Source organism: Anser brachyrhynchus (assembly GCF_964034855.1).
Source record: "Anser brachyrhynchus genome assembly, chromosome: 17".
Classification (NCBI taxonomy): domain Eukaryota; kingdom Metazoa; phylum Chordata; class Aves; order Anseriformes; family Anatidae; genus Anser; species Anser brachyrhynchus.
In genome coordinates this window covers 14031899-14095915 of record NC_137710.1, presented here as the reverse complement: position 1 = coordinate 14095915, position 64017 = coordinate 14031899, and the positions used below count along the sequence as shown (strand labels likewise).

The window sequence follows — 64017 nt, the reverse complement described above, 5'->3', positions numbered from 1 at the left end:
ACTGCAGTGAGGTCTCCCCTCAGCCTCTTCCAGGCTGAACAATCCGAGTGACTTCAGCCACTCCTCATACGTCTTCTCCTCTAGCCCCTTTAGCATCTTTGTTGCACTCCTTTGGATGCTCTCTAACACCTTTATATCATTCTTATTGCCCTACAAGGAGGAGAAGGTCCCTGAGAGCCAGCCAGGGACTCCTTTTGACCTCACTTGGAAGACCTGGACATCCCAGAGGGCTGGCCAGCAGTGCCGGAGATGGGGAGAGCCTGTACGACTTTGTCCTGCAGCCTCAGAGGGAAGCAGGAGGGTTTTTGGAAGAAACCCTCTTGCTGTGCATGCCTGTGGCTCCGTGCCATAGGCAGAAAGGTCCGAAGGGGCCCTGGGAAGACACAGCCAAGGCCTCAGGGCCTCAGGGGTTGATATGAAACACCAACGCCAAGCCCACAAGACGTGGTGCATGGAGCAGGCAGTGGCACTGCGGAAACCCCAGAAACATGTGCTGGGGCTGGAGAACTGCTGGAGAGAACGTGCTGCAGGTGAGGATGGCCCATTGTGATGTCGCAGTGATGGGCTGTGACATCCCAGGGGCGATGTCCCCTACTGGTGGGCAGCGATGTGCCCGGCAACTGTCTGTGACATCCCGCTGATGCTCTGGGATGTCTCCAGGTGACGATTTGTGACTGCGTGGCCCTCACTGCTTAAATCTGGGCACGGCAGCTCAGCCCAGCGACTTGTGCCTCCCCTCCAGCCGAGCGGTTGTGCGAGGACTGGAGTGCGGAATTAGGCGTGTCTCGGTGCTGGGTCGTGCTCTCGGAGCTGCTTCGTGTAGCTCTCAGAGGCTCACGTCCCCAGAGCCACCTCTGCTTTTCTCCCAGCCCTGCTCCGACCAGGCAGCTGGGACATCCAGGAGGAGCACCTGCAGCAGCAGAGGTAGGCAGCGCAGGGACACCTCTATCTGCCAGCGGAGAGTTCCTCCTTGAGGGACCCTCCCCAGGCCAGAGAATGACAGTGGCCCCTCTCTTCTTCTTCCAGAGCGACACCCGCTGCTGCAGCGTCTGTACCAGGGAGCGCATCGTCACCTGCTGCTCCCCCCAGCCCACTGCAGCTGGTGGCAAGCATGGACGCGGAATTGGACACCCGCTGCCCCATATGCCTGGACACCTGGGGCAGCCCCGCTTTCACCATGCCATGCCACCACCAATTTTGCTTCCCGTGCATCCAGCAGTGGGCTGACAGCAAGCCCGAGTGCCCACTCTGCAGGCGGAGGCTGACATCAATCAAGCACTCGGTGCAGTCTGATGACAAGTTTGAGGAGCTGGTCATCAGCCCGTCGGCAGCAGCATCCATCGATGCCGACAGCCGCCCTGACGCCCAGGCAGCTTGGCCATGGGCTGCATGGCTGGCACCCAGCCCTCTGGTGGGCGGCCTCCCCGCGGACACCTGGGGACAACTCTTCCGGGAGCACCCTGCTCTGCTCCAGCCCCTGCTCTCCTGGGTGCGCCAGGAGCTGGGGCGCATTTTCCAAACACGGCGTTCGCAGGCGCTCATCTTGGAGAACGCCATCAGGGAGACCCTGCGCCTCTTCGGACTGGGGGAAGAGATGCTGGTCCAGCTGCTGGAGGAAGACCTCAGCGAGAACGCGGCGACATTTGTGCGTCACCTCCTGGACGTCGCCGTGCGACAGTGCGGCAGGGAGGCCCACCGCCTGCTGGGCCTCAACGTTCCCCCTGCAGCCGAGCATCGGGAGGCCAGCCCTGTGCCAGAACCCGGCCCAGCTGGCCCTGAAGGAGTGGCTCCTGCACCTGGCCCAGTCCCCTCTCTCCAGCCTGCCAGCTCCGGCAGGGATGAGGTGCCCGGCACATCAAGAGATGCCCTTCGAGGGAATGGCAGCCGCCCTCACTCCCCCCCTGCTGCAGTCCCCATGGAGCAGGCAGCGCCTCAAGAGGAGCCACAGGAGGCTGCAGCAGGTCCCTCCACCGCCAGGCGGGGCAGGGGCTGCCCACCTTGGGGGCCCCGGCGAGCCCCCAAGAGGAAGACCAACTCCTCCCAGGCCTCTGCACCACCCAAGAAGAGGCCACCCCGCCGGCGACAATAGAAGACTCTCCAAGACCAGGGCCGGACAGCAGCTGGGGGACACACCGGCCCCAAAGGACCCAAAGGTCATCAGGGTCCTATTCCAGCACACAGAGAACAAATAAAATCTTGGAAAACGTGTCAGTGTTGCAAACAGCACAGTGCTCATTGCCATCCCCACCCCTGCTGCTTTCTCCTCCCTTTCCCGATGCCGTGCCCACTCTTTGCCCTGTTGCGTTGCTGCCCTGACAGCACCCACTGCCCCGCTCCAGCCTGCGTCTCGGCAGCCGCTCCCAGGAAGGTGTTTCCAGCCTGGGGTCTCCAGCCCAGCCCATGCTCCGGTCTCATCACCCCAGCCTGGCCTCCTCCTCACCACAGCCTCTGACCCCGCAGCTGGGGCTCTGCTCTCCTGCCAGCCTGCACTGCTGCTGTGGCCCGGCCACGGCGGCACCCAGATGCCTCCTGCGCAGTCACGGCCTGGTGCTGCTGCTCTCGTGGGCATCTGGGGTTGTGCTCTGCCCAGGCATGAACCCCAGGTGGCTCAGCGAGGAGAAGTGCAAATTGCTGCACCTGGGGAGGAACAAGCCCAGCACCAGGACAGGCTGGGAGCACGTGCCTGGAAAGGACCCTGTCCTGCCCCCATCCCAGTCCCTGTCCCACTGTGGGTACCAGTGCCTTTCCCTGTCCTGGTGCCACCTCCATCCCATCCCCATGGGCAGGCAGGGAGCGGGCTGAGAACCGGGCTGATCGGCCGGGCTCGGGGGCTGCAGGTCAGCGACATGGAGTCCAGTAGGAGGCCATCAACGAGCAGAATGCTCCAGGGTCAGTGCTGGCTCCAGTTCCGTTTAACAGCTTCGTTAACGGTCTGGACGATGGGGAGAGTGCACCCTCAATAAATCTGGGGATGACACAAAACCAGGGGAGTGGCTGAGTCACCAGAGGGACACCACCCAGAGGGACCCGGCCAGGCTGGAGAAATGGGCTGGTAGGAACCTCGTGGGGTTCACCGAGGAGCAGAGCAGAGTGCTGCAGCTGAGGAGGAACAAGCCCAGCACCGGGACAGGCTGCGGGCACGCGCCTGGAAAGGACCCAGGAGTCCTGCCGCACACCAACTTGACCGTGAGCCTGCAACGAGGCCTGGCCGCACAGCAGGCAAACGCTGTCCTGGGCTGCATTGGGCACGGTGTTGCCGGCAGCTCCAGAGAGGTGATCCTCTGCTCTGCTCAGATCTGCTCAGCTGGGGTCCCAGAGACATCACTGGGGTTAACGACAGAGGTGAAAAATGCATTGAACGTCTCTGCTTTTCCTATGTCCCTTTTCATGAGGTGACCATCCTCATCAAGTATCGGACCTATGTGTGCTCTGGTCCTCCTTTTGCCATTAACATACTGGGATCCTGGGGGGTCCCTGCTCAGCCAAGCTGCCATTCTGCCCCTGCTGCTTGACTTCTGACACTTCAGAATTGACAAGATGTTCTCAAAAAACGGCCAAGCATTTTAAACCCCGTCTCGGTGGCCATGCTGGGGCTGGTCCATGCTGTAGGGAAATGGCTAGCTGGTGGGAGCTCCCAACTGCCCTTCCAGCAGCCCTGGGATCTCCTCCGCCTCCTTGGGAGTGCAAACACTGAGGCTGGTTTGGGGGAAGAGGAGGTTACATTGGGGCTAATCGCTGAACCAAAGCAATGTATGGAAAACCTAGAGGGGCCATGGCCACTGCCATGCACATCTTGGGGGAGGCTGACAGCATCGACAGGGTCTGTGTTTATCCCACTCCATCTGCACATCTCCACCTCTCTTCTAAACCCACATCCCAACATTTTTTTCCACACAACACAAACACCCCCCGCCTTTCCTCCCTGAGGCCTGTGCGCAGCCCCGAAGCCTAACATGGCTGCCGCACGAGGGGGCCGCTCTGCCTGAGACCACCCCTTGGTGCCAACTCTGGTGCGTGCAGCCAGTTTCATGGGGAACAGCCCCCGGCCTGGTGTCACACCTTGGGGTAGGAGGTGGTTAGGATACGGCCACTGCTGTGGTGCAGTCATCAACAGCCTGGTGAGAGGGGGAGGAGGAGCTTGTTTTCCTGTAAGGTTTGTGGGGTTTTTTTAAAACTCTTTTTTTTGGTTTAGTTTGGTGGTTTGAATGTGCAGCTGTGAGGGTTTAGGAGATTTTAGGGGAATGTGACTCAGTGGGCATGAAAGTTGTGTCATCTCCTGGGACTTTTGTGGGAACACAAACACCTGGCCTTGCTGTGGATTCCTTGCTCCGGGGCAGCAGTGGGGTTTCAGGTGTGGCAAATAAGAAAACCATGGCATGCTGGGACGTGGCAGAGACCTGCTCCTGTTCTGCCATTTGCATCACCATATCAAGTCTCCATTTCCCCCTCCATAACTCCCCATAATGCTAGAATTTCCCCATGGCTCTCACAAATGGGGCAATAAGGGCACGTTCCACCAAGCTTGAGTAACTGGTGTCCAAAGGAGCTGAGGCCTGACGCTCCCCATGACAGGACGGGTGTTCCCTGCTCATGCAACGTGACCCCTGGTAGGTGACATCGGCACAGTGTCAGCATTCAGCTGGAAACCTCTCTTGCTCCCCACTCGGGTGGGTGCTTCCCCAGGAGTTTCTCCTGGGTGGGTGATAGGGACAAGAGCACCCCATGCTGGGGGTAAGGCCCTCCTGGAGCTACAGTCCTTGGCAAGGCAAGTCAGCACCCATGGGTTCCCCTTCCCACTCAAGTGTCACTAGCAGGAGGTTTTTTGTTTGGGATAGACTTGGTGAAATTCTTAAAAGAGAAATCTCACCCACTCAAATCATGGAGGTGTTTCTCAAGAGGCTTCTGCCATGGTCTTGTGCTTTAAGTTTGGCTCTTGGTATTTGGGGTTAACCACCCCTGGGTTGCCTGGGATGTAAGAACTGGCTGTCGCATACAGGATTCATTTCAGTCACATCCCAAGGCCACGAGCTTCCCTTTGCTGGTGGGACTGGGCACCACTGCTGGGGCCAGGCTGCCATGTCCTGGCTGCAGCTGCTGAGTGCTGTGGTCCTCTTCTGACTGGAACCACTGCAAAGCACTATCCTGCCCTCCAAAAAATGAGAAGCTGGCAGGGCAAAAGGTGCTGGTCTGGAGATCAGAGAGCTTCAGAGAAGGGGTGGGAGCTTGCAAGGAACAGGGCTCCTTGCCCTGGCTGAGTCCCAGTCCAGACAGTGGTGCTGGCACAGTGGAGTTGGGGCCTGTCCATGTTGGGGGACATCAGGGACGAGGATGGAAAGACAATTCAGCCAGAGCCAGGTGTGTGACTTAATCCAGTGTCGTGCTTGCTTCATGCAGACTATTCACTTCACTAGACTGTGACAGATGTGCCTCAGGGACAGGTGAAGAGATGGGCGATAAATCACTGGCACAAATCCAGCCAGGGCTGGGCACAGCGGAGAATGCGTCAGCTGAGAGCTCGGTGGTGCCACCGACCTGGCACGGTCCCTGCAGTCCCTGCAGGAGGTTCTGCTGCATGGGGTGGCCAGAGGGAAGTCAGAGGAACTGCTCTGGGCTGCTCTCTCCCTGTAACCAGCTTGTGGCAGGGGAGGCCTGGTCCTGTCCCCACCTGGGCAGGGAGTGCAGCATCCTCTGCCTCCCCAGGGCACATTCTTTTGCCCTGGAGAAGGCTCTGCCATCTCAATAGGTTTTTTACAGGGACACCCTGTCCCCAGCTGTGGTGAAGGCTGTGCCATCTCAAGCCATCTGTGGATGTGCCTGTTTCTTTCCTCTGTCCATGGAGAGCCTGGGATGGCTGATATAGGCTCAGGCTTTCATTTTGAGCATACTGAGGTTGCCTACACAGGTTTTCTCATCCTGTGACATTGGGGACACCATGAGCTGTCCCGCTGGGGTCAGCTGTGTCCCAAGAGAGCAAGGATCTGCCAGCCTCACAGCCAGTGCCTCTGTCGCACCTGCGAGCAAGAGGACAGTTCTTGGTCCCTCTTCCTGCTACGATGGAGACCATTCTAGTTTTTCCTTTTCCAGGGTACAATGAGGTGGCTGCAATGGGGCAACAGCTTCGCTTCGTCCTGCTGTCTGTCCTCCCTTGCTGGGAGACCCAAACACATCCAGCATGGACGGGTGCTGGGCCTGGCAGCAGGCATGTCTGGGGGTGCCCCACGGTTATAGAAGAACTGCTGCTAGGGTGGTGGGAAGGAGCCAGGGCTGCATCCGGCACACAATGGCCCCTTCTGTGGCCAGTGGTGGGGTGATGTGGGAAGGAAACGGTGCTCACTGCCTTCCTTGCGGCTCGGCTGCCGCTGCTGTGGAACAAAGGAGCTGTGGGGTGCGCAGTCCCATGGGTGCTGGTGGCAAAGCAAAGCTGGTTCCCACCAAACAAAACCCTCATGCCCCAGCGAGTGTGAGAGACCCCGGTTCCCCTTGTAGTCCCTGGGGTGCCCTCCTGGGTGCCCACGCCAGCACCCACCTCCTCTTTCTCATGGGTGAGTGGCAGCGGTGCTCACCCAGCAGTGCCGAAGGGTGGGGAGCACAGGCACTGCTGTCGTACGGCCATAAACGCTATTGAGAAACACCGGGCAGCAAGGGGAAGGGGAGGATGGAGCGTGGGGCTCCTCATGCAGGCAGCTCCAGCAGAAAGAAAAAAAAAACAGCCTGAAGCTGTTCCCCATAGGGAAAAGCTCATCCCATGAGGCCATGGCAGGGAGGGGACATCCCTGAGAAGGGATGGCCACTGTCCTTGCATCCTGGGGTCCATAAAACAGCGGGAGGCGCTGAGCAAGCACCACTGGCACTCCCTGGCTACGTTCAACTTCCCCTCAGCGCTTACAGGGCAAGGAGCTCCAGCTCCTCCAGGACCCCAAGCATCCCCAGAGCCCCCCGGCCCCGCTCAGCCGGCAGCACCCACCAGCCCGGCCCCGCAGCCGGGGGTGCCGGGTGGCAGCGCCAGGCCGGGCCGGTGCAGAGCCGGCTCTGGCTGCAGCAAGCCGGGGCGCTGGGCCACAATGTCCCTGTTGATGGCAGTGGCGCAGATGGAGACAAACAGCCCCGTTGTTGTGCGCGCGGGGCGGCAGCGGAGTGAATGAACCCTCTGTGCTCCGTCGGTGGGTGGAGAGACGGAGCCTTGCAGCCGCTCGGGTGGCAGCGGGAGCCCCGGCAGCGCCTCGCTCCACGCCTCGAGCCGGCAGCTCTGGGAAAGGAGATTATTCTGATTTTGCTTCACCCTCCCCACCAAGGCGGGTGCGCTGGGGCCGCAGTTTGGGAGATGGCTTAGGGAGGGGGAAGCGGCGGGGGGCTGCTTTGGGAGAGCCTGTTCCATGTCGGAGCAGCATCGCCCCCCACGTCCCACGCACCAGCAAGCCGAGAAGAGGAGAGGGACGGTCCGCAGGGAGCAGCTGGAGCAAAGAAAGAGGTGATGGGGGCTGGTGGGGGCTGGGAGGGCTGTGGGGGCCAACACAGGGTGGATTTCAGGATGCGAGGGGCATGTGGGCACCGGCACCCACGGGACAAGATGCCGGGGAGAGGGGGATGGGGTGAGCACGCACAGAGCAGCATGCCCACAGCGGGCATTGGCACGGGATGAAGAGAGCCTGAGCCAGAGCTGCCAGGGGCTGGAGGGGCCGGCAGTTGTGCCCTGTGTGTGGATCCTTAAATTTGGGCTGTAAAGGGGTTGGTCCCTATAAGGGAAAACGCAGGAGAGGGCTGCCACGGGGGAGTGATGGACATGGGGGGATGCAGGGACGGGGCTGTGGCGTGGACGTGGGGATGTGGCCAGGGGCCGTGGCTGTGGCTGGGGGGATGTGGCCGGTGTGGCCGTGTCCTCACGCTGTGGCTGTGACTACTGGCTCCGGCTGGGGCTTTCAGGTGGCTGGGCGAGGGCCGGCGCCAGCGGCTGCCCTGCTCCGATGGGAGCCCCAGGACAAAGCCTCCACCTTGGCATTTCCCCTGCTGAACTATTAATAATTAAGCCACTCACTTAAGGCAAAGTCAATAGAGTAACTGGGCTGGGAACTGTTTGCAAGAAACACCCCGCTGGAGCCAGCCCAGGTGGAGCTCGGCATCCCCTCGGCATCCCCGCCGGTGGGGCTGGGCACTGGCAGCCACAGAGATGCTGGGGGCAGCTCAGCCATGCTCTCGCCGTCATTTCTGCTGCTTGGAAAGCCCGCAGAGCGGAGGCTGAGCTCGGCTGGGGTCGGTGAGGGCGAGCCGTGCCCAGCGTCCGGTTACACTTTCCATCCATTATTCATCGAGATGGAAATCTCAGCTGCAGCGTGGCTCGCTGCCCTCCGCCGGGCTGGGGCAGGAGAGATGCAGGTGGAGGACGGAGGCCAGCGCCGCGGGGAGGCTTCGTGCACAGCGGGGCGAGACGCCGGCGGGGGCCCGGTAGTGTTTCCGTGTGGTTTTCCTCTGCGAAATCCCAGGAAGGTCCGTGCTACTGGCTGCACACGCCAGGCTGCAGGAGCCGCAAAAGGGCCGCGGGGTGTTCATGCTGTGCACGTCACCGCAGGGCAGCTGAAGGGTGCAAAGGATGGCCGGCAGCCAAAAGGGTGCCAGGAGGCAGGGCAGGGTGTGCGGGCAGCTCGTCCGCCGGTCCCCGCTGGGGCACGTCCGTGTGTCCTGCCGGGAGGACAGCCCTGCTGCAATGCGGCGCCGGGGCAGCTCCCGGCTCGGCGGGCGGACGCGGTGCGTGGTGCGGCGGCGGTGCAGGTGCTGCGGGGACTCGGGGGGGTGCATGTGTGTGAGTGTGTGCACGTGTGTGTGTGTGTGTTCTCATCTGTGTGTCTGCAGGCATAAGCGTGCACAGGGGTGTGCAGATGCCCGTGTCCTTGTCTGCATGAATGTGTAGAGTTCTGTGTGCACGGATAGCTGTGTCCTTGTGTGTGCGTGTGCGTGAGTGCGCATAGATGTTTGTCCGTGTCCTTGCGTGTGTGCATGCATGCATAATGTGCAGAGATGTGTGCCCCTGTGTGCATGCAGACGCATGAAATGCGCAGGTGTCTGTGTCCCTGTGTGTGCATGCACAAGTGCGCACCGATGTGTGAGCCCCTATATGTATGTGCATGTCTGTACACATGTGCACAGATGTGTGCGTGTCCTTGTCTTCACGTCGGCGTGCATGGGCGTTCATGGGGGTTGTGTGGCTGCCTGTGTCCTTCTGCATGAAGATGCACAGGTGTGTGCACACAAATGTCTGTGCCCCGTGCACGTATGTGCACGAGTATGTATAGCTAGATACATGTGTGTGCATGAGCATGCATGGATGTGTGGCTGTGTCCTTGTGTGCACGTGGGAATGCGTGAGTGCAGAGGTGTGTGTGCACGCATAACGCGCAGAGATGCGTGCCCTGTGTGCGTGCACACACACAAATGTGCACAGGAGTGCCTGTGTCCCTGTGCACGCAGGTGGCGGGTGGGGGTGCCCCTGTGTTTATGTGTACACCTGTGTGTGTGTACGCATGTGCAGGGGTGTGTGTGTGCACGTGCCCTCCTTCATGCACATGCGTGTGCGTGCGCACACGCCCGTGTTTGTGCACGTGTGTGTGGTCACGCAGAGCTGCCCGCTGGTGGTGGGGCTGTGCGGGGCGGATGGCATGGGACGGATCCGTGCCCGGTGGGACCTCCGGCGGTGCCACTGCTCCTCGGTGCTGCGGTGCCCCATCGCTGGGTGTGGGTGGAGGATACGCCCCTTCTGCCACCCCAGCTCTTCAAGTTTTGCTTTTTGCAAGGAAATTGTTTTCGGTTTTTGCAGCATGGGCAAGAGTGGCGCAGTGTGGGCAGAGCTGCCGCACCCTGGCCATGACTCCCTCACGGCCCAGGACATGCCTGGCACCGATTCTCCTCTCCCCCATCACCTAAAATCCCCCTGCAGTGCTTGAAATATATATATATATATATATATATTTGCTTGAAATTTATCTCCCATGATCTTTGCTCCGCACTCTCCCTGTCCTTCACCACCCGCATTGCTGACAGCTGTCCCCTCTGCCCCTCGCAGGTGACCACAATGCTGCACCACCATGGGAAGCCCTGGAAGTCCATGTGCAAGGGACTCATCCTGGGGACCCTCCTGACCAGCTTCATGCTGCTGCTCTACTCCTACGCTGTGCCTCCGCTGCAAGTCAGCATGACAGAGTGAGTATTACAGGGATCCCTGTGTCACCTGGGCAGACCTGTTCCTGGGGCTTTACAGGCTCTGGTGGCCTTGCTCTGAGATGTCACCGTCCTCAAGTGACACACCTGGCCCCATCCCTGTGACAGGGAAGCTGCTGGCTAGGCTGGGGATGCTCACCTTGGGGCAAGGGGATATGGACCCGCTGCAAAGCTGCTGCGGTGGGAGCATGTCCCCAGTGACAAGAAGGGCATGGGGACCTCCTGCCCCTTCCCACCTGTCTGTGTCCTCCCCATGGGGACCTTCCCCAGGCAGCTGTGCGTGGATGTGCTCAAGGAGCTGGCTGCCCGGGCACCCTTTATGTGGGGTTTGTCCTTCAAGAGAGAGATGAGAGCGCTGCTGCGCCCACGCCGTCTCCCAAAAATCTGGGAACGGGTGGGTTCAGTGCTCTTTGGTACCTGTCCTCACCAAACCCAGCCCTGAGATGGGCTCAACTCAATGCTGTTTTCCCAGGTGTGGGAGCGGCGTGACCATGGGGAACATTAATCTCTGCATTTATAAAATAGCTCCACGTGCGGGTATCTTGTAAGTTGCTTTCTGTCTCCTGTTGTTCCACATTGCCATACCGTGGCGTTAACAGGGATCAGAGCTGCATCTTCCCTGGGGTTGTCCAATGTCACTCAGCACTGGAGCATCTGTTACCGGCTTTGGGCATCTCAGATAGCACAGGAATTGTTTGTTACGCTTGCTCCTCTGACAGCCCTCAGCCTGTATAGTGATACCATGCGCTTCTTTCCCTCTCTGCTCACCTCACCACGGTGTCCTCTCTCTCCTCCCCACCAGGATCCCCATCCCCTACTCCTGCTCCTCCTCCTCGGCCCAAGCCAAGGGGCGGGCGGTGGCCAACGGCACACGCAGCCCTTCGGGAGGAGGCTGCCGGCCCAAGCTGGACATCATGTTCATGAAGACACACAAGACGGCCAGCAGCACCATCCTCAACATCCTCTTCCGCTTCGGAGAGAAGCACCGCCTCAAATTCGCCTTCCCCAACGGCCGCAACGACTTCTACTACCCCTCCTACTTCGAGCGGAGCCAGGTGCAGCACTACCAGCCAGGCATGTGCTTCAACATCATCTGCAACCACATGCGCTTCCACTACGAGGAGGTGCGCAAGCTCCTGCCGGCGGACACCACCTTCGTGACGGTGCTACGGGACCCTGCCTACCTCTTCGAGTCCTCTTTCCACTACTTCGGGCGCGTCATCCCCCTCACCTGGAAGCTGCAGGGGGAGGACAAGCTGGCTGAGTTCCTGCAGGACCCCTGGCATTACTACGACCCAAACGGGTTCAACGCGCACTACCTCCAAAACCTCCTCTTCTTTGACTTGGGCTATGACAACAACATGAACGCCGACAGCCCGCTGGTGGAGCAGCACATCCAGGAGATAGATCAGCGCTTCCACCTGGTCATGCTGCTGGAGTATTTTGATGAGTCCCTGGTGCTGCTGAAGGACCTGCTGTGCTGGCAGCTGGAGGACATCCTCTACTTCAAGCTCAATGCTCGCAAGGGCTCCACCATCTCCCGGCTGACACCTGAGCTCTACGAGAAGGCGACTTCTTGGAACCTCATCGACGCCAAACTCTACCGTTATTTTAATGCCACCTTCTGGCGGAAGGTGGAGGCCTACGGGAGGGAGCGGATGGCCAAGGATGTGGCCGAGCTGCAGCAGGAGAATGAGAAGATGAAGAGCATCTGTATCGATGGGGGACACGCCGTGGATGCCAGCGCCATCCAAGAGTCCTCCATGCAGCCGTGGCAGCCGCTTGGGGAGAAGTCCATCCTGGGCTACAACTTGAAGAAGAAGATCAACAAGAAGCACCAGAAGCTGTGCCGCAAGATGCTGACGCCCGAGATCCAGTACCTGACGGACCTCGGGGTCAACCTGTGGATCACCAAGCTGTGGAGCTGGGTGCGGGACTTCCTCAAGTGGTAGGAGAAGGTGGGCGCCCCGTGGGAGAGCCAGGTGCTCGCGTTTTCCTTCCGTCACCTGTCTTTGGGTTGGGCATGAGCAGAACCAAATGGTAGCTCCCTTAGGTGCTCCCAACCCTGGTCACCCAAGAGTGACGGAGGGGACACGGGGACACAGCTCAGAGGCCACTGCTGCCAGCAGCAAGGGCTTCAAGGATTGGAGGCTTGGAGTCTCTCCCAACAGGATCCACTTCTTCCTTCCACGTGGAAATGCTGGAGGCAGTATGGGAAGGACAGGTCCCCGTCGTGCCCTTGTCACAGCAATAGACATCCACCACTACATCACCAGAGGTGCACCGTGGGTCGGGCAGCGGTGGGACCCATGGGGCCAGGTGTGCGCAGGTGTTCTGGAGTTCGCACTGCGTCACTCCCAGTGGGGGCTGCTTTCACCATCCCCTTTCCCTCCAGCCCAGTTTCTGGAGCTCCATGTCCGAGCCCACCACGCTGCTGGGGCTCCCCCAGCCCATGGGTGCGTTGAGTGCCACACGTCCTCAGCACAACCGTGGCTATTGGTGCCTGTCACACCATCAGCCCAGACCCAGAAAGCCCCGGCAGGTTTCTAAGCATCATCCACACATGAATTTGCAGAGCAAAAAAAAACACCCCAAAGCTCCAGCCTGTGCCAGCAGTGGTCCCCAGCACGTCCATGCAGGACCCCATGGCAGCAGGTCCCCCCCAGCCCCCTGTTGTCCCAGTTAGAGGGCTCTGTGGTGCCAGTACCCACTGGGGACATCCAGGGAGGACCACGGGGTCTGGTGAGAACTGGTGTGGGGAGCAGGCGTGGAGCAGGGTCCCAGCGGTGCCAGCCCTGGGTGCAAGTGGGGCATGGGGACAATGCAACAGGAGATGGGGCATGGCGTGGGGATGGGCTGGGGCAGAGCTGGTGGCACCCAGGTGACAGGGACACCCCCCTGATGGGGGCAGCCACATCATGGGGAGCCCTCGGGTGTCCTGGCCGGGCTGGATGACAATGGCACGGGTAAAGCTGAGAGTGGCCCAGGCCGGGCACCGAGGTGGCACCCTGCGGCTGCAGGGGTGACAGGAGGTTGTCACCTCCCCGGGGCAGCAGCAGGGAGCCCAGCCCTGCCACTCCCCCATGTGGTTCGTGTTCTGCTCTGTTTGTAAATGCAAGCAATAAAAAAAAAAAAAAAAAAAAAAAGCAATTCTACTTTTGTAAGATAATCGTATTGTATATTTGGCAGTTTTTAATACACCAATGGTCCAGCTGGTCTCCGTCGGTCTCGTTCTTCTTCGTGGGAAGGGGATGGGGACAAGGGGACAGGAGCCCCCCCGGGCTGACCCCACTCTGTGCGTGCAGCGGGATGCTCTGCCGGTCCCTGCTCCCCTGGGGACAGATCCTGCCCCGCGGCGATGCCCCAGCTCTGCCCCCGCCACCAGTGCCATCAGTTAAAGCTCCGCGGGTCCGGTGCTCAGAGGCCCTGGGTGCGTGTGTGGGGCGATGGCAGGTCCCGAGCAGGCCGTTCGCTGGGGATGGTGACACCGGGATGTCACCGAAGGGGGAAGTCCCAAAGATGCCCTTTGGGGCGGGCAGGGAGCAGACATTTAGAGGCTGCAAGGAGGCTCCCCGTGGACCTTCATAGCCTCCTCCAGGTGCCCGGGCTCGCAGACTCTCCGAGGTGGCCGACAGGGTTGGAACCTCCTCGCCTGTAGGTCAGGGGTGGCATCCAGCAAGAGACACAGGGACAGGGACGATGGCCACCAGCCTGCCCAGTGCTGTGGGTCACCAAAGCCCAGCATCAGCCGTGCTCATCCCAGCCACTGGTGCCCTCCAGTGACGAAGGGCTGGAGCAAACATCTGGAGAAGCAGGAAGGACTTCCTGCTCTTCCAGGCGGCCGAGGCGCAGTATGTGTTCTCCCAAGACCTGCGCTGCTGGAGTGCAAGGGCACCAACAGACAGAGCTGGGTGAGTGCCCACAGGGGGCACAGGGATGGTGCACTGGGGACCAGGGCTTGCGGGGTGGGACTGGGATCATGCATGGGACCAGGGCTGTGTGGTGGGACCAGGACCATTCATGGGATCATGACTGAGTGGTGGGATCGGAACTGTGTGGTGGAAAGAGGATCGTGTGTGGGACCGAAACAGGGGCTATGATGGGACCAGGACCATATGGTAGGACCTTCATTGTCCAGTGGGACCACGAGCATCCACCGGACTAAGTCGGAGTGTGGGACCAGACCGTGCGGTGCCGCTAGGACCAGGACAAAGTGATGGCACCAAGCCATGCGCAGGACCACAAGTACATGCGGGATAAGGACCGTGGTGGGACTGGGACTGTGCAATGGGACCAGGACTGAGTGATGGGACCAGGACCATGTGTGGGTGCAGGACCTTGCGATGGGACCAGGACAGTGTACAGGAACAGGCCTACATGTGGGAATGCTGGCTGCTCCTGGGACATTCCTGGGTCGGGACAACCACAGGGAAAAGCCACCACGGTTCCCTATGACCACAAAAGTTTATGTTTGTGGAGGAACATCTCTTCCCAGGGCCCAAAATTCCCTCTGAAGCCCCAGTGGATGTGCATCCAACAGAAGAGGCTTGGCTCTCCCTGATCTCCTGTGGCTTACAGCGAGGTTTTACTGCAGAGATCAAAAAAACAGAGAACCAAAAAGGAAAAAAAAAAAAAAAAAAAAAAGGAAAAAAACAGCACCAGGTGGTGCGCATTTGCACTCACTGTGCTATTAAATGGCCCCCCAGGGCTGGGGCTGAGTTGTTGCTCTCTGAGGATGGGGCTGTGCTGGTGGGTGCTGGTGTGCGGGGCTGTGCTGGGGGTGGCAGGTGAGTGGGGCTGGGGACCCCTGGCTGCTCGTGCTGGGGGAGGTGGGTGGTGGCACCCACGTTGTGGGGGGTGGGTGCCCTGTGGTATTGCCTGGTGCTGGTTCCTGATGCCCTCCTGGACTTGCTGGTACTGGGCCTGCTGGTGGAGGTGGCCCTGTGGTCTGGGAGCTCCCTATCCCCGCAGGTCTGTTAGGACCTGGTCTGGATGGGGCACCAGGGCTACCCGTGGGGTCCCTGGCTGCTGGTGGTGCTCTCCCATGCTGTGAACAGCTCCTGGTCTGTCCTCAGTGCTCCATGGGGTGCTTGCAGCGGGGGATGCTCAATCCTGTGTTTTGGGAGGCTCGTGGAGACCCCTGTGCAGCACCACCTCCTCTGGCACCCACCAACCACAGCGGTCCCATGGCAGGGCCTGGCCACCAAGGCCAGGGGAGGCCCTTGCTGGGGCAGCACCCCGATGGGTGCAAATGTGCTCCTGGGTGTTCTTCACTTTGTGCTATGGCCATCTCCCCTCCCTGAGCTCTGGGGACATCTGAGGACCTGGGTGTCCTTGCTGTGCCTCAGGCATACTGCTCCCATCGCTCTGTGCTCAGCCCCCCCAGCTAACTCCCTTCCTTCCCGCAGGGACCCCCACGGCCCCAGCTGCTCCAGCATTTTCTGGCCATGTGGCGGCGGCCCCAGTGGCGTCCTCGGGTGTGGGGACACAGGCTGTGGACCCAGCACCTGCTGCTGCCACTGTGCCTGGTGGGACTCATGCTCACCCCCGCTCAGAGGAGCCCAGCATGAACTTCACCTTGAGGCTCCTGCATGGTGAGTGCTCTGGGTCTTGTGTTAGGCCCCAGTTCGGAGGGGCAAGACCCCAGGAGGGACCCCCATTACCAAGGCCCACCAGGAGAGGGTGGCCGTCCCTCAGGACTACAGCTCCCAGGCTTGCAGAGGGTTATAAGGCTTTGAATGGTGGCACTTTGAGGAGTTCCCTAGCCCACGCTTGGCTCCATGATCAGGTTTTGGGGTTCTTATCAGTCTGATGGGTGATGTGGTCCTTTTCTGCTCCTGGGGGGGGAACCAGGAAGGTGCTGCAGGTCTGGAGAGCAGCAGGGGAGCCAGGTGAGGGTGACAGCCAGCAGCAGGGACTGGGCTCTCCCATGTGGTGGGCTCCAAAATCAGGGGGCTGCAGGCAGTTTCCTGCCTTGCAGCAGTAGGGGCGGAGACCCCTTATGGGCCTGGGACGTGGCCTATGTCCCCATCTGTGGTGGGACAGGCTCAGAGATGCTGCACTGAGCCCACCCTCCCTTCTCCTTCAGGGGACTCTGGTGCCATGAAGAAGCCGCTGGTGGTCAGCTCTGGTTCTGTCATCCACCTGGAGGCCAGGGTGGACTTTGGGCCTGGTGTCTCCCCCAGGATCTACGTGGACCAGTGCTACGGGACAAGTTCAGGGTGGCCGGGCCATTCCAGGAGGGCCTACGTGGTGGTGAACAGCCAGGGGTTGGTGCTGCGGTCGGCCTGGTCCTGCCAGACCTCCTGGTGGGGTGAGAGGTCCTGGGGTCAGCCTGGAAGTGTCCCTGACTTGTTCCTGGGTCTCCCCAGGTGTCTGCATGGCCCGAGTCTGGGGAGTGTGTCTGTCCAGCACCAGAGAGGGGCGTCTGTCCTCCAGTTCTCCATCCTGGCCCCTGTGCTGGAGGTTGAGCCTGAGGAGGAGGTGAGGTTGGGGTGGAGCAGGCTTCCTGGTGGTGGGTCACCTCCTTGGGGTGACCTGGGTGTCCCCAAGGCATTGTCCCTCTGTGGGCATTCCTGCTGCCCTCCCCTGCTCCCAGGTGGGGAGGCCTGAAGCCATGGGGAGGATGCAGAGGTGGGAGGGAAGGGAAGGCCCCCAGGAAGGGTGGGCTCCCTGGAGGTGGCAGTGAGGACGGCCGGTGTCCCAGCAGGTCTACGTGCACTGCCAGCTGACGGCATGGGGTGCCCAGAGGCACAGCCTGAGGTCCTGCTTCTACAGTGAAGCTGCAGCCAGGTGAGCTCTGCATCGGTGTGGGTTCCCCGCTGGCACCAAGGAGCTGGGCAGGGACCAGAGCACCCATGGGTGCTTTGGGAACAGAAGCCACTGGTGCCCTTCTGGGGCCAGGGGACACATCCATGGCACCAAGCCACCCCATGGTGGTCTGGATGCCACCCCCCCCACCCCTTGGGTCCCTCTGAATCCCTGCTCATGCACAAAGACCCCTCTGGGGTGGCCAAGACCCAAAGGGACAGAGGACATGACACCACATGGGTCTTGGGTGGGTGCTGGGGACGCAGGGACCCCCAGCTCTGTCCTTCCCTCCCAGGTGGCACAATGCAGAGGACCCTTCCCAGAGTGCCCTGTGTGACTGCTGTGACACCAGGTGTCCCCCTGGTGACACCCCACCTGGACAGCAGCCAGGTAGGCACCTGCCCTGGGGGCCCATGGCTGCTCGGTGGCTTTGGGTGTCCTGGGACCAGAGGGGAGCTGCATGGGCTGTGTCCACCCGCAGAGTTCCCAGGAGAGGGGATGCTCCACCAGGTGACGGCTGGCCCACTTCTGGTGCAGGACCCGGAGCCGTGGTATGAAGGTGAGCAGCCAACCCCGAACTTTTCTCCATGGCCCCAAACCAACCCAACCATCTGGTGCCCGAAGCCCCCCACCTGGTGGGAGCAGGGACACCCAGGACCGGGAAGCCCTGGAGGCTCATCTCTGTCCTCGGTGCCCAAGCCACCCCTGACCCTGTTGTCCCCCCAGCGCCGTGCCGCACGGTGAAGAAGCTGCTGCTGGCTGGGCTGGCCCTGCTGGGCAGTGCTGTGGTGGCGGCGGCCCTCGTGGGGAGCGTGCTGGCCCTGGGCTTGGCCGTGTGGCGCCTGCGCAGGGGACAGCGGAGACGCCGGCGGCCGAGGCGGCAGTGCCCCTTCCAGGCTGAGCTGCAGGCTGTCGTGGGGGCCCTCGTCCCCAGGGAGCTGGAGAAACGGGGGGAGCCCGGTTCGGAGTACCGCAGCCTGGAGCACAGCTTGGTGTGAGTTGGTTCCTCGGCAATAAAAGTCATTTCTCCATAGCTGCTCCTCCTGGTGGTGCTGCAGGGAGAGGTGGCCTCCAGGCAGGACAGCACAGTGGCGTGTCCCTGGTCTGTGCTGCCTGCTCCTGGTGCTGGGATCAACCTGCCCAGGGGAACTTGGGTGCTGGGAGGCAGCATGGGAGGTGCTGGCCATGGTGGCAGCTGCCGCTGGCAGTGCCCAGATGCTTCTGCAGGGCTGGGGACAAGGGAGGGCTGGGTCCTATGGGGCTTGGGGCTGTCTTTGGTGTGGAACTCTATCAGCTGGGGGTGAGTGCTGGCTGTAGCTCCCCCACAATGTGGGGGCCACTCTTCCCATTGCCTGTCCCCAGTGCCAGGAGCCTCCTGTCCCCGCGAAGTGGGGCCTGACAGTTCTGCAAGGGGCCATATCCTGTGTGGGGGCATGGGGACCCCAATGACCGGGGAGGGCTTCCCCAAGGGTGCTGAGCAGTGGGGCAGAACCCAGGTGCCTAACCTCATGTCCCCAGCGTGAACCCACGGTGTGTCCAAACACCACTTGCAGCAGGTGACATCTGAAATGATTTATTAGGACCAGGCACAGGGTGGATGCTTCCACCCCATGGCCACAACCTGAGTGTGGGTTCACAGTGAAGGAGGTGCAGCACTCCAGAACCAGCAGCGTGCCTCAGTTTCCCTGCCTGGCTCCGCTGGCTAAGTCCCCGCGTGGGAATGGGGCTCAGGGTGAGGATGGGGGCTCTCCCTCGCTGCCGTAGAGCTTGCGGAGGCTGGAGTCCATCAGGAAATCCACGGTCCTGCGGTGGGATAGCAGGGTCCCCCAGTGTCACCACAAGGCCCCCTGTGGCATTACTAATCTGGCCACAGGGGAGGTTCAGCTGTCCCTGGTGCCACCAGGGTGCTGTCCCTGCCATCAGCGGGGCCTCACCCCACTAATCCCCAGCAGCCCCCCAGCGAGCTCAGGGGACTGGCGCTGAGCCCCCCCAGGGACCTGGGGACCACACAAGGCTGTCCCAGTTTGTCCCCGAGGCACACCGTCCCCATGCCTCACCTGTCGATGGGCGTGATGATGACGGGGATGGCAGCCAGCCCCAGGGCGGTGGTGGCCCACTTTCGGACGGGCAGAGGCCAGCGGGTGAGGGAGCCCAGCAGGGCCAGGGAGGCGGCGCACAGGCGATTGATGGTGAAGCCGGGGATGGCCACGGAGGCCAGGCTCTGCCACACGAAGGTGTCCGCCACCGCCACCCCCACCCGCGTCGCCTTGCTGGGGTCGTGCGCGTGGGCCTGGGGGGGGAGAGCGGGGCGTCGGACGGGGGGGGGCACAAGGGGACGAGGCGGGGGCAGCCGGGGGGGCACTCACCGCCGCCGCTTTCCTGCCCTTGTCGATGGCATCGGCGGTCACGTAGGCTGTGGCCACCCCGTAGCTGGCCCACACGGCCGCCACCGGGACGAGGGGGCGGAAGGACTCACCCACCTCGTTGGCGTAACCTGGGGGGACACCCGGGGGGTGAATGGGACAGCGGCTCCGATGCGTCGTCCCCCCCCCCGTTCCCTCTCCCCACAGGGACCGGACCCTGCCCGGGTCACCTTGCTCCCACCACCGGGGCACCCAGCCCGGGGACACCGAGGGACGAGGGGGGGCAGCGGGCGGGATCCGGCCCCGCCGCTGCCGCCGGGGGGGGCCCGTGCGCTGCGGCACGGAGCGGGTGCGGGCGGACCGGGGGGGGCCGGAGTCGCAAAGCCCGGAAGGGCGATGGGAGCCGGTGCCCGGTACCGGGTGTCAGTGCCGGTTCCCGGTGTCAGTGCCCGGTGTCGGTGCCCAGTGCCGGTGTCCGGTATCGGGACCCGGTGTCAGTGCCGGTACCGAGTGCCCGTGCCCGGTGCCGGTGCCGCTGCTCACCCAGGTAGCGGACCCACGTGTCCCGGTAGAGGTCGGGCTCCGCCGCCCCCATGGCGCGCTCCCGCCGCCGCGCGCTCCAGGCCCCGCCCCCAGCCCCGCCCCCTCCAGACGCGTCACTGAGCCCCGCCCCCTGCTTTCAGGCCCCGCCCACTCGGCCCGGCTGCAAGATGGCGGCGGGGAAGGCAGGGCCGGGCAGCACGTGACCATCGGCGGTCACGTGGGGATGCGGGGCGGGGCAGGGGGGGCGATAGGGGATGGGGGCAATAGGGGAGGGGGGAACTGGGGCAAGAGGGGAGGGGGGCAATAGGGAAACTGGGGCAATAGGGGATGGGGGGAACTGGGGCCAGTGGTGGGGCTGAGAGGGGGAAATAGGGTCCAGGGACACGGCCCAGACCGGTGATGGGGCTGAGGAGGGGAACAGGGGCTGGTGGCAGGGCAGGGGGCACAGCCAGGAGCGGTTATGGGGCTGAGCAGGGCCTCCCCATAGGGCCAGCAGGGCCTGGTCATGGGGCCGAGGGACAAAAACCAGCCGAGACCCCTCCGTGTCCATCCCTTTACTGCCCCCACCCCACCAGCCCCCGCTACCCCGGGGGCCACGTAAGGCACAGAGGGGCCGGCGGCCCCGCGCGCAGCCCCCGCATCCCTGAGCCGCGGGGCCCCGGCCCCCTTCCTCCGTCCTCCCCGGGGCGGGGGCCGCACCGCCGGCGTCAAGGGCTGTGGTTGAGGGTCCCCTCGCCCGGCTTGTCGCCGCCGAGCTGCTGGATCTGCTGGGCCGAGGCGGCGTCGGGCAGCAGCACCTCCACGCTGTAGCTCACCTTCTTGGCGTGGATGTAGCTGTAGGTGTTGTCAAAGCGCAGGACGTCTGCGGGACGGGGCGAGGAGGGGGTCAGGGCGCTGGGGACGGGGTCCCCGGGCAGGGGACGGGGGACACTCACAGATGCCGGGCGTGGAGCAGGTGAGGGAGCCGTCCTCGGGCACCATGTGCGCGTTGTAGCGCTGGGTGGGGAGCACCTCGGTCATGTCGCCCGCCCGCTGCCGCTCCCCAACCTTCGTCTTCAGGTACACCCCGAAGCCCACGTCAGCCCCCTCCGACTTGAACTGCCACCTGCCAGAGAGACGCCATGGGGGGGGGGGGGTCACCGCCACCCGCCTCGGCTCCGTCTGTCCTCGTCCCCCCCGCGGCGGGGACCTCCCTCACCTGAGGACACAGCCAGGGACGAGGATCTCGTACTCGACCTGGTGGGACGAGCCCCGGTTGACCACCACCGTGTGCTCGTAGGGCTGCGTCAGCTGGTCCCGCACGTAGTACTGCGGGGGCACGTCCCCCCCGTAGTTGATCTGGAAGGGGACGGTTATGGGCACGGGATGCCACCATCCTGAGTCGTCACGGTGAGGGCGGCTCCTCCTACCTTGCTGGGGCACTTGGGGTCCCCATCGGGGTCTGTCAGCGTGCCCCCGTACTCCACTGGGATCTGTGCAGGGTCGATGTACTTCTGCAGGACCTCCTTCCAGTCAGCTGGGGGACAGCGGGGTGCTCAGCGGGGGCTGAGACCCACACGGGGACCCTCAGCCCGGCCAAGGTGCCTCTGCCAGAGCCGAGGACCCCCTGAGGCTGCAGGGACAGGGTGAGGGCTACCCCAGCCCCACTCACATCCCAGCACCACGACCTTCTTGCGGGTGTCCTCGCTCAGGAAGTGCTTGACCAGGTTGTAGGCCACCGGGAAGATCTTGGGAGCTGGGGAGCAGAGCCGGGCGTCACGGCGGCCGCACGGCATCGTGCCCGGCCGCACACCCGGCGCTGGACTCACCCTTCACGATGAACAGGCGCTTCAGGGACTCGGGGTAATTCTCCTCAAACATGGACAGGAGCTGCGGGATGGGGAGAGCTGCACGCCCGTGTCCTCCTGCCCCAAACACCCCATGGGGCAACCCCACCTGCTTGGGCTTTGCAGTGGGGGCACAGGAGGGGACCCCCTGCTCTTCCATCCACCCTCAGGACCTCGAGTCACGCCTGGCTCCTCGGACACCCCCACAGCCCAGGGACACCAGGGACAAGGTTCTGGCCTCAGCGGCCAGCGCACCCTGCGGCCCCTGACACCCCCAGGATGGGAGCAGCCCCTCACCTCGCCGTATGCTTCCACCGCTGGCTTCCAGAGGTGCTTCAAGCCCAAGCCCTCGCAGTCGTAGACCATCAGCACCATCTCAATCTTCTTGCCCAGCTGGGACGGGGGACAGAGAGGCCAGGCGGGAGGATGAGCTCAGGGACGGGGAAGCAGCGGCCGCTGCCAAGTCCCTGCTCCCACCTGTCCCTCATCACTGCCACCCGCCGTCCTGGGGACAAGCTGGTGGCAGAGACAGGGCAGCCCTGAGCTGGTCCCTGCATCCCCACCAGGCTGGCCCCGTCCGTCCAGAGCCTCCTCTGAAGCATTGGTGCGGGTGCTGGGACAGGGACACAGGCTGGGGGGGACACACGGACAGAACATGGATTTAAGGGGCTGACAGGGACACGGGTTGGTGGGGATGGACGGGACGTGGACCTATGAGGCTGGCGGGTACCTGGGCTTGTGACAGCAGAGGTAGGCAAGGTATGGTCTTGTGGGGTTGGTGGGGATGTGGGTGGGAGGGACAGCGGGGATGGCGAGGACATGGGCTGGTGGGGCCAGCAGGGATGGGCGGGACAGAGGCTGGTGGGGACAGGAGCACGGCCAGGCGGGCGCCCACCTTCTGGCTCTGCCTCTCACACTCGTGCCGCAGCAGCTCGCAGTCGCGGAACTTGTTCTTGAGCAGGTCCTGCTTGGAGGCGGAGAAGAGCAGCCCCTTGGCGTCCAGCGGCCCAATGATCTCGTACCAGATGGGGCTGCCCTCCCGGTCGTAGCCACACATGCCCCCCGACATGTACTTCCTGATCACCTGCGGGAGCACCTCACGTTGAGGACAGCCCCCTCGGGCTGGGGACACCCCCCCCCCCGGCTGGGGACACCCACCTCGGGCGCTTCCCAAGCAACGATGTTGTCAGCATCCATGCGCTTGCGGACCTCCACGTGCTGCGAAGGCGATGCAGGGGTGAGGGCACGTGGGGTCCCCCCACCACCTCCACGGGGACACCCCAACCCCTCGGCGGGGCTCTCCCCAGCGCCGGGGCCCCCTCACCTTGCGGAGCATCGCCTCCGACTTGGGCAGGTCGAAGCAGCGTGCTGCAAGAGAGCGGAGAGGCTCAGCCCCGCCATGGGGCGCAGTGGGGACGTCCCCACCGAACCCGTTGCCCTCACTGCTCTCTGCCCCGGTGCTGGCTTGATAAAGTCCAGGAGCAGCCTGCACGTGTCGGCATCCCCGGCTCGGTGCCACCCCGTGGGATGTCCCAGCCCCTCCGTGCCCTCCCCGGGCTTACCTCGGAGCCATTTCAGGAGGAAATAGTCGTCCTGAGAGGGCAGGGAGGGGAGCACGTCCTTGAGGTTCTCCCGAAACTGTGGGGAAAAGAAGGGGCACAGTCAGCAGGGCTGGGGACGTGGCCCCATCCCTCCCTCACCCCCCAGGTTCGAAGTTTTTCCCAAGGGCAGCCGGCAGGACCGGCCATTCTCTGCTCCCCTCCCTGGCAGGGGACCGTCCCCAGGCCAGGTGCCAAGCACAGGGTGTCTCCAAACCGGTCCCATTGCGCAAGGGCACCAGCGACCTGCCCCCCGCCGCCAGCACTAAGCATCCCCCCTCTGCCATCAGCGAGGAGATTTTGGGATGGAGCCGGACACCGGGCGCTCATTGCACACCACCGGTGGCACCACCGAGGTTGGCGGGGACCTGGGGGCACCGCAGAGGCCTGGGGAACACGGTGCCGGTCGCCTGGCCGGGGCACGACACAAATCCCCTGGCCTGCGCCGTACCAGCCCGTAACAAGGCTGACCGGATTATCCCCGCCTGAATTTAGGTGTAATTAAACCTCGGATTAACTCCTTCACACGGAGAAAAACAACGCGGCCGCAGGCGGGAGGGGACAGGTTTCGCAGCTCGTTGCATCAGGGCCGCGCTGCGCGGGCGTCGCGCCCCGAAATCCCGGCCGGGCATCGACGTGGCCGTACCCCACCGGGGTCATTGCCCGCGGGCCAGGACGGAGTTCGGTTGGGTTTGACGGCACGCGATAAGATAAAGCCTCCAACGTTGCCCTCTCAACAGATCGAACCCCACAGAGGCCGATAAAGGTGGGACGAGGCAAAGCCGCTCTTGGCAGCGACCTTGCTGTCCCCGGCGGGGGGTGACGGCCACCGTCTCGGCCAGCCGTCCTCCACCCGTGGCGTGGGCCCGGTGGGCGAGACGTGCCCGGGGTGGGGGGGGGGGGGGGGGGACGGACCAGGGGCTCCCCTCTCGGCACACTGCCCCACCGGGACGGGGAGCGCTGGCGGGGCTCCATCCTCCGGGCCGGGAGCGGGCAGCGAGCGGAGCCCCGGGGATGCTCCGTGTGCCGGGAGAGGCGAGGGCCCGGCTTTGGGCCTCGCGGGGTGCCGGGGGCGGTGGGTGGCGGGCACCGGTGGGTGGCGGGCACCCGGTGCCGGTGGTGGCGGGCACCCGGTGCCGGTGGTGGCGGGCACCCGGTGCCGGCGAGCCCCGGGGCGCGGCCCGAGCAGGGCCCGGTCCCGCAGCATCCCCCCCGCCGCCCCGGGGCCGGGCTCACCTGGGCCAGCGCCTCCGCCTGCCGCGGGCTCAGGTCCCCGACGCGGCCGCTCATGGTGCGGGCCCGGCGCGGCGGGGACGGCGCCGCCTCTTAAGGGCGGCCGGCAGCGCCCGCAGGTTGCGGCGGCTCCGCCCCGCGCCGCCCCCGGCCCGGCCCGGCCCGGCTCGGCTCGGCTCGGCCCGGCCCCGCAGCCCTTGGACTCTGCCCGCCCCCGGCGGCCGCACGGTCAGAGCCCGGCGCGGGGCCGGGGCCGGGGCCGGGGCCGGGCGGGGAGGCGGGGACAGGGGGTGAGGGACGGGGATGGAGGGGGGATGGCCGGAAGGGATTGGGGTCAGGGCACCGCGGAGAGGGGACGGGGACGGAGGTGGGGACAGGGAGAGGAGTTAGGGCAGGGGACGGAGATGGGGACGGGGACAGCCCGGGACAAGGGGCAGAGATGGGGTACAGGTGGGAGATGGGGCAAGGGACGGATGGGGACAGGGGACAGAGGTGGGGACAGTTAGGGGCAGGGACAGCATGGGAGATAGGACAGGGGACAGAGATGGAGTACAGATGGGAGATGGGGCAAGGGAAGGAAACGGGACAGAGGTAGGACAGGGGACAGAAACGGGGCAGGGGCAGGAGCTGGGCTCAGGGCCAAGGCTCAGGCACAGGGGCAGGAGGACACGGATAAGGGATCGGGGTCGGGGCACCGGGGAGAGGGGACAGGGACAAGGGACAGGGCAGAGGCACTGGGAGCACAGGGGCTGGGCAAGCGGCTGGGGGCAAGAGGGGTGCTCGTGTGTCCTACGGGGCTGCGCACCCAGGGGTGTCCCACAGAGCCACCCTTGTCCCATGGGCTAAGGGTTGCTGCAATCCCCACAGATCTGCCCCAATCCGCACCTGCCACCTCCAGCATGGCCCCGCAGACTTGCCCCAGCTTGTCCCCTGCACCAGCACTGTCCCCAGCATCACGGCCCCGCTGTGATGCAAACCCCGCTCTGATCCTTGCCGCAAATCCCCCAGGCACACGTGGCAGGCACACGTGGCCATGGCGGGGCTGGGGACGGCGGCATCAGCAGGGCCACCCATGGGTGCGCGGGGTGCTACGCCTGTGGAGCACACACATGTGCCCAGATGTGTGTACATGACGACAAAGGGGGGAAGAGGGGGGGTGCATGGATAGGGGACCTCATGTGTGTCCATGGGACACAGGGGGTGGCCCTGTTTCCCCATGAGTCCCCTTGCCTTTGTCCCTGTCCCCGTCCCCATGCTTGGTGCTGTCCTGGTGCCAGCGATGGGGCGCTTGGTCATGGTGCCAGGTCCCTGCCCCGGTGCCGGTCAGTGTGCAGGTGCCCAGACACATCCCTGTCCCGGTACCTGTCCTGCCCCCATCCCAGTCCCTGTCCCACTGTGGGTACCAGTGCCTTTCCCTGTCCTGGTGCCACCTCCATCCCATCCCCATGGGCAGGCAGGGAGCGGGCTGAGAACCGGGCTGATCGGCCGGGCTCGGGGGCTGCAGGTCAGCGACATGGAGTCCAGTAGGAGGCCATCAACGAGCAGAATGCTCCAGGGTCAGTGCTGGCTCCAGTTCCGTTTAACAGCTTCGTTAACGGTCTGGACGATGGGGAGAGTGCACCCTCAATAAATCTGGGGATGACACAAAACCAGGGGAGTGGCTGAGTCACCAGAGGGATACCACCCAGAGGGACCCGGCCAGGCTGGAGAAATGGGCTGGTAGGAACCTCGTGGGGTTCACCGAGGAGCAGAGCAGAGTGCTGCACCTGAGGAGGAACAAGCCCAGCACTGGGACAGGCTGCGGGCACGCGCCTGGAAAGGACCCAGGAGTCCTGCCGCACACCAACTTGACCGTGAGCCTGCAACGAGGCCTGGCCGCACAGCAGGCAAACGCTGTCCTGGGCTGCATTGGGCACGGTGTTGCCGGCAGCTCCAGAGAGGTGATCCTCTGCTCTGCTCAGCTCTGGGGAGGCCACAGCTGGAGTGCTGGCACCGATTCTGGGCTCCCCGGTCCGAGACAGACCTGGGCACACTGGAGTGAGTCCGGTGGAAGGCCACCAAGATGCGGGAGGGACTGGAGCAGCTCTGCTGTGAGGAGAGGCTGAGGGAGCTGGAGAAGAGGAGGCTCAGGAGGAGGCCGTCAATGTCTGTAAGCACCTGCAGGGAGGCTGCAGAGGGGACAGAGCCAGGCTCTCTGCAGTGGTGCCAGAGCCCTGCACAGCTTGCCGCCTCCTGGGAGAACTTCGAAAGCCGCCTGGACGTGGGGGCCCTGCTGCAGCAGGGCGGGACCGGCTGGGCCCGGAGGTGCCTCCAGCCTCAGCCACGCCGTGATCCGGTGCCAGCCCCGGTGCCAGCCCCCCCCGCGCTCCTCCGCGCCGCCAGGGGCGCTGTGCGGGCCCCGGGGCAGCCATGGCGGCGCTGAGGGCCGCGCTGCTGGCGCCGCTGCTGGCGCTGAGCCGGGCCGGGCCGGGGCCGGCGCCCGCCGCCCGCGTCGAGGTGGCGCTGGCGGGGGCCGGGAACGGGGCCGGGAACGGGGCCGGGGAGGCTGCGGGGCCCGGCGGCTCCTACACGCTGCGCGGGGCCCTGCTGGGCGGCCGGGGCGAGCCGCGGGAGGAGGCGATCGGCGGGCGGCTGGTGCTGGTGAGCGGGGCCGGGGGGAGCTCGGGGGGGGGGGGGGGGGGGGGTACGGGGGGCACCGAGTGGGAGGCACCGGGAGGTGTGGGGGGACCGGGGGGTGCAGGGTGCTGGGGGGGGGCTGCAGGCTGGGGCAGGCAGCGAGGGGGCGGCTGTGGGGCGGGGGGGTGCAGGCAGGGATGTGGAGGCAGCAGGGATTGGGGCCCCTCTGCCCGCTGCCCCCTGCGCCTCCCCGGGGCTGTCCCGGTGCCCCGGGTGCTTCAGGGGTGCCGCGAGCCCCGGGCGCCTGCCCCTGAAGCCGCCGCGTCCCCAGGTGGGAGATGAGGAGCCTGAACTCGGCGCTGAAGACAGCTGGATCGGCGTGGTGCCCCTGGGCGAGGAGCCGGCCGAAGGTCCCCGCGGCGCCAAGGAGGAGTCCTTCACTGCCGCCGTGGTCAGCAAGGTGAGCGCGCCCGGCTGCAGCAGCCCACGGGGCACCTGCTGGGGTCCCCGGCAGGGGCTCGGGCAGTGCCAGCCCCCTGTGCCCTCTGTCTCCACAGATGAAGCGAGCCCTGGTGCTTGGGGCATCAGCCCTGCTCATCCTGGCGCTGAACCAGAACGCCATCCGAGAGGTAGGGGAGCCCCGGCAGCCCTGCCGGTGCCCCGGATGCTCTCCTGCGCCGCTCACGGCTGTTGCTTTTCTGTCCGGTGCAGCTGGATGTCTCCCAGCTCCTCGCCAAGCCCATCATCGTGATCCAGTCCTCGGACAACGTCACCAAGCTGCTGGGAGCACTGCTGCGGTGAGAGCTCTCCTGAAGCTGTCGGATTTGTGCAACGGCTGCTGAAGGGCAGCAGGACACGGCCAGCATTTGTGTGCAGCACCAGGAGGGATGGGACAGAAGGGGCCCGGGGTAGGGGGGTGTCTGGCATGCTCAGCCTGGCACAGGAGCCGGAGCTTCTGCTGTGCTTTTGCAGAGGGGGAAACTGAGGCACGGGGCTGAGGCACATGGGTGGTTGTGCAGAGGGCTGGGCAGAGAACCTTGCCGTCACCTCCCCTGCACATCCCTCCATCCCCACACATGTGGCTTGGAGGAGGCTTCTCTCCTCCCCAAGTGTGGCCCCATGCCCTGCAGGAAGGGGGCTCCCAGGTACTGGGGTTGGATCCTGCTGCACCCACAGGGCTGATGCTCTTCTTGCCTCCTGCTCATAGGGGTCTCAGAGCTACAGCCAAGATCACGTACCAGGCAGTGCTGCTGGAGAACCTGGTACGTAGGTACCTCTTCCTCCTCTGTTTAGGTACAAGGGCAGGAGCACAGCTGTGCCCAGCCAACGTTTGTTGGCCAATGGAGCGATTTAGTGGCCAGCTCCACTAGGGGTGGTGAAACTGCTGGTGCCTCGGTGTCCCCAGGACTGGCTCTGTGGGAGCAGGGAACCTGGCAGCCACCTGTGGTTCCTCCTTCCCTCTCTGCATGCAACACCACAGGTGGAAATCACTCAGCATTGCAGTCCTGCCTCCTGCGCCGTGCTGCGCGCTGGCACGGGCTGGTGGCAACGCGGTGTTCTTCTTCGCAGGGGGTGACGCTCACCCTGTGGTCCACCTGCGGCCTCTCCCGAGGGGGCCTCTACGGGGAGTGGCAGGGTGTCATCTGCACCGGGGAGAACAGCTCGCAGGTCCAGGTGCGTGAGCAGCACCCACGGGTGTCCCCACGCTCGCTCCCCACGGCCGGGGAAGGACGGCCGTGCCTGGCGTCACCGCAGCCAGGCTGGGAGGGAAGCGGGGGCCTCCCGCTCGCCCCCCTGAGTGCCTTGCGGTGCTGTTCCTGCAGAAGTACCTCCAGCAGCTCTGGAACACCATCCTGCTCATTGCTCTGCTCCTCTGCACGGGGGTGATCGTGCAGGCGCAGCGGCAGTCGCGGCAAGACCTGTCGGAGCGGGATGCCGAGGTGGGACCTCCCCGCTCCCTGCTCTTTGCACCCGCGCGGTGTGGCCGGGGCCTCACGTTGTGCTCTGCCTCCCCAGCTGGACCTGAAGCAGCACATTCGGCGGCGGCTGTCGGCCCTGAAGACGCGGCGGTACCACCCCGGCAAGGCGCTGCAGAGCCGGGCCTGCGAGATAGATAGCTGCGCCGTGTGCCTGGACCAGTTCTGCAAGAGCCAGGTCGGGACCGGTGGGGCCGGTCACACGGACGGTTTGGTGCTAATGCCGCCCCTTTGCTCTGTTCCTTGGGGCTGAGCCTCCCCTCGCTCGCCAGGGCTGGGATGTCCCCACCAGGGGGAACGTGTGGCGGAGGATTGTCCCCCTCTCTGGGGCAGCCTGTGACAGGGGGAGGTTGCTGTGCCCCTCGGGGCTCACGTCTCCCGCCTGCTTCCCTCCCCGCAGTGGCTGCGGGTGCTGCCGTGTGCCCACGAGTTTCACCGGGACTGCGTGGACCCCTGGCTCCTCCTGCAGCAGACTTGCCCCCTCTGCAAGCACAACATCCTGGGTGAGTGCAGCTCCGGGGCCGGGGGGCCCTGGGGCGCCCAGCACGTCCTGCTCCCCAGTTCACCCTCCAGGGAGCACGTTCGTACCGGGGCGAGGGCTGGCCTCTGCCCCTGGTTCGCCCCGTGACGCCTCTCCATCCTTCTCCCTGCCAGGGAACTGCTGTGGAGAGAGCTAGCCAGCCCGGCGGACGTGCCCCGGGGACGGACTCGTGGCTGCTCCGGGAAGAACGGGGGAGAGGGGCCGGGGCGGGCGCTGGGCGAGCTGCGCTCGGTGCTGGCACGGGCTCAGCGCGGCCGTGCCCTTCGCAGCACCCTGGCAGCACGGGGCAGCGCCTGGCCCTTAGGAGAGTGAAGGATTTGGGGGCTCTCCCTGCTTGGCGTGAGTAGGGGGGTGGGGGGCACGGCTGGGCATAGCCCAGAGGGCCACTATGGGGGGCTGGGGGAACGGGCACCGGGGAAGGTACCCGGGGGTGTAAATGGGGAGGGGACATCGAGGGAGGTCTGCAGGCCCTGATGGGGAGGGCGCAGGCCCAGCTGCTCCCTCTCCCTGCTCATAGTCATTTTTCTAAGTCTCTTTTTTTATTTCCCCCTGGCCATGGCAGGGCACGGCTGGGAGCAGGCCTGCACCTGGGACGCGTTGGGTGACAGCTCTGCCACAGCCGAGGGACAGGGACGGAGGTGGCAGGGCTGCGCGGGGACCTGCCGCTCGTGGCAGGGGGGCGGGAGGGGGGGAACGCCTTATTTATACTAACTTATTAGAAAGGACGGCACGAGTTAGCTGCAGAGACTGAACACGGGGTGTGCTGCGGGGTCCGGGGACTCGCCGTGAGCCCCACGTGGCTCCAGCTCCTCCTGGCAGCCGCAGCACTGCCCACGTCCGTCGCTATTAAACACAGCTAGGAGAGGCTGCGGGGCTGCTGTGTCTTGTGTTGCGCGGTCCCTGGCCCCCCCGACCACTCGTCGCCGCCGCGAGAGCGCTGTCCCGGGCTGCGGCTGTGCTGGCGAGCTAAGCACGGCTCCGACTCCCCCTGTCCCGAGGCCAGCTCTGCCTGTAAGTCCTCTTCAGAGCCGCCTGGCTGCCTCCCAGCCGCCTCTTGGGAGCGGTTCCTGGCCCGAGCTGAGCTGGGCCGTGCCCAGGCGTGGCGCAGGTGACTGAGTTAGCCGGGATCAGAGCTGTGCCAGGGATTGCGGCAGCGGCTTGGCCGTGGGCGACCGAGTTCCAGCACCCAGGAATGTCGCCGGCCCTGCTCGGCTGATTGTTCGGAGCCAGCTCTGCACGCCAGGGATCATTTCCCCTGCCAGGCCTCCTTGCCTGGGTGCTGGTCGGTCCCCTGGCTGCCAGCGGTGCTTGTACCAGACCCACCCCGGTCCCCAAAGCCACCGCTACGGAGGGGCTCTTCCCAGGGCCCCTGCGCTGCAGGAGATGGATGCGGGATGCGCCAGCCCAGCCCACAGGGCCCCGCTGCCTCCTGCTTTATCAAAAGCCGCAGCGTTGCCCAACGGAGAGGGACGACGGGAAACCACACAAACAGGTTCGTTGCGGCAGCCATCCTGCCGAAAACAAGGTGAAGCAACAGCCGGCAGCCAGCTGTTAGCCTCGGTGCCGCCTCCCAGCTGCCACGGGATTGCTCCCCGGGCTCCCTGCACTGCCGCGTGACGCTGCCCCTCGGGCTCGGAGCGATGGGGAGGCAGACCAGGCTTCCCAAGGGAACGTGCCTTCGTGTTTGTAACAGGTAACGAGGTCCTACAGGGAAGGGCGAGCAGCTGCGTGCTGCTCGTTAACGCTTCAGTTCTGCCTGATTCCCCCGAGCATCTATTTGCGGTGGGTGCCGGTGCGGTGCGAGGAGAAGGGGCGCGCTCCTCTGGCAGCGCTGCCGCTCCCTCGGGGCTCGGGAGCCAGCAGCAGGCCCCGGACTGGCAGCGAGAGGCAGGGTCCGGCCTCGCCTGTGGGTTCTGCCGAGAGCGGCTTTGGCCACCGGCTGCCAGGAGGTCGCTGCCGGGCCCTGCTCGTGGCTCCGCCGCGTGCCCCCGCGCCGTCCCCGCTGCCTTGGCTGCTTGGAGGCCTGCAGAGGGGAGAAGCGGAAGAGGTTGGAGGGGAGGAAGAAGTGGGAAGCTCCCCAGCACCTTCCTCCGGGCTCCTACTCACCCTGCGGCCTCCCCGCCACGCTGGCCGCTGAGCTGAGTCCACAGCTGGGGCTGTGGGACAAGCTGGAGGAGAGAAGGGGGGTGAAACTTCCTGTGTTCGGCTCCGTGGTCGGGTATCTTGGCCTCTGCCCTGCGTGGGTGCCACGGCCAGCTCGGTGGTGGTGACGCGGTGGCACAACAGCCACGGCGGAGCTGATGTAAGGGAGCTGGAAACCAAAGCAGGGGGCCTCGGCAACGCAGCTTTCCCCCCCTGGCACCAGTTAACCACCGGGCTGACCTCCGGGGGCACGCAGAGCCCAGGCTCTGGCCCTTCCAGGGTGGGCACACCCCAAAAAGCAGGAGCTGGGGGGGCTTTCTCCAGCTCAGCCCTGTGCAGGCTGGGGAAGCAGCTGCAGAGCTGCAGGGAGCACCGCGGCCTTCCGCTACGGGGAGCCTTTTCTGCTTTATCCCCTGCAAAGGTGCAGCGAGGGAACCGGTCCCCGTAGGGCACAGGGCAGGGTCTGCAGGGTGGTCCTGGGGCACGCAGTGCCCCACCAGCACGTGTGCCCCTCTCCTACCGGCTCCCAGCCCCGACTTGGACGCAGCCTCACCTGCAGCACGCCCTGCCGAGCAGCCGCCTTCACCTTGGCCAGCGCGGCCCTGAGCCGCGCGTTCTCCTGCTCCAACACGCCAATCCTGATGTCGTTGGCCTGCAGCTGCTTCTCCATGTCCTCGGTGATGTTCCCGGTGCCTGCAAACAAAACACGGCCCCTTGCAGCGAGGGCCCGAGCTCGGCACGCCGCCTGCAGCCTGCTCGGAGCTGCTGGCAGCGGAGCCCGTCCCAACAGCTCAGGACCACTCGCTCTCTTCTCCCACTCGAGCGGGGTGGTGTCCGCTGGAAATGAGCCTTCCTGAACCAGGGAGCACCAGCACAGCTCCAGAGGTGGTGGCTGGGTCCCAGACCTGCCGGCTGAATCGGCAAGGACAAACACAGCCATGTCCAAGCCCATGCCCTGACCCTGCTTCTGTCCCTGAGGTGGGACAAACAGCACCCACCTAGGGAATGGGGTTAAGATGGCAGCAGCTTAGCGCAGCCCAGGGACTGAGCCCTTCCTGGCTGCAGCTGGCTCGTGTCAGGAGGACAAACTGTTACACGAATGATGCCGATGCACCCAGGGCCGATAGGATCCCTGCGAGCTCCAGGAGACCCTGGAGGTGCAAGCCCGCTGCAGCAGAAGCAGGCGCTGCTGCCTGCCGCCCTCTCCCTTACTCTCAAACTGCGTCTCAACGGGGACGTGGAGCTCGGGGAAGAACACCAGGAGCTTTTCCCGCTCCTTCAGCTCCTGTGCCTGCTCCTCCAGCCTGGAAACGTTCTCACGCAGCTCGGAGATGGACTGCTCCAGGCTCAGCTTCTCCTGCTGCAGCGTGTCCAGCAGCTCCTGGGGGGCAGAGCAAGGGCAGGGGATGAGTTTTGTGAGCACCCTCTCAGGAGGGTCGCCAGCTGCTCCCCCTGCCGCCTGCTGGGTACCTGCTGCTCCCGGAGCTGGTGCCCGCTCTGCTCCCGCTGCTCCCGGCTCTCCTCCAGCTGCTCCGCCAGCCGGGCCCTGTCCCCCTCGGCCTCCCCCAGGCTGGCTTGCAGCTCCTCGCGCTCCTGGTCCAGGCTGTCCAGCTGCTGCAGCAGGGCACTCTGCTTGGCCTGCAGGGACTGCACGGGGAGGCGAGCCTGCAGGGGCTGCAGCGGCTCTCTGCTGCCCTGGCGCCAGCACTGGAGCCACGGGGAAGCGCCACCGCGGCGATGAGGGGCTGTGGCTGCAGCTGAGCAGCAGCGGGGCCGCAGAGCAGCTGCGGAGAGCAGCAGCCGTACCTCTTTGTGCCTCAGCATGCTCTCCACCTTGGCCTTCTCCTTCTCCAGCTGGGTGGTGACCGCGCTCAGCTCCTGGCCCAAGCTCTCCCTCTGGCCGGTGAGCAGCCGCACCTCTTCCTCCAGCTCCAGCACCCGGCTCCTGGCCACCGTCGTGGTCCTCAGGTCCTCCAGCAAGCTCTTCTTGGTCGCCTCTGGGGAGGCAACAGCGCCATGGACCCCAGCTGGGCAGGAGGGGGAGCTGCTCCCAGCCCGGGCGGTGCCTTTAGGGGCCCTACAGCTTCTGCAGGTGCCGGCGAGGCCTGGTGACAGAGCTGTGCTCTTAGTGTCCCAGGGAAGCCCCGAATCTCAGCCAGCACCTGGGTGCTGGATGCTGTTTGGGCACTGCAGCGCAGGAGGCTACGTCCTCCCGTTCCCACCAGGCCTACACCCAGCTGGTTCTGGGGGAGCTGGGAGTTACACGGGTATAAAACACGCGGCGAGATCAGAGCCAGACTCGGGGAGAGAGGTGGCAGCTGGGTGAGCCCCAGGGGTCCTTACCCAGCTCCTGCAGAGCAGCCTGCTTGGCGGCCAGCGCTTCCTTTAAGACGCAGATTTGTTCTTCCCGCAGAGCAGCTCCTAAATCAGTGCAGACCACTAAACGTTAAACAGCACCTCAGAAACTAAAACGAGGTGGCAGCAAACCACAGTGCTGAGGCATTTTTCACCCAGTAGTTGCATCGGGCTGCACTTCAGCAGCGAGGAGGCAGCGAGAGGCCGGGGACAACCAGCTCCCACCGCCGGGGTTTGTCTCACGGTGGGGAGCAGTCACCAGCACGTGAGATGCTGCAGAGATGGGGCACAGAGAGTGGAAAGGGAGATGATGGGAAGGGGAAAGCAGCAGAAGAAGCCGGGAGAGGATGAGGGCATCAGGACAGGCAGCAATGCCAGTGCACCAGCCCTCACCTGCTCCGGGGGAGCCCCAGGAGCTGCTGGCACAGATAAAAGTGGGATTTCCATGGCCAGGTTAAGCCTGCGGGGCTCCTACCCTTGTGTCAGCCATGGAAGGGACCTGAAAGCTCAGCAGTGACCCTAAGGGGAACAGTCGTTCACTGGTGACGTTTGAGCCACCCAAAACTAGTGGCAAAAGCCCCATTCATGGTGCGGGGACTGAGATTTGACCGTGGACCGCCTGCTTCTGCAAATACCCACGGGCCTGCGGGGGACAGCACTGTACCTCTCCGTAGGTCGTCCTTGTCCCGCTCCAGCCTGGCTACAGCCTCCAAATACTCCTTGTTCTTTACTTCCAGGCTCTGCTCAGCCTCCTTCCTCTGCTGCGCTTGGGTCTCCTTCTCCACCTGAAGCAGCCGGGCGAGGTCCTCAACCTGTTCCTGCAGCTCGTCCCTCTGCTTCTTCGACTCCGCCAGCTCAGATTTCAGAGGGTTGACCAGCTCCAGCATCGCGTGGAGGTGTTTGCTGATGCGCGAGAGGTCCTTGCTTTGCTCCGAGGCCCAGCATTTCACGTCGGTTGCAGAGAGCGTCCTTCTCCCCGTGGTCTCCTCCACCACCTCCTGGAACCTGCTGAGAGCCGAGGGGATGTTGTGGCTCTGGCAGATGCTGGTGATGGCTTCGCCCACCTGGCGCAGGCTGGCCTGGGCACCGGCACAGGCGTCGCAGGGTGCTGGGGACGGCGCCGCCGCCCGCGTGGGGGTGCCGCGGCCGCTGTCGGCGACGCTGCCCGAGGCGTTGCTGGCAGCCTGCCGCGGGCACAGGGAGCTGCACTGGGCAGCACCTGGGGATGTGCTCGGCTCCGAAACGGCTGGCGAGCAGGGCTGTGAGCGCTCCTCCGTTTTCCCAGCCTCGGGGGTGGATTGCAGCGTGGGGATATCCCTCCTGCAAGCCTTTTTCTGGCGGAGAGAGCACAGAACAAAACGTGGAGCCCAGATCAAACCACGCTGGCTGCAAACAATCCATGAGAGACAAACCCAGAGGGACGAAGGACGGGGACAGTGCAGGCAAGAAGCCGTGAGGGCAGCGAGCCCTTCTCTTGGGAGAAGAGGCGCTCCCAGAGCTTGCTGGAGGACAGAGCCACCAAGTGCTTGGGGTTCCCGGCTGTGCTCTGTTACAACCAAAGCAAATGGCTAAAAGCCAAACGATCCTCACACAGCACGGGCTGCCCCCGGCACTCCCCTGACACCGAGGGACTGAATTTCTCAAGCTCCCAGGTAGCTTTTTGGCCACTGCTCGTGTAGTGGAGCTGTGGTTTCACAACAGAAAGCCTCTGCCGCAAAATGTGCTCCCTGGCTTCCATTTTTGTTATTTCCCCTTCTTCCACACCTCGCTGCCCTGTCCCCTGATTACGCCAGGTGAACGCCTTGCCTTTGCTCTGAGACTATGCCACGAGAGGAATCATTTGGAAAACAAAATGCAGGACAAAGTATTTTTGCCGAAAATCATTTCACCGATTGGAGCCAGCTCAGCCGCACACAGCGTGGGTCAGCAGAGCCACAAGGGGCAGCACGCCGGCAGCAGGAGAATATTTGTCCAAAAAATAAGGGCAGTCGGGCTCCCCCGTGCCAAAATCCTGGTGGAAGCCTGGAGGAGGATGGGAGCAGCAGCACGGCCGGGAGCAGTGGTTAGAGGAGAGGAGGTGGGCAGGGAGGGGACAGCGTGGGACAGACGTGTCCCATTCGACACCTGGGTCAGCACCGGGGGGGCCACGAGCAGGGAGCACACCTGGCACGGCCACCACACATATCACAGTGTCCCAGAGAAGGACCACGACCCCAGCCCCGTGCCACGTGCGTGCCTGGGGGAATCTTCCAAATTGTTGGGGGCGCTGAGGCCATTGCTGTGAGCCCTGCGCTCGGCTCAAGGTGCCCGCACGTCCCCGTATGTCCCACCTCGGTCAGGAGCTGCTGGTAGAAGGCCCCCAGTCGCAGCATGCTGTGCCAGTACCTCCTCACCGTCAGCCCCGCGGACATGCAGGGTCCCACTGCCTGCGCCGGGGGCACGGCTCGCTCACTGAGCAGGTTTTCTGCGTAGCCCGTGAAGCTCTGGAGCAGCAGCAGCAGCCTTCATGGAAATGAAACGTCTCTCAGAACAACGGAATATTTGTAACAGGGAACGTGCCCGTGGCACTTAGCAGAGCGGCGAGCCCGAAGCGCTGGTGCAGCGACAAAAGAGTTGTCTTCCCTCCCCGTCCCCCGGACCAAGTCTGGCAAAGGAGGCTGGATATCAGCGCTCGTGTGACCCCCTCCTCGGCGCTGCAGACTCCCCGGAGCAAGGTTTGGTGGGGTTAAATCTTCCTGCTCTGCCAGGGTGCTTGCAGTTCCAAGGGGCCACATGTAGGCTCTCTCTAAAGTTTTGGGGGCACTCGCTGTCAGTATCAAACCCAAATTGTTAGGGCCAATTGCCCAGAGACAGCTCTGTGGGCACGGGCTGTTTTTAAAACTGAGTCGTATCTATTTCACCCCGATTGCAAAAGGCACTTTTGCCTCCCAGACTCCTAGCGTGGCTGTGTCTGAGGCTTTCTAAGGTTTGGGGGGCAATTTATACAAGCCCGCCCCGGTGCCCTCGGCTCCCGGCTCCCCCTCCCCTGTGGGGCGGCAGCAGCACAGAGGGCGTTTGTGCTGGTGCCTCTGAGCTCCGCACAAGTTTTAAAACTTGGCGTGGATGGGCTGAGCTCGAGCACGAATCCCGCAGCAGAGACGTGCGAAGAGAAGGGGTCCAAAGGAGCCGCTTTGGGAGGGATGCTGCGTGCGGGCCGTGCCCTCTCACCTGTCTATCACCAGCTCCAGCAGCACCACATGGGCGTGCTGGCTGAATTCGGGGTCACCCTCGGCGTAGCCGTACTGCTCCAGCAGCGCCGCCAGGTCCAGCTCGCAGGACACTTTATCGGGGAACTTCCAGGAGGGGAAGCGCGCGGGGCCGGCCCGGGAGGCGACGTCGGCGATGGCTCCCTGCAGGTCCCGCAGGTCGGCCCGCAGGCTCGCCATGCAGCCGGGGTGGCCCAGGAGGTGCGCCATGCCGCACGGACGGACGGACAGACGGACGGACTGAGGCTGATGGGGGTGGCACCGGGGACGGGCGATGGGTGGGGGGTGGGTGCCGGGGGGGTGGAGGTGTCAGGGGATGGGGGTGCTAGGGGGTGGTTGTCAGGGGTTGGGGGGCCCAGGGGGTGGGTGTCAGGGGATGGAGGTGTCGGGGGGGGGGGTTGGGGGTGTCAGGGGGGGTTCAGGGGGTAGGGGTGTCAGGGGGTAGCGGGGTGTCAGGGGGGTGGGTGCCAGGGGAGTGGGGTGTCAGGGGATGGGGGTCCCAGGGGATGGGGGTCCCAGGGGGTGGGTGTCAGGGGGTGGGGGCGTCAGGGGTGGGGGCGTCAGAGGAGATCCCGGGGGGGGTCCCAGCCCCACGTCGCCAAAACTGGAGGCTTCAGGGGGGGAAGGCGTGCGGGGGCGCCTCGCTTGGCCCCGGGGGGGGTCGGGGGCCCGGCGGCTCCCCGCGGGGCGCTGCGGGCGCTGAGGGCCGGGGGGCGCCCGGCGAGCGGGGCCCTGCGGAGGCCGGGCCTGGGCCGCGGCTTCGCGCCGCGCCCGCTGCCATGGCAACGCCCCCCCCGCCTCCCGCAATGGTCCGCCCCGCGCGCCGAGAGCCTCTCAGAGAAACGCGCTCCCCCCCCCCCACGCACAAAGGAATGGAACAGGCCGAGGCGCATGCGCGCTGCTCCTCCGTCCTCACAGCGCCGCCTGGGCGCGTTGCTTGAGGCGCGGCCGCCATTTTGTCCGCGGCCATCCCGGGGCGGCACCGGGAAGCAGCAGGCAGCGCCATGCCCGCCGGGCCCGTGCAGGCCGGGCCTCCGGCACAGCCGGCGCCCCCCGCCGAGAGCAAACCGGTAGGGGCCGGGCCGGGCCGGGCCGGGGGAGGGGGGCCGGGAGGCGCCGGGGAAGGCCCGGGCCCAGGTGCAGCAGCGCACGGCCCGGCTCGCGGCACGGGGCCCGCTGCCGCCCCGCGCCGGGGCTGGGTAACGGCGGCCCCGCGGGCGGTGTGCGCTGCTCCCCCGGTGCTGCGCTGAGGGGGCGGTGCCCCTGGGTGTGCTGGGTTCGGCCCGTCCCCTGGGGCCTTCGCAGAGCTAACAGAGCCGGCAGCGGCCCCGGAATTCCGAAATATCCCCAGCCACTAAGATCCTAAAGCTGTCCCGTGCGCCTGTCCTGGGCCGGCTTCTGTTGCGAAAGTTGCTCGGTGGGGAAGGAAGGAAGGAAGGAAGGAAGGAAGGCAGGCACCTCCGGTGTCCCCCAAAGAGCTGCTGCAGGGCCTAGCGAAAGAGAAAGCTGCCCTCAGGGAGAGGGCTGGGGCTGCAGCTCGGCTCCTCCTGCAGCACCGCTGAGGGAAACACCTCGCTGAGCTGTGCTTGTCACTGAGAAAGCTTTTGGTGCAACCTCAGTAGGGTTAGAAGCTGTTATTTCATGTTGATTTAGTCAGTGGGATTCTGGTTCCTGGCAGTCCCACGAGCCTGTAGGAATGATCCCCGGGTTGATCAGCAATGCCGACTTACTCCTGGATGTGGTGTTGCAGGCGTTCCCCTTCGCTGCCCCTCGGCCCAGCATCTAAACAAACCCACTTGGGGTCAAGGCTGAAATCGCAAAGCGCTGTGGAGACTTGTTTTGGTTCCCATGGCGTGGCCTTCCTCCTCGCCTTGCTGTGCCAGCCTCTGCAGCAGGTGCCCTTGAGGAGCAGACAAACATCGTCCCCCAGCCCTGGGAAGCTGGGGAGTGTTGTTACCTCGTGGGGCTGTTGATCCAGATTGTTAAACTGGATCTTTGCCAGAAAAACTTAATGATTTGGGGGCTGGGGAGGAGAACACACTCTTGTCCATCGTGGGGGTTGCTGTTTGGAATACATTGTTCCTACAGAACATTCCTTAAGCGTGGGATTTCAGGCCAGCTTGTTAAGGTGTGTTAGGGCTGCTGTTCTAGATGTAGATGAAGAAATGGAGGGAGAGAAATGGATTTTCCAACTCAACCCATCCAAAATAAACCTGGTCTCAGTTCACAGTCTGCCAGGCTGTGCTGTCACACCCAGATGCTGGTATACAGCGAGTTATTCAATGTTGTTTGAAATTCCTTCTCTTGGTAGCAGTTTGGATTTAGGCTGTTTGCATTTACTGCCTTGACTAGTTGCAAACACTGCAGTGAAAGGTATCTCGCTGTACCACCAGCGTCATCATCTTTGGAATAATTTTTGTGGTTATGAGGTAGCAGGACAGAGAACTGTAAGAAAAATGTTTTTCATTGCAGCCAGAAGAGGAGCCAAAAGAGGAAGCAGCACCGGCCAAGCCTGTGGTGGGAATTATTTATCCTCCTCCGGAGGTCAGGAACATTGTTGACAAGACTGCCAGCTTCGTGGCCAGGTAAACAGCGCGGGAGTTGAGTCGTGTTTCGTGGGATTTTTGTGCATCTCTTCTTCCAGTGCTGAGGTCTGCGTAGCTCCAGAAGCTGAAGCAGGTCACAGTCCCCTGGCTTTACACAAAGGTTTCTTAAGGACTGAGTTCATACCAATGAGGTTGTAGAAAAGAAACTGGAACTTAAGGTGTGTTTTGCTGGAAAAGCACTGACAGCAAATAAAATCAAGTCCTTTGCGAACGCTGGAAGGTGTGCTGCAATGGCTAGGTGACAGTTCTTCTAAATCCGACCCGAAGGGCAGACAAAATTCCAGGTAGAAAGGGAGCCCTGTTCCAAGCACTTCACTGAGCCATTAAGCCAGCAGGAGCCGTGATTATTTTATGATGCGTAGGCAAATGGCAGGCGAAGAACTCTCCTGTTGGGAGGCGCGTGCTCCTTGCTGAGCCCTGCAGCCAAGTCTCGTCCCTTTGTACCTGCGGCTTCATGAACGGTGCCAGCAGCTGGGCCTGACGCTCCCCAGCTCGGCTGCCTGTCTCCCTTCGTAGCCAGGGGAAGAAGTGCACGCCTCCAGGGAGCGATCTTGCCCCGTCCGAGGGCAGATGGACTGCCCGCGGTGTGTCTGGGATGTTTTCCCCTGCTGACTGGAACTTGCTGCTTGAGCTGCAGCATGAGTGTAGATCTCACAGTTAGGGGAGGAGCCTAAAAGTTAGATAAATTGTGCTCCTTTCAGTTCCTTCCATTTGCCACGTGTCCATTCAGCAAACACAAGGTGTTGGTGCTAGCCGTGCCATCTTCCTCTGCTTTTATTTTTAATGCTGAAGTATTTCTGGCTGTCTCTGTGCTACATGGGGTCTCAAGGACTGGATGTCGATCTTTCTGGCAGTGTACAAGTAGCACAGGAGGTAGATACCTCAGCCGACTGGGCAAATTCTTAACCTTCACGGTATCCAGAGAGGCTGAACACTGTGTGCTTCCACATCACTCACATGGAACCGTTGTTGGTGCTGGTTTAAGGCGATTACTAAATGATGGCCTAGTCAAAGACACTTACTGTGTAACTGGTTTCTGGAAGGCTGCTGAGGAGCATTGTCTTGCTCTGAGGATAAGGAAGGGACTGTGTTTATCCTTTGGTACTGCACAGACATCCTCTTTTGGGAGAGGCTCAGTGCCTGAACAAGACCTAGAGGTATCTGGAGAACACGAAGAGCAGCATGCTGCAGCAAGCTTTTAATTTTCTTAAAGTGCCCTTAGAAAACAACTGGCGGTTCGCTTGGATGGGAGAAAAGGAAATAACCCTGGTGGCTCTCCTGAGCGCAGCGTGGTTCGTTTCTGCATGGGCTGCTGATTACCTGCCTGCTCCTCACGTGACCTTTCTTGAAACAAAACCAGCCTCCAAAACTTGTTAGCCTAGCAGGTGGCTCGTAAACATCATCCAGTGAATCGTGTAATCCGTTCAGAGATGTTCGATGTGAATGTAGCCAAACAAGACTGTGGAATACCTGTGTGTGTTTTGAACTGCCTTGAGAAATGCTCACTGTGGAATGTTAAAGGCTAAGTTAGGACATAGACATAGCTAGTACGTGTATAACTGCCTCCTGTGTTGGGTGGGAGTTACTTGGAGGTAGAGAGAGGTAAACTCCTGTCACACAGGAGAGAAAAGTGTTCGGGCATCAGCCCCTCAGAAGACAGGTCTTCCTATGACAGAAACAGGCGTTTGTACGTGGGTTGATGCCCATTCGTCTAATCTTTTTTCCACCCTACAGAAATGGTCCAGAATTTGAAGCTCGAATTCGTCAGAATGAAATAAATAACCCGAAGTTCAATTTCTTGAATCCCAACGACCCTTACCATGCATACTACCGGCACAAAGTCAGTGAGTTCAAAGAGGGCAAGGCGCAGGAGCCCTCAGCTGCGATTCCCAAGGTCATGCAACAGCAGCAAACTGCTCAGCAGCAGCTTCCACAGAAGGTAAGTGTTTCTTTTCACTTCGGTCAAGAACTTTGCTCTGACTGCTTGTTTCTCACACCCCGATGTTAAGCAGAAGAATTCTAAGCACAAAGATGGTGCAAATGATACATTTGTCAAAGAAGATGGCACGCAGGCCTGGAATTTAGCATCTGGGACTTTCTTCTGATGCAGGCGTGCATCCCCCAGATGCTGGTAACTCACGGGTTTTGTGAAAGATCCAGTATATTGTATTGCTTAGTCTACTTTAATTACATTTACTCGTGTATTGACTTACACGGTACTTAGCGCTGGTGATCACTTGGAAAGTATGACTTTAGGACTCATGCCATACACAAATCCTTTAAAATCCCTTGGAGTTTAGTTTGGGCTTGTTGCGTGCACAGTCTTATATAAATGTTTTTTTTTCCCTGCCAGAAGGATCAGCTTGTCCTGAAAGTGTGGAGTACAAAACGTTGCTTAGTTGTGTCTTTATACATACGGGATGGAAAAAGGGCGCTGACAGTCTGAGTCTCTTACATGCTTTGCATGGCCAACAGTCATGCTGTGTGACACTGACTGCAGGACTGGTAATCACTGGAGGATTGTAGCAAAGTCCTGATGGTTCCCAGTGTTGTTAGCTGTTAGAACACTTATTTTACAGTAGGCCTGAATACAGGTGTCCGGATACACCTTACGTTACTACTTTCTGCCATCCTTGCAGTTGCCGGAATATCTAGACTGATGTTGCTTTCCCTCAGCAGCCGAAGGAGAAACGGGCCCTCCCAAGCGTTCGGTAACAATTTCTTGATGGCAGTCACTGAGCTGTCTCCGTTCTGCTCCACAGGTGCAGGCCCAGGTGATCCAGGAGACCGTTGTTCCCAAAGAGCCACCTCCGGAGTTTGAGTTCATCGCAGATCCTCCCTCCATCTCGGCCTTTGACTTGGATGTGGTGAAGCTGACGGCGCAGTTTGTGGCTCGGAACGGGCGGCAATTCTTGACGCAGCTGATGCAGAAAGAGCAGAGGAACTATCAGTTTGACTTCCTTCGCCCGCAGCACAGTCTGTTTAACTACTTCACGAAGCTGGTTGAGCAGTACACGAAGGTACTCGTGGCAGTTCACCTGTGAAGCTGCTTTCTTCAGCAGCAATGTTGATTTTGAAGACTACAGATGCCCTACAAAACAGTTAGACTTGAAATGCATACAGGTTTAGGAGTCCGTCCCTTAAATCTTGCCCTTTAAAAAGAGATTTCTTGCATGTTGTTGGTAGCACGTGCAGTGCTGAATGCAGTGGGTTGCTACTTAAGTGTATCAAACACTACGGCAATGTAAATAAAAGTTGCACTTTTAAAAATACTAACTATAGATAGAAGGGCAAAGAGTGAATATTTTAAGTTCAAGTACGAGGAATAATCAATACAGTAGCAACAGAAGAAACGGAACGTAGTCCCGGGGTCTGCTGATATCTTTATCTATGTGGAAAGATAATAGTTGCTTTTAAGGAGACTTTGTCAAAAAGAGTCATTGCCAACTGTCACACAAAATATGTTTCAGATCTTGATCCCACCGAAAGGCTTACTCATCAAACTCAAGAAGGAGGCTGAAAATCCCAAGGAAGTCCTAGATCAGGTATTACATCAGTTGTTTTCAAAACTGCTGAAGCGTTTCCGTTACATTTTGAATTCTCTCTTTGCGTGCTTCTAACGTACTGGCAGCCAATACAGATATATAGAGCTCCACATAAGATGGGTGTGTCCCTTGTAGTCACAAGGGTGACCTGAATATCAGGGTACTCAAACTCGCCTTTAAGCTACTAGCTACTGTTTGTACTGGGGTGGTTCACGTGTGGCACCGCAGAGGCATAGGTAACTGCGTGACGCCATTCCCAAATATTTTTCCTTCTCAGACAACTTCACTGTGACACCTCAGTCACTTGTAGTTCTAGCAATGTGTTTTTTTAACTTCTGTCTTCATCACAAAGACTGCTTGTGCTTTGGAGAGGTGACATCAGAGACTCTTTATTGCAACTCTGTAAATTGTTTGCTGATTTTGAATCCTCAACAATACGCAAATCACATCGTATCTGGGTGGCTTGGTCTTAACTCAAGAAGTTTGCAGTTCCGGCTTTAGAAAACCACTTTACGAAGCTGGTGCAGTACTCTGCTCAGTAGGCAAACCTGGGGTTGCTCTGTAAAATACAACTATTTCTTTGCTCTGCCAAGCCTCTGAAGTGGTCCTTGCGCAAATGCCTTGACGGTGTTGGTAGGGTAAACTTTAGACGCCGTACAGATGAGTATTGTGTATTTTTGGTGCTAGCTTTATGTCTGCTTGTGCAGGTGTATTACAGAGTGGAGTGGGCAAAGTTCCAAGAGCGAGAGAGAAAGAAGGAAGAGGAAGAGAAGGAAAAGGAGCGTGTTGCTTATGCCCAGATTGATTGGCACGACTTTGTGGTTGTGGAGACAGTGGACTTTCAGCCCAATGAACAAGGTACTGAAGTTGTCTTTGTAACCTCTTTGAAACTCTGCTTCCTCTGAGTACAATGCTGGTTTTAGGCATTTAGGTTTAGTTTTAGGGTTTTACAGCTGTATATCCCTCAAAGATGGATGGGGAAGCCTCCTAATAACAGGGCAGGGCTGGATTTTTTATTTTCCTGGAGTCAGTAATATTCTCCTTGCACAAAGGTCAGGACTGCACAGGTGTCTGCTTTTCCACCTGCAACAGGACAGCAGGTACTGGGGGTTCAGCTCTGGGGCTCCCCAGTTTAAGAAGAACGTGGTCCTGTTAGAGCAAGTCCAGAGAAGGGCCACGAGGATGCTCAGAGGGCTGGAGCACCTCTGCTGTGAAGACAGGCTGAGGGAGTTGGGGTTGTTGAAGGCCAGGCCGGATGAGGCTTTGAGCAACCTGGTCTGGTGGAAGGTGTCCCTGCCCATAGCAGGGGCTTGGAATTAGAGGACCTTTAAGGTCCCTTCCAATCCATTCTATGATCTTGTTCCACTTCATTACAGGTGAAAGCACCGCATGTACCTTCATCTTCAGGTGTTGTACTGATGTTGGTCTGGATGGAGTCCGCCCACTCCCTTCTTTATGCCTCGGCTCGCAGGAGCTTTTGTTAACCCTGCTTTGTAGAGAAACTTTCTCATTCAAGAAACTGGTATTTCTGACTGGTCGTTGACCAATGAATTGGGACCAAGAAACAGAAGCTCTTTTTTCTGCTTTGTAGGGAATTTTCCTCCTCCCACCACTCCAGAAGAGTTGGGGGCTCGAATCCTCATCCAGGAGCGTTATGAGAAGTTTGGGGAAAGTGAGGAGGTGGAAATGGAGGTGGAGTCAGATGAAGAAGATGAAAAGCAAGAGAAAACAGATGAGCCCCCAGCCCAGCTGGATCAAGACACACAAGTGCAGGATATGGATGAGGTAGGTAGCCAACAGAAGCAGCATCGCTTTTGCCTCATGAGATTTGTGACTGGTTTATGATGCTCTTCATCTTCATTGCAATAAGTTCCTCGGTTTCTTGAGGAAATGAGATTTCTTTGCTTCTGATGGAATTTCAAAGCAACCTGTTTCTGCCAAATGCTGTAATGCGGTATTTTTAATATTTTCCATGACAATACAGTTTACAAGAGAAATCTGGGAATTCTGAAACCTAGTGATGTGAATGTGGTATTTCTGTGACAGAGTATTTTAGGCTTTCTTCTGCACTGGAGTCTGGAACATTTGAAGACTGATTAATTTTAGGCTCTTCCTCTAACCCCAGTATATTAGCTGTCCTTCTGTTAACAAGGAACGAGGCCATGGTTAACCGTAAGTCCCTGCTTGCCCTGTTGTGGTAATGTGGAAGCCGAGGAGTACTTGCTTCCTTTTTTTGGGTCTACTGAATCTTTTAATTCCTGATTACCCTGAGGAACCGCTGTAGTATGGGTGTCCAGAGGCAAAATAGCTCAGTCGCTTTGAAGCTGCGTGACTGCTCCTACCAGTGCTACACAGAAATTTTATGCCGTTCTCAAGTCTTTTGTGTGGGTGTTTGACTACTGAAACTTTACAATTTTTTTTTCTTAAACAAGGGCTCAGATGATGAAGATGAAAGTCAGAAGGTTCCTCCTCCACCAGAAACCCCAATGCCACCACCTCTTCCTCCAACACCAGATCAGGTCATTGTGCGGAAAGACTACGATCCCAAAGGTAAATCGGGCTGCTGAAGGCCAGCTTCATTTCTTACTGTATAATCACAAAAGTGTTTGTTTCTAGGCCACATCCTCTGGTGGTGTGTTTTTTAACGGGTGCGGTTTTGTTTTTCCAGCCTCAAAACCATTGCCGCCTGCCCCAGCTCCAGATGAGTATCTTGTTTCCCCCATCACTGGGGAGAAAATTCCTGCCAGCAAAATGCAAGAACACATGCGGATTGGCCTCCTGGATCCTCGGTGGCTGGAGCAGCGTGATCGATCTATCCGTGAAAAGCAGAGCGACGATGAGGTCTATGCCCCAGGTCAGCCTGAGCATCTGACAGCGCCTGTGAAACCCACTTCCTAGATTAGTGCTACGAGCTTCTTAGCGTGCGTCCTCACTCCCCCTAGTTGCCACTGATAAGGACGGTCTTTAATGTAGCTTTCTGCGCTACGTCCTTAGCGTGCTGATTATATGGCTACTTTTGTCGTTAGTATGTTGAAGCCCTTCTGCAGAGTTAAAGGCAAAAAGCATTGGCTGCTGCTGACCAGCCGTCAGTTGCAGTCCCTTTCTGAAAAGAGCAGCACTAGGCCAATAGGTGCCAAGTAGTTTAATGATTTGTTCGAGAGTTGTGATCCTGTTTTGACTTGGAATTCTTACCTGAATTGATACCATTCCTTTTTGCCTGTAGGTTTGGATATCGAAAGCAGCTTGAAGCAGCTGGCAGAACGCCGTACCGATATCTTCGGTGTGGAAGAAACTGCCATTGGTAAAAAGATCGGTGAAGAAGAAATCCAGAAACCAGAGGAAAAGGTAGAGTGGGAACAAGTTCCTGTCGTATTGTGAATGCTCAGAGGGGAGTCTTTTGAACCTTGTTCTTGCTGTAAAACTGGTGTCTCGATCTATTTGTAGCTCTCATCGTAGTCTGTGTGGGCTGGGGTTATTCTGATGTATTTTATCCTGTCAGGTGACCTGGGATGGGCACTCGGGCAGCATGGCCCGCACGCAACAGGCTGCTCAGGCCAATATCACTCTTCAAGAGCAAATTGAAGCTATCCATAAGGCCAAGGGACTGGTGCCAGAAGATGACAGCAAGGAGAAGATTGGTCCCAGCAAACCCAACGAAATGCCCCAGCCTCCCCCTCCTTCATCAGCATCGAATCCCCCAGCGAGTGCTCAGCCCATCACATCTGTGCCTCGTCCGCCCACAGTAAGTGCTTGGGCTCCCAAAAGGAGACAGCTGTGGCCATAGTTAATTAGAAAGGAGTCCTGACAAAGCTCAAGGGTTGTAGCAGGCCACTGGCTGGAAGCAGATTTTGAGTGAAGTTAGTGTTTCCAAATAGCTCGTAAGCCTTCAGGGGTTCCCTATTGAACTTGCTATTAAAAAATGAAAATAAGACATAAGTGAAGTCTCTCATCCTTAGCAGTATCAAAAAGGACTCGATCAGCTGGGCAGGGGAAAAACCTGGGTGGTGCCTTCTTAGAGGAAGGAAGTATGGCTAACAAATGCACGGGTGGGGGGCTCTTTTTTTTTTTTTAATTTAAAAAGACATGATGCGGAAAACGAAAGTAGTGGCAGGTGAGAAATCTTCATAGATGCCTCACTGCCCCATGTTCCCGTGCACCAGGGGTTCTGCTGTGACCCTGGGAGAGCTCCTTCTGCAGGATCACGGTGTGGCTCGCGGTCTGGTTCCTGAGTGGTGAGGGAAGGAAGAACTGCTTGATGTGTTAATGAGGTTTCTGTGCCTGTTTACAGGAAGCTTGGGCTGGCCGTACGGTGAGCACGCAGGGGTTCCCAGCAGGTCTTTGCCCAGCAGAAGTCCTCAGTGTGTTGCCTTGGTTATTTTAATTTTAATCAGGACTGCAGACAGCACTGAGATGATCACTGCATGCGTCTGCTAAGAAAAATGACCTTCTCTCTCCAGATGCCCCCTCCTGTTCGTGCCGCTGTCGTTTCTGCTGTTCCCGTCATGCCTCGTCCCCCGATGACTTCTGTGGTCCGTTTGCCTCCGGGGTCTGTCATAGCCACCCCTATGCCACCAATAATCCACACCCCACGTATCAACGTTGTCCCAATGCCGCCGTCCGCTCCTCCCATCATGAGCCCCCGCCCGCCTCCCATGATAGTGCCCACAGGTCAGTAACTTCAGCTCTTGCCCGTTAATTGTCAGCCAGCTCCCATCTCTCGTGAGCTTGAGCTTCGATTCCCTTTTTCTTTTTGTGCCTCTGGTAATGGTGTGTAACTGGGACTGCAAACCAGAAATCTCATCTTTAAGGATTTTTTTTGCGTTAATAAGACTTAACGCGGCAGCACTGCTTCTGGGCTCCAGTCTTCTGCTGCAGCATGAGAGACAGCACAAGGGTTCGGTCTCGGTGGGGCGCTTTATCTCTGCGTCCCCACTCGGTGTCCCTGGGGGTCTGACCAGGTGAACGCTGGGGATCTGTGCTGCTTTCCAAGAGGAAGCAGAGTAAAGCTGATCTGCCAGCACCTCGCTGGGTGTTACAGCTTGTTAGGGAAGTTGCTGCTGCAGGAGGAAGAGCTGTTGTCTGGCTCCATTCCTCATAGCGGCTTCGTAGCATGAGGTGATTTTAGTTTAAAAAGCACAACATGAAAACGCTTCTTCCGCTTCTTCCTTTTTTTTTTTTTTAAATTGAAGTGCTGGCACCGCTGCATGCCAAACGGAGAGCATTTTCTTTTTTGCAAGATCTGCAGGAAACTCTTACGCTGCTTGTTGTCTTTTCCTGGACTGTTTCCCAATATAAAAGATCTAATGTTTAGAGTTTGCATGTTGCTGTTGGTTGTGTTAACTTCCTGCATGTATTGTGGCATTTATTTTCAGCCTTTTCTAGTTTGCGAATGGAGTTTGTGTAAGGGATTATCTGCTGTATACTCGGTGGATGACTGCAGGTTGTGCTTTTCCCCCATCCCGTTCCAGCATTCGTCCCAGCACCTCCTGTGGCTCCGGTTCCTTCCCCAGCCCCAATGCCCCCTGTTCACCCACCACCACCTATGGAGGATGAGCCGGTTTCAAAGAAACTGAAGAGCGAGGACAGCCTGATTCCAGAGGAGGAGTTTCTGCGCAGGAACAAGGTATGCGTGTGGGCTGGCTGCTCGGTCAGAAGTCCTCGCCCTGCTGGGCTGTTTGTTCAGCCTCCTTGTACCCAAAGGGGATGTAAAGTCCACTGACGACGCAGAGGGGAGCTGATGTGCAAGTATTTCATGAGACAGTGACTTTCTGAGAGGGCTCCTTCCTCCTGTCATACCTAAGTGAGCTGAACTGCCCTATATTTTGCTGGAAGGAGCAACGGAGCGCTGCACACAGAAGCCCAGTGAGATGGTACCCTTCTGTAATTAAGGGCAGTGGGAAACAGGTTTATAGTAATGTAAAGAAGAGCTAATGCTGGTAAGCTTTTAAGCAGAAGACTGCTAAGCTGGAGATGCAAGGAGATTTAATATATCAGTGTCAACATGGTAGTATGGTAGTGCGACGTTCTGTAACAACGTGGGCAGAACGTGGGGCTGAATTCCTTCCCGAGCAGTGGCATCACCTAGGGTTGAATTTTAAGTCCTTTAAGACGGGAATGCTGTTTTTCTGGACGCTTGCACTGCGAAGCTGCCTCCTGCTTTTGATACTGCTTGTGTTCGCTCTGTGATACTCTGAACGCGTGTGATGCTGGGTGAATGGCAGACTAAGGGGAGAAATCCAAGTAAAGGTTTTGTTTTGGTAACGGCAAAGTGACTTTCTCAATATTGAGACAAATAAAATTTCTGTGTATTCACTCAGCAGTCAAGATAAGCGATTAGTACTGGGAAGGTCTATAAATACTTTGTCTGCCGCTCTTATCATAGCCCTGAGCCTCCTTGCCTGTGAGAGACGTTATCTTTGTTTCCTTGCAGGGTCCTGTCACGGTCAAAGTCCAAGTTCCCAACATGCAGGACAAGACCGAATGGAAACTGAACGGCCAAGTGTTGGTGTTCACCCTGCCGCTGTCAGACCAGGTATGTAGCTTATTAACCTGGCCTTTATCCCTTGCCACTTTGTTGTGGAGCATCTCCATGTTGAGAGTTGCACGACAGGAGCTATAAAACTGGAAATTCCCCATGCTGTGGCCTCTTGCCAGGCTGTGTGGCTGGGGGTGCAGCGCTGGCTGGCTGTATGGTGTGGAAAAAGCCTGAGGAAGCTCTTTAATTCTTCGTAGGTGTCTGTTATAAAGGTTAAGATCCATGAGGCCACGGGGATGCCAGCTGGGAAACAGAAGCTGCAGTACGAGGTGGGTATAAGTCCTTCAAACACTGCTTCTGTGTCGGTGCTTTCTCACACAAAACCTGTCTTTTTTTTTAAAGAAAAAGTTGTGCCCACTGAGATATTTGGAAGAGCAGGGGAAACGGATTTCCTGTCTGTACAGCACACTTGGTTAGGGTACTGTGCGCTGTTTCAGCAGGACAGACCTCTAGTAGGTGGCATCAGTGGAACTTCGCATCCTCACTGTTGCAGATGGGGCCTCAAGGCCTTAATATGTTCTCTCAAATTAACCTATTTTATTGAAGGGGGGGGGGGGGGGATGTGTTTTGGGGGTGGGGCTGGTTGTGATTTTTTGCATTTAAATACAGCAGTTTGCCCCTGCTGTTCTGTCACACCCTCTGGAAGGTTGGGCAAGAGTGCCTTGAAACCCTGGGGGCTCTGAAAGGGTTTTCACCAAAACACTGAAGGGAAGAGGTCTCTTGAGGCTGGAGCTGTTGTTAAAAAGGAACAGTGCCTTTCTCATTTGTTTTCGGTCATGCTTGTGCCCAGGCACAACCTGCTGCCTAAGCAGTGAACTTTGAGCTCTTACCTCCCCAGGAGTTTTTCTGTGGGCAGATAGTGTTAACCCTTAGCAAGAAATAAAAATTATTTGAAGGAGATTAAAAGAAAAAAAAAAAAGAGGGGGAACTAAACAGCTTCATCTGTTGTGGTGACTGATTCTTTCTGTATTTGTAGAGGTGTGTATTGTATACTGTCAGTTCCTACACTTGCATAATTCCCAGCCTACTCGGCTCTTCCCGTGCCAGTCTTGTGAGACTCTGGGATCTCTCCAGGCTTTTTCCAAGCCTGCAGTGTTTTGTCATCACTCTAGTTTGAGAGTAGGGCCAGGAAGGCTTTGTCTATGTGGGGTTTTGTGGGAAGGGACCATTAAGGTTTCTGCTGTGACCGTTGTTTATTTCCTTTTCTCCTCAGGGCATCTTCATCAAGGATTCAAACTCCCTGGCTTATTATAACATGACAAGTGGCTCTCTGATTCACCTGGCGCTCAAAGAAAGAGGAGGCAGGAAGAAATAGGAGCCGTGGAGCCCTGAGATGTGACAGCTCCTTTGCCACTTGTGTAGTCCCAACCATTCAAATCCTCCAGCCTTTTAGGGGCCGCTGTGACAAGCTGTAGACTGCCTACCAACTTGTTTGAGAAGAGAGACTGTGAACCCAGTGCCTGGGTGGCTAATGGGGGGGGGGGGCGGCTGGTAGAGCCCTGAAAGCTGCGTAAGCGTAGTGAGCTAGTGCGTAACTGCAGCGGTCTGCTAGTGATCGATGCTTTGCTAGAATGCTGGTGTCCAGGTTTGTTGTCTCCCCGGTGAATTCCCTAGAGAAGCCACATTGAGGTCATGCCCAGCTTAGTCTAGATCCATCTTTGAGGGATTTATACTGACCAAGAACATCATCCGTCTGACCACAGTGTTTGCTGCTTTGTTTAACCTTTTTTCTAATTGAAAACTTCTTTCTCAATGTACTTACTAAGCCCCTTGTTCTTTTTCTGTCTCAAATCTATCCGCAAGAGCCTCTTGCACTGACCCTGACTTGGAATTTTATCCTCCCTCAGTGTAAGTGTGCGTGGCTGTCCCTTGCGATAAAGGAGATCCGGGACTGCATGCTAAGCAGCTTCGTGCTTGTTCTGTACAGCCCGTGATTTCTTTTAATAAACATGCATCTCGGTGCGAGGTCCTGTTTGTAGCAGCTCTCGTTCTTGGGGGTTTGGGCTTTTCAGGTGGAGGTGTGCCTGACTTCATAGCGCTGCGGTCCTGGATGGGTTGTGGGGAAGTACACTGGTCTTTAAAATCAACTATTTTATCCTAGGAAATGCTCTGATTTCCTAGGAAAAGCTTCAAGAAAAGGGTTTCGTTAAAATTTTCTCAGCGCTACCCCTGTATTCCCAAGCGTACCACACATGTGCGTACTCGTGTTTGTCTGTGTATGGGTATAGAGAGGTGGTTTTGAGCTTAAATCTCGTTAGTGGGAATTTTCTTGGAAAAGTGTTTCACCCTACCGTGCGGTTAGCATCTCCTGGTTCCGGAGAGCATTCAGATCCACAGAACAGATTATGCCCTTACCTTCTGTCGAAGCTGTGTGGCAGTTTGAAACGCCCACAGCCCAGGCACGGCAAGGCCGGGTTAAGCTGTGGAGAGGTAACGAGGTGGCCAAGGAAGGTGGGTTGTCTGCTGCTGCCCCAGCAGCCACGTCCCTTGGGTACCTCTGCTCTTTTGGGACAATCCAAAGCCACGGGTTGGTTGTTTTGCTTTCTTTTGTGCGATGTCCAGGCCTTACAGGAAGATCCTGTTTACCTTATTTTGTGCTCGGGGGGGGGGGGGGGGGAAGAGAGATGAAGCAGGAGTGAAGAGACAACGTCCTCCGGCCTCCTGTGTGCTCATCGCAGGGCGGGCGGCCGAGGAAGCGCTGTGCTGCAGGGAAGGTGCCTGGCACGGGCCCAGCCCAGGTGGCTGCTGCTTCTCCTGCTCGGCCAGCTGCCGCGGCTGGCAGGTGCCCACGTGTCTGCGAGCGGCGCGCGAACGCGGCCCGCTCCCCTCGAGCCGCAGGATGCCGAATTAATAGCTTCTCTGCAGGTGTGGGCAGGCTGGTTGGGTGTACTGAGGATGTGGGGGTGCGCCTGCCCCCCAGGAAGGCGTGCTCATTGCTTTCCTCTTGCTTTTAAAGACTAGACAATAATAGTGTGGTAGGGTTAGGACAATAGGAACGATGTTTTCATAGGGAAAACAAAATGGGGGGGGCATAGCTTGGAGCCATTGCAGTGGAGGTTTGCTAAAGAAGCGTGCGAGTAGCTCGCTAGTGAGTGGTGTTTTCCAGAGCTGATAAAAACTGCAGAGAAAGCTCTGAAATGGAGAAGTCATGTTCCTGCACCCTGCGTAGGACAGGACTGTATTTAAGGTCATGCAGCTTTTTTTTTCTTTTTTTTTTTCTTTTTTTGTCCCCTTCTGGCTGCACCCGCTGGTGCTGCGAGCAGCCACAGTGCTTGTGCAAGAACCTGGCCGCCCTGCCCAGCCACGGGTCGTTCCTCGATGGCTCCCGGTGGAGGCTGTGCTGGTGCCTGGATGACATTTCCAGCCTCCGCCGCAGCCAAGCCCGGTTTATGAGCCTGGCAGGGCCGAGCACCCAGCCCCACGCTCCTGCAGGAAAACACACGCCGGAGCGCTGGAAATAGCTCACAGGGAGCCTTGCCAGCAGCAAGCCCGTTTCAATCTAAATATTACAGATAAACGTTGTAGCAGACTGTCCGTGTGTATCTCCTACAAAACAACTGCTATCGGAGCCTTCCACTCCGGCGCTGAGGACCTGCAGCGTGGGGGTGCCGGAAAAATCTGGAGAGGGCTTGATGGGGGCTGCCTGCCATGGTCTGTGTGCCCTGGGTCCCGGGGAACTTGCCCATCACCTTTCCTCTTTTAAGAGGGGTCTCGATTCTAACAAAGCCCTGCCCTTTTTGCAGACGGGGGTGGCACAGCAAGCAGGGGCCTCCACTTGCTGCCGAACTCCTGCTGCAGCCCCGGCTGGGACGTGGCTGTGCTGCTCGGTGCTGGGCTGGGCCGGGCCCTGCTGCGTGCTTTGCGCTGTATTTTTAGCGCGGCCAGGGCCAGGCCAGTTCCACCAGTACGGGCTGGTGGCGGCAGCGCCCTGTGGGCTTGGCAGCCTCCGGGGAAGCCGCGGGGTCTGGATGCGGCGTTGCCTCCCACCCCATCCCCGGGTTCTGGGGGGAGATGCTTCTCCCCGTGCCACTGGGGCCGGGCACCGCTCCCTGCGGGCCCCGTGGGCTCTCAGCCCGGGTTGCAGCGTGCCCTGAGAGGGGGAAACGGGGCGGGCGCTGGGCTTCGACGCCTGCCACGCGCGCAGCCCCCCTGCTGCGGTGCTGGTCCTGGGTGCAAAGCTGGCTGCAGGCGAGTGGGAGGAGGGAACGGGAGCTGCCTGCAGCCACCGGGGCTCTGAAAACCAGCCTGGTCCCGCTGGGGCCCGGCCCTGAGCACCCCAGGGAGTCCCAGCCCCATCCCAGCACAGGTCCGGGGCAGCCCCTGCAGCACTGCTGTGGCTCAGCCGGGTCCCGGTTCCACCCCAGTCTGCTCCCAGCCATCCCCCCAGTTCCAGCCCAGTTCCCCTTCTGCCTCAGTTCCTCCTCAGTCCAGTCCCACTCAGTGCCCCCCGGTCCCATCCCAATTCCCTCCAATTCCTCCCAGTTCCATCCTAGAGCCCCCCCAGTTCCACCCCAGTCTGCTCCCAGCCATCCCCCCACTCCAGTCCCCATGTCTCCTAAGTTCTGCCCCAGTTTCTCCCAGTCCCATCCCAGTGTCCCCCGGTGCCCCCTGGTCCCATCACAGTTCCATCCCAACATCCCCCAGTTCCACTCAGTCCCATCCCAATGCCCCCCAGTTCCTCCCAGTCCTGTCCCAGTGCCCCCCAGTTCCTCCCAGTCCCGTCCCAGCGCCCCACAGAGCCCTACAGCCTCATCCCAGTGTTCCCCAGTCCCACCTCAGTTCCCCCCAGTCCCATCCCAGCGCCCCCCAATTCCACTCAGTCCCCCCCAGTCCCGTCCCAGTGCCCCCCAGTGCCCCCCAGTCCCATTCCAGTATCCCCCAGCGCCCCCCAGACCCACCCCAGTTCCCCCCAGTCCCATCCCAGCGCCCCCCAATTCCACCCAGTGCCCCCCCAGCCCCATCCCAGTCCCCTCCCAGTCCCCCCACGCAGCCCCGCCCTCCCCCTGCCACTACCGGGCGGGCAGGCGGAAGGAGGCGGGCCCTCTCCCTGACTGACACCTCCCTCCCCACCTCTCACCCAATCCCTGCCCTCGGACGGCGGGCTCCCCCACCCCTCTCCCCTCCCATTGGCTCCCTCCGCCCTCCCCCCCCTCAGCGCCGCCCAATGGCGCGGCGGCGGCGGGGCGGCACCGGGGCGGCGGGCGGGGAGGGAGGGGGGGGGCGCGCCCGCCGCCGTGGCCGCGGCATGGAGGGGCGGCGGAGCCGCTGAGCCGCGCCGCCATGGCCAAGAGCCGCGGGGGCGGCGGGCCCGGCTCGCCCGGCAGCGCCCGCGACCTGGCGGGGACCCGCGAGAGCCTGGCGGAGGCGGGCGGCGACGAGCTCAGCTCGCTGGGCTCCGACTCGGAGGTCAACGGCGGCGGCCCCGAGGAGCGGCGCGTCGACAAGTTCGGCTTCATCGTGGGCAGCCGCAGCGCCGAGGGGCCGTGAGTGGCGGCGGCGGGGACGGGGGACGGGGGGGTGGAGGCCCGGCGGGGGGACGGCTCCGGGCCCCCCCCCCCCACCTTCAACCGCCCGGTACCGGCCCCCGGGGAGCGCCCCCCCGCCGCCCGCTCCTCCTCGCCCCGGCGCGGGGAGGCCGCAGCCTCCGCTGGGCTCCGGGAGGAAGCCCTCGGGGGCGGCCTCCAGGCCTCCGCCGGCCCCGGCAGGAGGAAGCGGGGCTGCGGCCGGCACCGCCCCGGCCCCGGGGCCTGAGCACGGCGCCGCCGCCGCCTCCTCCTCCTCCTCCTCCTTCTCCTCTTCTTCCTCCGCTGCCCGGCCTCCGGGGGCAGCGGCGCTCCCCGGGCCCGGCCTCCCTCCTGCCGGCCTCCCGGGGCCCGATCCTGCCCTCCCGCAGGGCTCCGCACCGGGCAGGCGGCGGGCAGCCGGCGGCACGGCCGCCATCCGCGCACCGCGGAGCCGCTCGGGCTCTGGGGACGGGTCCCCCCCCGTCCCCGTCCCCCACACCCCTTCCCGGCACTCTCGGAGGCCGCGGGGACGCTGGGGAGGGCCCGGCCGTGGGGCTCCGTCCCCCGCGGGGTGCCCCCACGCCAGCCTCCGCCACCCGAAACGCGGCCGCCGGTCCCCGCTCGGTGCCCGCTGCCGGGCGGCCGTCAGCTGGTGACAGCTTCCAGCCCGGGCTGGCGGGGCTCCAGCGGGCCCGCGGCCAGCCCCAGTATCCAGTGTCCAGCTCTCTCCGGCTTCCCACGCCTCGCGGAGCCCCGGGCTCCCCGGCTCGAGGCCAGCGTGCCCTCGGGTCCCCGGTCCCCATGCCGGTGGCCGAGGCGCTGCGCCGTGCCCGGCCTTGCGACAGGGAGGGCGCGGCGGCCGCCCTCGGCCGAGCGGCTCCCGGTGGAGCTGCTCCAAAACAAGCGCGTTCGGCCCCGTCTGACCCGCGGGTGGGACCTCGCAGGGCAGGGCTGGGAGCGCGGCACCACCAGGGAGGTGGCTGCCGAGGGCTCGGCCAAGCCGCTGGCGCGCCCCAGGCTGTGGCAATGAGCTGGTCCTCTGCCCATGGAAGGGCTGGGGGCAGCACGAAGCCACCCAGTGCCACCACCACCCCCCGCCCAGCTCGGAGGCAGCCCTGGGGGCCTCTGCCAGGTTAAATAGGGACGCCCATCCCAGCTGAGCGCTGCTGGAAAACGCTCCCCTCTTCATGGGGCGGCTGGGGCTGTGCGGATCGGTGGGGCCGCGGGGGCAAGGCAGGGATGGGTGGGCTCCGCGGTGGGTACGGGGCTTGCGGCCGCGCTCACCCGCCTCATCCCTTCGCCCCGCAGGCTGGAGGAGGTGCCCTTGGAGGTGCTGCGGCAGCGTGAGTCCAAGTGGCTGGACATGCTCAACAACTGGGACAAGTGGATGGCCAAAAAGCACAAGAAGGTGGGTGACCCCAGAACGTCCGGAGGTGGCAGCAGTGTCCCCCCGAGGCCCTGGGGCACGTCCCCGAGTCCCCGCAGGCGGACGGTCGCGTTGCCTTTGGGGTGATGCTGTCAGCTCAGGCCAGCATCCAGCCGTGGGACGCGGAGGCTGCGTGTCCCCCAGCCGGCTGCCGCTGCGCACGGCTGCTCCCTGCCGGCTTCCTAGGGCTCGTTTGGCTGCGTGCAGGCAGCCATGGGAATTGTTAGGTCATGGAAACTTCTGCTCCGAGCATCTTGCAGACCCAAAAAAAAAAAAAAAAAAATGCCGTGGGTAGGAAATAGTTGAGCCTGGCGTGCCTGATGTGGCCTGCAAGCCGGGGCTGGTTGGAAGGCCGGTGGTGGTGTGGGCTCGGTGGCCCCGGTGCCACGCAGGGCTATGCTGGTGCCTTGGTGCTCCCTGACCTCCCGAGGCTGTGCATGCAACGGGGATGGGATGAAGTAAGCCCTGGGCTGATGCTGCTGGCCTGACAGTGGTGAGGCTGCTGGCGGACCGAGGGCTGCCTCCTCCCCCTGCCCGCTGGCACGGCTTCCTGGCACCGCTCCGCGTGCCGTGCCCCCGCCGGAGCTGCCTGCAGCGCTCCCCGAGCACCGCTCGGTGCCTGGTGACCAACAGAGGAATCCCTCATCCGCTTCTTGGCTGCTTGTGAAGGATTCCTGAGAACTTTTGGGGTCACAGCAGGCGGGCGCTTTGTCCCGAGGGCGCTTTGCGCTGCTCTCCGCATGATTTCCAGGCGTGGGTGAGTGCCCTGGCAGCTGCGCTGCTGGCGGAGGAGCTCCCTCATGCTGGGGCCGAGCTTCTGGATATCCCTGTGGAGCCGCAGGGCCTGTGCGCTCTGTCCTGCTGCAAAATCGGTGCCTGGAGCCTCCAAGGGCTGATGCAGAGAGCTGCTCCTTGCCCAGGCCCCGCAGCCAGCCGGCTTGCTCGCACCTGCACTGCTCCAGGATCCTAAAACTCTCCTGCATCGCTGGCCCGGGTCCTGCCAGCGCTGAGCCGTGCCAGCGCCACGTGCCGGCCCGTGCCCTTTCCAGGCAGACTGAGGGAGTGCAGACGCGTGGGCAGCTCCGGCTGCTCCTTGCTTTCAGCATCCCTCTGCCCGGGTGCGCTCCCGATCTGGCATGCGGGGGCCCCGGCAGTGATGGCAGGGCCCCAGCAGGAGCTGGGGGATTGGGGAGGTGGGGGCAAAACCACCTCACCCCCCTGCCTGCCCCAGCTTCGCTGCTCAGCCAAACACAAACGGCTCTTGCTCCCTGCAAGGCGGCTTCCTTCCTGGCTGCTCAGCCAGCAGGAAGGGCAGCAGGAGCGGGAGCTGTCAGCGCTGGCGGAGCTGCCCGTGGCCACCCTGGGCATCGCCCGCTGCGTTTCCTGCGAGCACAAAGCCCTCGCGGGGCCTGGCCAGGTAAACAAGCAGCGCTGCGGTGAGGGAGCAGCGAGGAACGTGGCGTTACCACCACCACACTGGGCCGGGCTGCTTGGAAACACAAGTGCCTGCTCCCGAGTCAGCTGGCAAACAGGGAGAGCAAGCTCTGGTCGGGGAGGAGAGCCCCGGGGCTGCCGAGCCCCACGGCAGGGAGGCTCAGAGCTGTCAGCTTGCGGAGCCCTGGTGCCTCTCGGGCACTTGTGTGTGCTGCCCAAGCAGAGACCCGAGGCACAGAGGCTGTGCTGGGGTTTTGCGGGGCTTTATGCTGTACCAAAAGCGTCCATCTCATGGGTCCCTGCCTTGCTGGTGCCGCTGGTTCCCTGGAGCGGGGCTGGAGCGCTAGCGGGGCCGCAGGGAAGGGCACAGCCCGGCCCCGGCTGCTGGCAGCAGCAGGGTTAAGCGAGTCCGGCCCCCTGCTGCGGAGGTGGCACCCGCGCTGCCCAGCCCGGACTTTGGTCCGGTTGGTGCCCCGTGCCAAGGGAGCCTGGGGCTGGCTGGGCACGGAGCCGGCTGCTGGGGCTCGGAGCTGGGGCCAGCTCTGTCCCTGCCGCTCCGCACAGCCCCGCGGGCAGGAGGGATGGGGACGCAGAGCCCTCTCCTCTACCTGCCCCACGAGTAGAGCACTCGGAGCTCTCCGGCTTCCCCGTGGGCCATGGCAGTGTGGGGAGGGAGCCAGCCTCTGTGGAGGGAGCCAGTGGCTCTGCCGTTTGCTTTTCCAGTTGCCCGTGGGGTCCTGCTTGAGGCAGAGCTGGGCTTGTTGGGAGCTATCTGCAAGCTGCGCGGCCTCAGCTGGGCTCCTGCCGCCATCTGCAGCTCCTTCTTGCCAGCGCAGCTCTGGCTGGCGTGTTAAGAGCAGGGCTGGGGAGAAGGGGCTGAGCGGACCCTGGCCTGCCCGGCACAGCCCCTCAGCTCCCCTCCCGGGACCCCCAGGGTCTCTAACTGCAGCTCCACGTGCCATCCTGTACGTCTGTCGGGGGCACCCTGTTCCTGGTGGTATGAGGACATGTCCCCTTGTAGGGGGAGGTTGTGCTGCTGCTGCAGTGCTGGGCCTGGCCCGTGTCTTGCCCCGGGAGCCTCAGTGCTCCGTGATATCCCCTGAGGGCTTTGTTCCCCGTGCAGATCCGGCTGCGGTGCCAGAAGGGGATCCCGCCCTCGCTGCGGGGCCGAGCCTGGCAGTACCTCTCCGGCAGCAAGGTCAAGCTGGAGCAGAACATCGGCAAGTTTGATGTGAGTGTGTGCCGGGCAGTGCGGGCTGGGGGCAGGTCCAGCCCCGTGGGCACACCGCCATGGGCTCCCCCAGGCTTGCTGCGTGCTGGGGGGGGGGCTGGCGCTCAGCTGGTGCTGCTCACCCTGACCCTCTCCTTCCCAGGAGCTGGATCTCCTCCCAGGAGAGCCAAAGTGGCTGGACGTGATCGAGCGGGATCTCCATCGGCAGTTCCCCTTCCACGAGATGTTTGTCTCGCGCGGAGGCCACGGGTAAGTGGAGCAGCCTTGTGTCTGGTCCTTGGTAGCTGCTGGGCCCCCCTTGGGGCCGTGCCGTGGGGTTTGTGCCCTGTAGCCTGGTGGTGTGGCGAAGGGGGATCCCGGCCAGGGACTGACACGTGGGGGAAGAGCGATGAACAGCGGCTGGCCCACGGTGTGGGGTCACCGTGCTGGTGTGGGGCTGCAGGGGAGGCCGCTGGGCTGTGCCCGTGCCCGCTCTCCACCTCTCTCTCCCCACGTTGTCTCCGCAGGCAGCAGGACCTGTTTCGGGTGCTGAAGGCCTACACGCTGTACCGCCCGGAGGAGGGCTACTGCCAGGCCCAGGCCCCCATCGCTGCGGTTCTGCTCATGCACATGCCGGCCGAGGTACAAGCGGGGAGCAGCAGGGGGAGCGGGGTGGTGCTGGCGGGCAGGTGCTTGGCTCACGGCACCGGTTTGCCCCAAAACTCAGCCAGTGCGAGCGTGCCCCAGGTGTGCTCTGCCCGCTCCCTTGGTCCATCGGGGCAAGGTCGGGGCTGCAGGACTGTCCCCTGTGCGCACCCGGACACTGACCCACTGTCCTTTGGCTTGCAGCAAGCGTTCTGGTGCCTGGTACAGATCTGCGAGAAGTACCTCCCCGGCTACTACAGTGAGAAGCTGGTGAGTGAAGGGCCATGGTGCTCCTCCAAGGGGCCAAGAGCTCCCACAGCTCCTACCACGGGGAAAGAAGAGGTGCTTGGGGCGGCCTGGGTGTCCCCACAGTCTTTGCATGATGCCAGGATCCCCAGGAGCATCCAGCAGTGAGGGATGGGGGGCTTGGTGCAGCTTTGCTGCCATAGTACGTGTGGCACGGATCCCGCAGCTGGGCCTGGGGGCTGCCCTGGTGGGCTGGGGCCAGGCACTGTGGAGCTGATCCTGGGGCTGAGCCAAGGACCGGGGTTAACACGCTGGCCAGGGAGGTCCCTGCTGATGCTGTCCCCGCAGGAGGCCATTCAGCTGGACGGGCAGATCCTCTTCTCGCTGCTGCACAAGGTCTCGCCCGTGGCCTACAAGCACCTGAGCAAGCAGAAGATCGACCCCATCCTCTACATGACGGAGTGGTTCATGTGCGCCTTCTCTCGCACGCTGCCCTGGAGCTCTGTGCTGCGTGTCTGGGACATGTTCTTCTGCGAAGGTAGGGGCCTCCTCCTGGAGGCTGCGGCATGGGCCAGCCTCCGTGGGTGGCTGGCAGCCCCCTTGGCACAAGGAAGGCACTTGGGGCTGTGTCAGAAAGAGTGGAGCAGAAGTTTGTGGGGTGGAGGCTATCAGGAGGTTAGTGGGGAGCCAGAGGGCATGTTTGCATCAGTGCTTGTGCAAACAAAGTTTGTGGTGGGCAGTGTGTGTCCCAAATGCCAACGTTTATCCTCGTGTGTGCCCTGACTGCTGGCAGGACTGGCATCTGCTGCCCTACTTGCTGTGTCCCAGCTCAGCGGGTGACAGCAGTGCTGGTGGCCCCAGCCTGGAGTGGGCGAACAGCTCTTACAGGGCTCCACGGCGCCCATCCCAGGCAAAGAGGCCTGGAGAGGCGTCAGGATCCCACCCTGGTGCTGGGTGGGATGAAGGGGAGCACGTGCAAGTGTCCCTTTGCATTGGCAGCCACACCAGCACAGCTTGGGGCTGAGCTGAGTTGTGTCGTGGTCAGCTTCGGGCCTGGGGAGGGGTTCCTGGGGAAGAAGAGGGCATGGGGACCACCAGAGGGATGTGGTGGCAGCGTGCCACCTCACCCTGTGCCACCTGCCGCTTGCTGCCTCACCTCTCCACTTCCAGGGGTGAAAATCATCTTCCGGGTGGGCCTGGTGCTGCTCAAACACACCCTGGGCTCCTCGGACAAGCTCAAGTCCTGCCAGGGCCAGTACGAGACCATGGAGCGGCTGAGGGCCCTCAGCCCCAAGATCATGCAGGAGACCTTCCTGGTGCAGGAGGTGAGGGTCCGGGGAGCGCAGTGCATGGGGCCACCCCTCGTCGGGCAGAGCTTGCCTGGAACCGGGACAGTTCCTAGCAGGACCTGGTTTTGGGGCTACCCCTGTCCCGGGTGGCGCTGCGGGGGGGATATCGGTGGCACAAGTCATTCCCCCGTGCAGGTCATCGAGCTGCCGGTGACGGAGCGGCAGATCGAGCGGGAGCACCTGATCCAGCTGAAGAAGTGGCGGGAGACACACGGGGAGCTGCAGTGCAAGTCCCCCCCGCGCCTGCACGGCGCCAAGGCCATCAGCGAGGCCGAGCCCCCCACCCGCAAGGCGCTGGAGCCCGTTCCCTCCATCATCGTGCCCGCCGGGCCCGCCCCGGTGCCCAAGGCCCGCAAGAGCAAGGAGAAAAACCGAGAGAAGAGCTTAGGCAGCCCCGCCAACGGCCCTGGAGCTGAGGGCAACGGGGCGCCCGGTGCTGCCCGTGAGCTGCTGCACCCCCAGGTGTCCCCCCACCACCAGTCCAAGGAGAGCCTGTGCTCCCGGGAGAGCGAGGACACGTACTTGTAGGGCTGACGCCGCGCTGCGCCCGGGCAGCCGGGCTCAGCTGGGCTGTGCACGGACCCGGGCTCGAGGACGCTGCTCCCTCTGCGGCCGAGGGCGGGAGGGGACCCCCGCGGCGCCTGGCGGTGGGGACTCGGGGCTGGGGGGATCAGGATGCAGCCGCTGCCCTGTGGGGACGGGCTGGCTGCTGCGGCACCATGGGGATGCCACATGCTGGTGCCCGCTTAGGGTGGGCGTGAAGCTGGGGTCCCATGGTTGGAGGGGGGCATCTGCGGGAGCTCAACCGAGCGCGGTGACAAAAGGGGACATGTCCAGCACACAGTGGGTGCCTGCATTGTCCCCACCCCAGCAGGGTGCTGGCACCATGAGCGGTGGGAGCCCTGGCACGGGGTGGCTGAGCCACCCGCGCTCCCTCGCTGCGGCTGGGGGGCCAGGCTGCCCCTCGGGTCCCGCTCCTTGTCCCCCAGCCCCTTGACCCACGTCCCCAGTGTCCCTCCCGCCGCCCCCGGGCTTCCCCTGCCCACCTGTGCTGGCAGGGCAGACCCAGACCCAGTTCCCCAGTGCTTGCGCCTGGCGCAGCGGGACTGGGGGTACGTGAGGAGCCGGGGCAGCTGCTGCTCCCCTCCTCTTTATCTAGTGAGGATGTATCAAAGTGTAGCCCAATATGTAGTACTGAATTTACCTATTCACTGAGCCTATTTATTATTCCTCCGTGGCAGTAACCGTTGCAGGACGGGGGCCAAGGTTGGGAACTGCAGGCGGGATGCACCAGAGGCGGCGGGATTTGATGCCAGACCATGACCCTCGCAAGCCCCATGCCGGGGTCCCCCTCTTGCCACCCACCCCACAGCGGAGGTGAGATGGGGCGCGAGCGGCTGGGCGCTCCCCGCTGCGGGGTCCCCTCTCTTCCCCCTGCCCTCACCAAGGGCTGGGGGTAGCTTTGTAAAATAAAGCGGGGAAAAATGGTTTTGTACAAAGGGAAAATAAAGCAGGATTGTGTAAAGGCGCAGCGTCTGCGGCTCCTTGAGTGTGCGGCTGGGGGGCACCACCTCCCCCATGCATTTTCCCATCACCTTTGGGTGCTGTGGGGGGTGACAGGGACCCAGATGGGTGGTCAGGTGCTCACACTCGCCTCCCATCTCTTGCTCACCCCAGCTATGTCAATGCAGGCTGCAGTTTTGGGGGGGACTAAGCCATCCCAAGCTCTCCTCAACTCCAGCAGTGTCTCTGGCTCCCGAGCCAAAGGTGGCATCCTTTATTGAGCCAGAGCAGCTGCCACGAACCTTCCTCCTGCAGCCTCTCCTGGATCAGGGGCTGGCTCCTCTTGTGCATCCCACACACGTGGCAGCAACCCAGGGGCAGTCCCTGTCCTTGTGCTGGGTGGTGGCAGCACTGTCCCCGTCAGGGACACCGTGGGGACAACCAGGGCCGAGGGCCGTGACTCACTGCCCCAGCCAGCCCTACTGCTTCACCCTGCCCCACGGCAAGCCACGGCTGGGCTGTTTGAAGCGCAAATGAGGGATGCTGAGACCTGCCCATGTT

The 64017-nt window shown here is 61.6% G+C and overlaps 8 protein-coding genes across 22 annotated transcripts; 5 read left to right on the top strand and 3 right to left on the bottom strand.

Annotated features, from left to right (window-relative positions):
* The first annotated feature begins 6703 nt into the window (after positions 1-6703).
* Positions 6704-13414, top strand: GAL3ST1 (galactose-3-O-sulfotransferase 1). 4 transcript variants are annotated; one of them, XM_080559072.1, is made up of 3 exons: positions 6704-7468; positions 10051-10187; positions 11008-13414. In XM_080559072.1, the coding sequence occupies exons 2-3, from the start codon at positions 10060-10062 to the stop codon at positions 12155-12157; spliced, it is 1278 nt and encodes a 425-aa protein (XP_080415198.1). In that variant the 5' UTR covers positions 6704-7468; positions 10051-10059; the 3' UTR covers positions 12158-13414. The 4 variants fall into 4 exon arrangements, with proteins under 4 accessions (XP_080415198.1, XP_080415197.1, XP_080415199.1 ...); XM_080559071.1 differs by lacking the exon at positions 6704-7468 and adding an exon at positions 7475-8481; XM_080559073.1 differs by lacking the exon at positions 6704-7468 and adding an exon at positions 8637-8763.
* A 558-nt stretch (positions 13415-13972) lies between these two features.
* Positions 13973-18238, top strand: LOC308179232 (uncharacterized protein). Of its 3 annotated transcripts, none has more exons than XM_080559077.1 (8): positions 13973-14116; positions 15614-15799; positions 16294-16474; positions 16577-16688; positions 16912-16997; positions 17311-17405; positions 17497-17574; positions 17742-18238. In XM_080559077.1, the coding sequence occupies exons 1-8, from the start codon at positions 14059-14061 to the stop codon at positions 18011-18013; spliced, it is 1068 nt and encodes a 355-aa protein (XP_080415203.1). In that variant the 5' UTR covers positions 13973-14058; the 3' UTR covers positions 18014-18238. The 3 variants fall into 3 exon arrangements, with proteins under 3 accessions (XP_080415203.1, XP_080415204.1, XP_080415205.1); XM_080559078.1 differs by having other exon boundaries at positions 13974-14116; positions 16915-16997; XM_080559079.1 differs by lacking the exon at positions 13973-14116 and adding an exon at positions 14876-14992.
* Positions 18239-18572: 334 nt separating this feature from the next.
* MTFP1 (mitochondrial fission process 1) lies at positions 18573-20042 on the bottom strand. The gene is made up of 4 exons (XM_080559083.1): positions 19922-20042; positions 19382-19509; positions 19073-19305; positions 18573-18818 (listed from the first exon to the last, which is right to left on the bottom strand). Exons 1-4 carry the CDS (start codon positions 19971-19973, stop codon positions 18743-18745), a joined length of 489 nt encoding a protein of 162 aa, XP_080415209.1. The 5' UTR covers positions 19974-20042; the 3' UTR covers positions 18573-18742.
* A 418-nt stretch (positions 20043-20460) lies between these two features.
* Positions 20461-24737, bottom strand: SEC14L2 (SEC14 like lipid binding 2). Of its 2 annotated transcripts, none has more exons than XM_080559076.1 (12): positions 24582-24737; positions 23310-23385; positions 23072-23115; positions 22906-22965; positions 22643-22711; positions 22045-22140; positions 21730-21790; positions 21573-21656; positions 21331-21437; positions 21120-21259; positions 20857-21026; positions 20461-20783 (listed from the first exon to the last, which is right to left on the bottom strand). In XM_080559076.1, the coding sequence occupies exons 1-12, from the start codon at positions 24633-24635 to the stop codon at positions 20629-20631; spliced, it is 1116 nt and encodes a 371-aa protein (XP_080415202.1). In that variant the 5' UTR covers positions 24636-24737; the 3' UTR covers positions 20461-20628. The 2 variants fall into 2 exon arrangements, with proteins under 2 accessions (XP_080415202.1, XP_080415201.1); XM_080559075.1 differs by having other exon boundaries at positions 22643-22831; positions 24582-24736.
* Positions 24738-26455: 1718 nt separating this feature from the next.
* RNF215 (ring finger protein 215) lies at positions 26456-30576 on the top strand. 2 transcript variants are annotated; one of them, XM_080559082.1, is made up of 10 exons: positions 26456-26727; positions 27526-27654; positions 27752-27823; positions 27906-27991; positions 28402-28456; positions 28764-28868; positions 29018-29134; positions 29211-29348; positions 29571-29673; positions 29825-30576. In XM_080559082.1, exons 1-10 carry the CDS (start codon positions 26641-26643, stop codon positions 29845-29847), a joined length of 915 nt encoding a protein of 304 aa, XP_080415208.1. In that variant the 5' UTR covers positions 26456-26640; the 3' UTR covers positions 29848-30576. The 2 variants fall into 2 exon arrangements, with proteins under 2 accessions (XP_080415208.1, XP_080415207.1); XM_080559081.1 differs by lacking the exon at positions 26456-26727 and adding an exon at positions 26967-27218.
* A 148-nt stretch (positions 30577-30724) lies between these two features.
* On the bottom strand, positions 30725-37728 carry CCDC157 (coiled-coil domain containing 157). 8 transcript variants are annotated; one of them, XM_080559064.1, is made up of 10 exons: positions 37416-37728; positions 36539-36710; positions 34873-35542; positions 34197-34274; positions 33660-33850; positions 33324-33500; positions 33066-33234; positions 32407-32546; positions 31818-32022; positions 30725-31734 (listed from the first exon to the last, which is right to left on the bottom strand). In XM_080559064.1, the coding sequence occupies exons 1-10, from the start codon at positions 37661-37663 to the stop codon at positions 31055-31057; spliced, it is 2730 nt and encodes a 909-aa protein (XP_080415190.1). In that variant the 5' UTR covers positions 37664-37728; the 3' UTR covers positions 30725-31054. The 8 variants fall into 8 exon arrangements, with proteins under 8 accessions (XP_080415190.1, XP_080415189.1, XP_080415191.1 ...); XM_080559069.1 differs by having other exon boundaries at positions 31345-31734; positions 31818-31879; XM_080559063.1 differs by having other exon boundaries at positions 33324-33850.
* Positions 37729-38331: 603 nt separating this feature from the next.
* On the top strand, positions 38332-52104 carry SF3A1 (splicing factor 3a subunit 1). Its single transcript, XM_080559692.1, has 16 exons — positions 38332-38523; positions 39926-40038; positions 41794-41998; positions 42822-43079; positions 43530-43604; positions 44312-44462; positions 45196-45389; positions 46037-46154; positions 46273-46458; positions 46828-46949; positions 47104-47346; positions 48062-48272; positions 49073-49227; positions 50035-50136; positions 50337-50408; positions 51353-52104. The coding sequence occupies exons 1-16, from the start codon at positions 38458-38460 to the stop codon at positions 51452-51454; spliced, it is 2373 nt and encodes a 790-aa protein (XP_080415818.1). The 5' UTR covers positions 38332-38457; the 3' UTR covers positions 51455-52104.
* Positions 52105-55341: 3237 nt separating this feature from the next.
* On the top strand, positions 55342-63478 carry TBC1D10A (TBC1 domain family member 10A). The gene is made up of 9 exons (XM_080559675.1): positions 55342-55622; positions 56952-57051; positions 59627-59734; positions 59877-59983; positions 60241-60355; positions 60563-60628; positions 60953-61142; positions 61775-61929; positions 62089-63478. Exons 1-9 carry the CDS (start codon positions 55420-55422, stop codon positions 62479-62481), a joined length of 1437 nt encoding a protein of 478 aa, XP_080415801.1. The 5' UTR covers positions 55342-55419; the 3' UTR covers positions 62482-63478.
* Positions 63479-64017: the final 539 nt, after the last annotated feature.

Coding starts and splice junctions, on each gene's coding strand:
- SF3A1 (XM_080559692.1), top strand. CDS start 38,458: ATGCCCGCCGGGCCCGTGCAGGCCGGGCCTCCGGCACAGCCGGCGCCC. Junction 43,605..44,311: donor CCAAGGAAGTCCTAGATCAG/GTATTACATCAG, acceptor CTGCTTGTGCAG/GTGTATTACAGAGTGGAGTG. Junction 50,409..51,352: donor AACAGAAGCTGCAGTACGAG/GTGGGTATAAGT, acceptor TTTTCTCCTCAG/GGCATCTTCATCAAGGATTC.
- TBC1D10A (XM_080559675.1), top strand. CDS start 55,420: ATGGCCAAGAGCCGCGGGGGCGGCGGGCCCGGCTCGCCCGGCAGCGCC. Junction 57,052..59,626: donor TGGCCAAAAAGCACAAGAAG/GTGGGTGACCCC, acceptor TTCCCCGTGCAG/ATCCGGCTGCGGTGCCAGAA. Junction 61,143..61,774: donor GGACATGTTCTTCTGCGAAG/GTAGGGGCCTCC, acceptor CTCCACTTCCAG/GGGTGAAAATCATCTTCCGG.
- RNF215 (XM_080559081.1), top strand. CDS start 26,988: ATGGCGGCGCTGAGGGCCGCGCTGCTGGCGCCGCTGCTGGCGCTGAGC. Junction 28,457..28,763: donor CAGTGCTGCTGGAGAACCTG/GTACGTAGGTAC, acceptor TCTTCTTCGCAG/GGGGTGACGCTCACCCTGTG. Junction 29,349..29,570: donor ACCAGTTCTGCAAGAGCCAG/GTCGGGACCGGT, acceptor CCCTCCCCGCAG/TGGCTGCGGGTGCTGCCGTG.
- MTFP1 (XM_080559083.1), bottom strand. CDS start 19,973: ATGGGGGCGGCGGAGCCCGACCTCTACCGGGACACGTGGGTCCGCTAC. Junction 19,510..19,921: donor CACGTGGGTCCGCTACCTGG/GTGAGCAGCGGC, acceptor GTGTCCCCCCAG/GTTACGCCAACGAGGTGGGT. Junction 19,306..19,381: donor AGGGCAGGAAAGCGGCGGCG/GTGAGTGCCCCC, acceptor CTCCCCCCCCAG/GCCCACGCGCACGACCCCAG.
- CCDC157 (XM_080559063.1), bottom strand. CDS start 37,663: ATGGCGCACCTCCTGGGCCACCCCGGCTGCATGGCGAGCCTGCGGGCC. Junction 33,235..33,323: donor ACCAGCTCCGGGAGCAGCAG/GTACCCAGCAGG, acceptor TCTGCCCCCCAG/GAGCTGCTGGACACGCTGCA. Junction 32,023..32,406: donor CTCGGCAGGGCGTGCTGCAG/GTGAGGCTGCGT, acceptor TTTGGTTTCCAG/CTCCCTTACATCAGCTCCGC.
- SEC14L2 (XM_080559075.1), bottom strand. CDS start 24,635: ATGAGCGGCCGCGTCGGGGACCTGAGCCCGCGGCAGGCGGAGGCGCTG. Junction 22,832..22,905: donor TTGCTTGGGAAGCGCCCGAG/GTGGGTGTCCCC, acceptor GTGCTCCCGCAG/GTGATCAGGAAGTACATGTC. Junction 21,657..21,729: donor GCGCCTGTTCATCGTGAAGG/GTGAGTCCAGCG, acceptor TCTGCTCCCCAG/CTCCCAAGATCTTCCCGGTG.
- GAL3ST1 (XM_080559071.1), top strand. CDS start 8,185: ATGCTCTCGCCGTCATTTCTGCTGCTTGGAAAGCCCGCAGAGCGGAGG. Junction 8,482..10,050: donor CTCTGCGAAATCCCAGGAAG/GTCCGTGCTACT, acceptor TGCCCCTCGCAG/GTGACCACAATGCTGCACCA. Junction 10,188..11,007: donor CTGCAAGTCAGCATGACAGA/GTGAGTATTACA, acceptor CCTCCCCACCAG/GATCCCCATCCCCTACTCCT.
- LOC308179232 (XM_080559077.1), top strand. CDS start 14,059: ATGTGTTCTCCCAAGACCTGCGCTGCTGGAGTGCAAGGGCACCAACAG. Junction 16,475..16,576: donor GTGGTGGTGAACAGCCAGGG/GTTGGTGCTGCG, acceptor GGGTCTCCCCAG/GTGTCTGCATGGCCCGAGTC. Junction 16,689..16,911: donor AGGTTGAGCCTGAGGAGGAG/GTGAGGTTGGGG, acceptor CCGGTGTCCCAG/CAGGTCTACGTGCACTGCCA.